The following is a 63,884-nucleotide window of genomic DNA, read 5'->3' on the forward strand; positions in this document are numbered from 1 at the left end:
CTCAGGCTCCTCCATAGCTGCATGTGGAGATCTGCTCCTTGTGGTGTCCATGGGCTGCAGGGGGACAGCTTGCTCCACCATGGGCCTCTTATGGGCTGCAAGGAGCTTCTGCTCTGCACGTGGAGCACCTCCTGCCCTCCTGCACTGATGCTGGTGGCTTCAGGGCTTTGTCTCTCCCATTTTCTCTGTCCTCTCTACCAGCTGCTGTTATGCAGCAGTTTTCCCTTTCTGAAATTTTTCCCAGAGCACACCTAGCATCACTCATGGCTCAACTCTGGCAGCAACAGGTCCCTTTTGGAGAAGCTGGAGCTGGCTATGATCTGACATGGAGCAGCTCCTAGGCAATCCCTGAAATCCCTTTGCTACCAAAACCTTGCCACGTAAATCAAATACAGGTTCCAGTCAAAACTGTAAGGTTTTCTTTTCCGGGATATACTCAAAATCAAACCATTCTAACTGTCTAATGCTAGCATGGAGAACTTTATGTTTTAGGGAAAATTCATCTTCGTTTTAAACAGGCATGTCCAACTAATGGTCTGTAGGCCACATGGGACCCTGGACAGCTAATACTGCAGCTTCACATGGTTGTAAATCATTGTGATTTTTAGTGATATTTTTCATAAGTTGATTGTGCGTAGCTTGAACATGGACTGTGTAGGTGGGAATGCAATGCTGTGGAAGAGAGGGCGTAGTGCAGTGCTAATTCCTCCTGTCATGCCCACCACACACACTCAGTTGAACTGAAATGCTACGTATTACATGCCTTATGCAACTTGGCTAGTAAAACACGGTGATTACCAATAATGTTTCAATCTACCTACATATGTGTATGCCTGTGGAGACACGCATTTTTTGTTATTAAGCAGATATGTAAGTTTTCTTATTTAATTAGTAAACTCATCATCAAATTGTCACTAAAGCTGTGAATTTCATAAAGTCCAAGGGATTGAATCATCATCAGTTGTGGGAGTGTTTTAAAAGTACGGATGCTGATTATGGGTACATTGTTTACTTTTCTCAAGTAAGGTGGCAAAGTTGGGGTAAAATGGATCTTACAATTTGCAAAATGAAATCAAGTCCTTTATGGAATCAAAAGGAAAATTTGTAGAAGAATTAGAAGATGAGAAGTGGCTCACAGATTTAGCACTTCCGATGGATTTGGCCACTTATTTAAATGAATTAAACATGCATTGTCACACTGAAAATCAACTTATCTGTGCTATATTTCAAACCATAACAGCATTCAAAATGAAACTGAAATGATGGCAAGCTCAAGTTATGGCAGATAGTTTTGTGCATTTTGATATGTTAGCTAAACATTATCCTGTGAACAGTGAAAAATATGCAGCACTACTTTCCATTTTGACAAAGGAATTTGAGAAGAGATTTCAAGATTTACTTAAAAATTATAAAATTTTTGCTATAGTTGTGACTCCATTTTCAGTCAACATAAATATATTATATTCAGAATTTCAAAAGAAATGTAAAGAATTGCAATCAGACATTCAACTCAAAATTTTGAGTCTCTTTACTAGACTTATATAAGACCTATCTTACCGGAGAAAAATATGCCTCACTTACAATCACACCTTATTTGCATCATATCTTTTTGTTGGTATGTACATTTATGAACAACTATTTTCAAGGATGGAGTACAGGAAGAGTAAAATTTCATTAAAAATTTCTGACAAGCATCTTGAGAACTCACTAAGAATTACAACCACTTCAATCAAACCAGACACTGATTCATTATTTTCACAAAAACAAGGTCAAGTATTGCTCTGTTTTTATGGTTTTGTTCCCTTCTTTTTCTAATGTTTGAATTATATATATACCTATATATATATATAAGAAGTTTTGTTACTTATATACATTGACTATATTATATACTATGTAGGTGGCCCAAGACAATTCCTCTTTGCTCAATGCAGCCAAGGCAAGTCAAAAGGTTGGACACCCATGGTTTAGAGGGTCAAAACATGATCTGTTTTCCACTTTCACTTTTTTTCTCCATTTAAATGATTTTTTAGTACTGAAGAAAAGTAAGGAAGTTATTCTTTTAACAGGCAAAGGAATGTCTTCATCGCCAGGCAATGAAGTGCAGGAACTGGTCTAATACAAACAAAGTCTAGGTAATAAAAGCTAAACTGCAATGTTCCTGCATGCAGACTTAGGTAACTTAAAAAATCCTAAATTACATTTTTTATATTTTTTCTTTGCTATTTTTGATATTGCTCTTTATTTCTGTTCTTAGTCCTTTATTCTAACAGGTCTTCAGTTTGTTGCTCTGCTTCAAATAGGACACTCTTATAATTTTAAGGAATGGAGAAGGTCAAACAACGATATGTGGTTGAGAAAAAAAAACCCTGCACTTTCATGTTATCAAAATATTCAGGGCTTCAGGGTTCCAATCTGGATGATTTCTGCATGGCCAGCTCCCTAAATTGAGTTTTCTTTAAATCTTGTAAAAGAATATTAAAATACCAGTTGAGAATCCACTTAACGTGTCCATAAATTGACATGATCCAGGATTGCTGATAATTGCATTCATTAAAAAAAAAAGTTGTGACGTTTCACTTCCATTTTCTCAAGTTATTTAAGGCAAAAAAAAACCCAACCTGAGATGCATCTATTTCTATAAAAGTTCTCCTTCAGTGTAAGAGCAAGGAGCAGCTTGGGAACTGAAGCTTCTACAAGATAGGTTTATAGATTAAAAGTCCAGAAATTTATATTATCTTTAAAAAGTTATCTCGAAAGGGTTTTTGAATGAAGAAGATCTTCAAGTATCTAGCTCAGTGATGGCAAATCAGAAAGCATACTTCAATGCATAGTTCTGTGACCTGCTTCCCAAATCTATGTTTCTCTGACCTAGATGATACAGATTATAAACAACATTCGACAAGGCAGAAGGCGAAAGAAGATATGCTGTGATAAAACATTTTTGATGCCTTATTAGCAGCTCTTAGTGTGTGAAGAAACATAATGTACTATTTGCACCCCTTCCCAAGGCACGGCTTAATGTGAAAGGAGCTGACATTTACTGTGAAAAGTAAAGTCTTTATTTAGATAGAGTAAGTGTTAAAATCTCTGAAGCATGGTGCTTATAAGCCTGATTTCTCTTCACTGAAGCACTTCAGTGCTTTTCTGTTAAAAATGCATGTGGCCCTTTGAGGATAAAGAAAGACTCTCTGACTCATCTTCCTCATCCAAACTTTAACCAAGAAAATGTGGTTGGCAACTGGTATGAATGAGAACTGATAGCTCAATGTCACCATTACGGATATTCATCGAGATTAACAATATAGAAAGCTACAGATTACTGAAACAGTATAGTTTTATGCAACTATCTGAAAGGCTTGAGAAACAGGAAAAGGTCAGATAAATGGATAATATTTCTTTTTCTAGTATGTAAGCACACTCTTTTATATGAAGACATTGTACATAATATCCTTTGTTAAGATGTAACTTATCAAAAGATAATCTTCGCAGGGATCTCCCTTGAAATTTTTCTGTGAAAAAAATAAATAAATCTATGCTTGTTTGATTAAAAAATTGCTGTTGTTTTCATAACTGTTATGCATCAGCAGTGCTGACCAAAACAAAAACCAGAACACAACTGTAAGCTGCACTACTCATGCCTCATGGTCATCTTCCAGCATTTACAAAATTAGTTCTCTGTCTTGTACAGTCACACGTTGACCTCAAATGAACACAAAATTGAGAGTACAAGAAAAGTAAAAGATGTGGCACTTCTTTGATCCAACTTGACAGAGAAGCCTCGCTCTTTTAAGACAGCAATAGACATATTTTAAAAAGCAGATATTGGAGATGGCAATAGGACAGCCTTCTTGGAAGCTGAAAATGATGTATGGAAAAATAGTATAGCTGACCCAACCAAAAAATGAATTGTTACTATTAAAGCTAGACAATGAAGAAAGGGATTGACTACGGTGTCCCCCATAAAGCATCAGATCAATACAATGCAAATTTATTTTAAAAGACATTGCAATTCCTTAAAGTTACTTCTTTTCTCACACCAAGGATGATGAGATTATGTCTGTTCTCTCCCAAGAACAAGAAACAGTAGGTTCTTCCCTGTCCTAATGCCCTCCTAGGCTGGCAGAAATCAAACAGCTGAGAGCTTGTATTTCGATTTTGCTATTGAGTTAGCACCTAGCCAGCAGCAGAAAATTGAAGTGCACAAGCCAAAATCTACTCTTGATTTTTGAGAAGAGTAAACTGACACATGGGTACCATACTGCATTTTTCTTTCTTAAACTGGCCTCTAGTGCCTTAGACCAGTGTAAATTACACTAGATCAGGACTACTCAGGAAAAGACAGGTTCTTCTCTAATTCCCTGAGAGCATTCTAAGTGGAGTTATTACAGAACTGAAAGTACAGGAAATTTTATATGAAGTAACACAAAAAACAACAGCAATAGAAGTTACTGTCAAGGCCACCTAGTTCAATCCTTCCCAATTGCAGACTGGTAATTGTAATAGATTTTTTGCATGGAGTACATCTCACCGGGCTGGAAGTCAGATATCTAGGTCTAAACTAGTTATGTAGACTTATTCCATGAAAAGACAAGCACTTTGGGGGAGAAACCTAATCAAGAATTACCTATCTGTAACCAGTCCAGCTTTGAATGTTACAGAAATGCCAGAATAATGTTGGTTTGTGCCTGAAATAATTCATAGAATTATTTCTCTACACAATATTTATCACCAGGTGAAAAAAAAAAAAAGAAAAAAGAAAAAAAAAAAAAGACCCAGCAAGAGAACTAGTTCCCTGAAACAAAGGTGAAAAGGAATAAAGCAAATGTGAAATAATAATCACCTTACTGGTCCTAGTGTCTGGTATCATAGATACAGCATCATATAGAATATTCATTAAGTAAATGTTTGAGAGAACAATCAATTATTGAGGAAACATACCTTGAAATTGAAAGGGAAAACTAACATTTCATATACAATGGGCATAAAGTAAAATGAGAGAGCAGGTGTCTGAGGAGGTAGCAGTCAACTTGGCAGAAAATAAACTGACAGAGTATGGATAACAGTTGAGCTGGGAACCTGGGCTGCTTCATGTTAGGGACCAAAGGGTAGAATATCTGCTTTAATTATGCTCAACTTCTGAGACTTGACTTTCACATGAGCACAGGATAATTAGAATGCAGACGTGCTGCAGGCTTGAAGCATAGTTTTCACATCCACACAGCTTAGGGTGGAATGTCAGGGCTTGCACTGAACGTCATAATCCCAGGGGCCCTGAGCTCAGCCTCTGGAGTTTGAGGATTAACAAAATGGACCCTTTTATTTGTGTATGCATATCAAGGCATGATTAGGGGAGACATGGTGAAATAAAGAGTAGACAGCATTATTTTATTTCACTCGTTTTTCCTTTGTGAAAAATAGTAATAAACAGCTTTCATTCTGGATGATGAAATTACTGTTTCCCACTGGAAGATAATCACTGGTTTCACAAATAAGAATATAAAATTTGTAAGTGTGAGCTCTTTGTCCGCTTTTTTTATTTTTGTTTTTTTTTTTTTTTGTAAGCACTGAAATGAATGCAGATGCAGATTCTAATTCAATACTGCAATACTTGAATGTTAAGAGCATTAACTAGCTAGAATAAGGCAATAAGGCTCAACACATCACAAGTCACACAAAATAGAGTCGCTGAGAGTCACCGCTGAGTTGGAATAGAGCTTTATTAAAATATTTTATTTCATTTTATTTAACATCTCTCCCATTCAATCTTTTTAAAATAAAGCTATCTGACCTCTGAAACTATAAATAACAGACTTGAAAGAAAGTAATTTTACTAATGAATTATTTCTCTTTGGGAGAAGGGAGTGGAAAGGCCTTATGATTTTTTGCAGTGTACCACCATCTGGTGGAAAGAAACAGAAAGATGAAGCTTTCCAGCAGTTATGTGCCTCGATAATTGGGTAGGTTTACTATTAAAAATTAACTAGTGCTAATTATCTTCAGTAGGTCCTCTGGCTTTAATGTTACAAATCACTTAAAAACATGAAATTTCTGTGCTGTTCTTACAGAAATCTTACTCAGCTTATTTACTTCAAAGTGATATTTAATATTAAGAGATTAAATGTTAAGGGACTTAAGGATACTTGTAAAGCTAAACATAAATTTCAGTAATAAGAATAACTGGTCTGTAATTTAAGACAGGATTTTTCACATGATGTTATAAGACACTTCAAAATATTTTGCTAATAAATCTAGCAATATGTGTCATACAAACTACAAAACGTTACTATACATTCTTATTATTGGTGGAATTTGATTATTTTCAAAAAATCTGTATGAATATTACTTTTTTTTTTTTTTTGCTATTGTTTTCTTTCCCCTAATTTTTTGAGGGAATCATAAAGAAAGAAATCTGGTCACATTACCCATGCCCTCTTTTTTTCTCTTTCTTTTTCTTTTTCTCTTTCTTTTTTTTTTTAACCACCCGGATATCTGCTGGGATAGCGGAAAGGCGGGCGGCAGACAGTCCATCAGATTCCTGGAGTCTGTTGAGGATAACTTCCTTGTCCAGGTATTAGATGGACCGACCCGAGATGAAGCCTTACTGGACCTGGTGCTCACCAACGTGGAGGAGAGCATTAGAGGGGTTAAGATTGGAGGCAGCCTGGGCTGTAGTGATCATGCCCTGGTGGAGTTTGTGATCTGGAGGAATGCAGGCCTGGCAAAGAGTAAAGTCAGGACCCTGAACTTCAGGGGAGCAAACTTCCAGCTGCTCAAGGAACTGCTGGGTGGGATCCCCTGGGAAACTGTCCTTAAGGGCGTAGGAACAGAGCAGAGCTGGCAGCTCTTTAAGGACACCCTCCTCCCCAGCAAAAGAAATCGAGCAGAGGAGGCAGGCGACCGGCATGGCTGAGCAAGGACCTGCAGCTTAAACTGAGGGAAAAGAGAGAAATGTATGCGAAGTGGAAGCAGGGTTGTGTAGCCTGGGAGGAATATAGGGCTGTTGTCCGCATGTGTAGAGATACAATCAGGAAAGCCAAGGCGCAGATTGAGATGAACTTGGCTAGGGATGTGAAAAATAATAAGAAGGGGTTCTACAGGTACATAGGCAGGAGGATACAGGTCAAGGAGAGTGTTCCCCCTCTGAAAAATGAGAGTGGAGAAGTGGCTTCCTCAGACGTGGAAAAAGCTGAGGTGCTCAATAAGTGCTTTGCCTCGGTCTTCACTGGTGGTCAGGCTCCCCATGTCTGCCAGGACCTTGAACCTCGAGGTGTGGGTGAGAGGAGCAGATTCCATACCACTGTAACAGTGGAACAAGTCCGAGACCTCCTCATGAAACTGAATGCATGGAAGTCAATGGGGCCGGATGATATCCATAACCATCCTAGGGTTCTGAGAGAGATGGCTGATGTGGTTGCCAAGCCGCTCTCCATCATATTTGAAAAATCATGGCTGTCCGGTGAAGTCCCTGGTGACTGGAGAAAGGGAAACATTACTCCCATTTTTAAGAAAGGGAGAAAGGATGACCCGGAGAACTACAGGCCGGTGAGCCTCACCTCTGTGCCTGGGAAGATCATGGAGCAAATCCTCCTAGAAGACATGTTAAGGCACATACGTGACAAGGAGGTGATCCGAGACAGCCAGCATGGCTTCACCGAGGGTAGATCTTGCCTGACCAATCTGGTGGCCTTCTACGATGAAGTGACGGCATTGGTGGATGGGAGGAGGGCGATGGATGTCATCTACTTGGACTTCTCCAAAGCCTTTGACAGGGTCCCTCATCACATCCTTCTCTCCAAATTGGAGAGGTATGGATTTGAAGGATGGACTGTTTGGTTAAGAACTGGTTGGCTGGTCGCAGCCAAAGGGTTGTGATAAATGGTTCTATGTCAGGGTGGAGGCCAGTCACAAGTGGTGTCCCCCAAGGCTCAGTCCTGGGACCGGTGCTCTTCAGTGTCTTTATCAGTGACATAGACGAGTGTACCCTCAGCAAGTTTGCAGATGACACCAAGCTGAGCGGTGCAGTCGATACACTGGAAGGAAGGGAAGCCATCCAGAGGGACCTGGACAGGCTGGACAGGTGGGCCCACAAGAACCTAATGAGGTTCAACAAGGCCAAGTGCAGGGTGCTGCACTTGGGCCAGGGCAATCCCAGGTATTTATACAACCTGGGGGAAGAAGTACTTGAAAGCAGCCCTGCAGAGAGGGACTTGGGGGTCCTGGTGGACGAGAAGCTGGACATGAGCCAGCAGTGTGCGCTGGCAGCCCGGAGGGCCTACTATGTTCTGGGCTGCATTAAAAGAGGAGTGGTCAGCAGGGAGAGGGAGGTGGTGGTCCCCCTCTACTCGGCTCTTGTGAGGCCCCATCTGGAGTACTGTGTCCAGGCCTGGGGCCCCCAGCACAAGAAGGACGTGGAGCTCTTGGAACGAGTGCAGAGGAGGGCGACCAAGATGATCAGAGGGCTGGAGCACCTCTCCTATGAGGAAAGGTTGAGGGAACTGGACTTGTTTACTTTGGAGAAGAGAAGGCTCCGGGGAGACCTCACTGTGGCCTTCCAATACTTGAAGGGAGCGTATAAACAGGAGGGGGATCGATTGTTTGTGAGGGTGGATAGCAATAGGACAAGGGGGAATGGTTTTAAGCTGAGACAGGGGAAATTTAGGTTAGATATTAGGAGGAAGTTTTTCATACAGAGGGTGGTGACGCACTGGAACAGGTTGCCCAGGGAGGTTGTGGATGCCCCGTCCCTGGAGGCATTCAAGGCCAGACTGGACGTGGCTCTGGGCAGCCTGGTCTAGTGGTTGGCGACCCTGCACTTGGCAGGGGGGTTGAGACTTGATGATCTTTGAGGTCCTTTTCAACCCAAGCCATTCTATGATTCTATGATTCCATGATTCTCTTTTTTCTTTTTTTCTTTTTCCTTTTCTTCTTCTTTTTCTTCTTCTTCTTCTCTTTCTTTTCCTTTTCCTTTTCCTTTTTTCTTTCCTTTTTCTCTTTCTTTTTTTTTCTATTTTTCTTTTTCCTATTTCGTTTTCATTTTTATTTTTACTTTTTTTCTTTCTTTCTCTTTTTTCTTTCCCTCTCCTTTTTTTTTTTCTCTCTCTTTTTCAATTTCTTTTTCTTTCTCTTTTTTTCTTCTTTCTTTTTTCCTTTTTCTTTACCTAGCTGCTAGGCTCCCATGCCATGGAAACCCACGTGTCCACTAACCTCTTCTTTAGGGAATTGAGATCTGATACCAAAAGATGTTGGAAAACTGGCTACTGAGTGATCTGAGTAGGCTTATAGCCATGTAACTTACTCAATCTTGGACAACAGAGCAAGCCAGCAAAAGCCTTCAATAGTAATTAGGACTCCTGCTGAGATAGTTCACACGTTCACAGCCAAACAGCCAGCCTGTCTGCTGGTTTCTACTGGAGCTTTGGCAAGACCTGCAAGTTTACAGAAGTGTTCCAAGGCCAGACAATTGTCAGTTTTTGATGGGAAGATGTTTTCTTATAATATTTTTATGCTTTATTATAATATTTTGAACACATCTAGTATCATGATGTGGATAAAACTGTGTCATCGACTTTACGAATACTGCCACTTTCTCTCTTAATAAAAAGTCTCTACAAAGCTGGAACAGAACTCTGCTGTCATGAACCATCTTTGGTGGTGAGTTATTGTCCTCCTACCACTGTGCCAAGGAGGAAAAGATCTTAACAGTGAGGTTAAGGTAAATGTTGAACATGCCATATGTTAATAATGGCTGCCTCACATAATTGGTGGGACAGGATTTCTTAAAATGAATCTAAGTTCAGGATGACAGAAGCCATAGCTGTACCCAGCATATGTGCACATCTGTTTTCACACTTGGGTTCTGCGCACTACAGGATTCAGCCCATTAAAATACTTCCAAGAATAGGATTTAGCTCTTAAATTTTTTTCAATATCCAAATTCATATTTTCGTCTCTCCTCCTACCTACTGAAATCATAGAAATCAGGGAAATCATTGAATGGCTTGCGTTGGAAGGGATCTCAAGGATCATCAAGTTCCAACTCCCATGCCATAGGCAGGGTTGCGAACTGCTAGATCAAGTACTAGATCAGATTGCCCCAGGCCCCCTCCAGCCTGGCCTTAAACAGTTCTGAAAGAGCTCAAACCTAATTTTTAAATGATTAATCCTATGCTTCTGTAAAATCATTAGAAGTGTTCATTTTCTTTTTTTTTTTTTACACCCTCTTTTTAAAATTTAAATTCAATTAAATTTTAAAGCAAAAGCCTAGAATAATTTAATTGCATTAATTAAAGTAGTGTCATTTTCATAGCGTACCTAAGCACATGGAACAGAGTTTACAGTTTCACTTGTAATAGAAAATTACGTTTAAGCTATATGGCTGAAGAGAAAATGGGAAACCAACATCAAGTACTGCATCAAGTTCAACTGAAATAACTCAGAAGACTATGATTTTAATTCCTCACATATTTATGAAAGTAAAATTCCATCTATCATATTAATACTGAAAAGCGTTGTTATATGAAATATTGCCAGTTTATTAAGTAACTGCTCATGCCATATTGATCACATGGCAATGAGTTTCACAAAATAATCATGTCGTATTAATAGGTCGCTTTGTAGCGAGTCTCCGTTTCCTTTGTAAAGCTAACATGATATTTCTTGACTACCTAAAGTTTTGTTGCACTACTGGGCAGAAAAAATATTTGTTGAGGAAATTGCTTTCTTCCTTGAAGAAATTACTGTATGGACTACAGTACTTTTAAAATTATTGTGTTTTTTTTTTCCCTGTTCCATGTTACTATTACATTTGGCCATGTTACATTTAGCATTGGAAACAGTTTCATACACAGCCTTCAATATAGTAGAAGGTTCTATCGCACTTTGTTCTTTGCCTAAAGGAAGTACTAGATTCCCTTCTCACTTTCACAGTTTCACTTCTCGCTTCCAAGGAGGTGATTTTATTTGTCCTATTTTTTACCAGTGGTTCAGTTTCTCCTGGTGATAAAATCAGTAAACACTCCCTATCAGTCTATCCTTTTTACTGAAAAAAAAAAAAAAAGCCTACAAAATTCTCTAATTATGACCTTTCTAGTTGGCTGTATGATTTGAGCCAAAGTTATAAAATTTTGCATTACTAATTAGCATCATATCTTTTACTTATTTTTTGTCTGGTTGGAATAGCCTGTCTTCCTAATCTTCTGAAGCCAGTGCTTGAGTTTTGTCCCATCTGTCCACAAGAGTGGTAGCCTGAAAAAACAGGTCCTTCATTAAATATTTTAGTGGTATTGCACAAATGTTGATGCTATTTTCCTGTATTATACATTATACATCCCATGTTTCTTTTTAGACTTGTAGAAGGAAACTGTCTGAGGTTTTTAATCTATCTGCTTAAACTGGTATTCAATCAATCTTTATTAGCAGATAGAGTTCAAATAATCACAATTAATAGGTGAAGGATGACAGACTGGATCATTGAGTCTGCCTTCTGCTATCAGGGAGATGACAATTTCATCAAGGCTAAAGCTAATTTTCCATTTAGCAACCAAAGACTTGAAAAGACAAATAATGTACTTTCACCTTTGATAATCTTATCCAAAGACAAATCATACTAACCAGTGAAAACTGAAATAAACAGTACAAGTTAGAATATGTCAAATGTTATTTTGTAGCCATTTTTAATGCTTTTGTCTGCTAGATGAAGTATCACCTATATTAACTTCTTTCCTCGTTCACTGTATGAAATGTTTCTTTCTCAAATCAGAATCAAATCCAGATTTTTTTGCAAAGGCAAATTCTATTTGGTAAGAATTGACTGATGCACTCTGGGGGGAATGGAAGGAAGAGGCAGGAAGGATCAGCTGTGGTGGCAGGGCTTTTGGGTATGTTCAGGAGAATGTTGTTAGGCTTGTGGCAAGGAAGATATGGGGCTTGTTTTTACTCTGTGATCAGGACCAAAGGTAAATAGGAATTTGCAGAAATTTGGCCTTAGAAGGAAGGCTACAAAGAATTAGCAGTGTTTCACATAGCCGACTATTCAAGGGTGAGTGGTACTGAACATACTGGATGAGGAATAAGGAAAAAGACTGCTGAGGTTCCCTGATCCAACCCAGATTAATCTGCTCCTAGCATTTACAGGACATTTTGTTCTGTGGACCTTCAGTATTCTGACAAGAATCTCCGCCTCTTCCTCCTCTCTTCTGTGCTTTGTACAGTGGTGGAGAACTAGGGATGAAAAGGAAGAATTAGGACATTCTCTGCTGCTGCTGCAAAGGTAGAAAATGTGCAGGATGGAGTTAGATGCCTGCGATGATAATCATAAGATTATGTTGTTCCTTCTTTATGTATTCAAAGGAGGAAGAAGTAAGTGCTCTTCCATGTTTCTCTGTAGGAAAGCATGCTATTCTGGAGACCATTCCTGTCTAATGCTTGAGAAATCAAAACTTCCTGTTCATACCTGCCTCAGTAAAACTCTGATAAACTGAAAGAAGTTGGTCTTCTGCGCAATATTTTTCTCAGTCCTTCACCTCTTAGCAATACATGCATTTTCAACAATAAAGAGTACTATTCAAACTCACATCCTTGGAATGGTATGAAATGATGGAAAAGGTATGAAATTAGGTTGTTTCAATCTATAAAGCAGGAATGACACTGAACAGAATTAAAAATGTATGGCCAGTAGGTGGTACCCTTATTCCAAATTAAAAAGGAGTCTAAAGGTGGAACACAGCATTAGATGAAAACTATGACAACTTTCACTCGCTGATAAGCACTGCATATTCCACTGTGCACACTGTAAGAGCTCTACACAAGGCTGATGGGGGCTTGAACACTGCAGCTGTATGTGCAGAGGGTCCAGTTCAGTTGTTGAGAAGCCCTTAAGCTGGAATTAGATATTTTGTAGTTTTCAGTGTTAGAAAGCTTTGACCATTTTGGAATCAAGCTTTTATCCATTCAGCAATTTCATAGTCACACTAAGCATGCACATCTTGATCATGGATTGTACTACTGATGAATATGATTAACTTAATATAGATAAAGATGTTTAAGAATTTCATAATTTGTGAGAACTAAATATATATATCTAAAATGATACAATTTATTATTTTAGACAATTCTAAGAACACAGAAGGAATTTATGAAGAAAAGTGAGTTTAATAACATAGAACATTAATTAGTCAATATACTGTTCCTTGCACAGAAACACATAGAAATATTGCAAAATGTCAGTGTCTGAGAAATAAAAGCCATGCCCAAGACATTACAGTAGAGCGGATAGCCTTTGAAACTGATCCTCAGGTTTTTGTTTAATAAATTGAGATTAGAAAAATTAAACCTCTGGCAGTAATTATTGCTTTTATTTTTGAAGAAGTATGGAAACAAGCATGTTTAGTTTAAAACATCAGTCTGAATACTTTTTGGGGTGTAGGTGAGGGGAACAGAACTGAGAGTCAAAACAGATGAACACTGGAAGTCTTCTTTGATCCAAGCCCAATTTTAATCCCTTAAAAGGGAAGTACCCCAAGAGGTTGCTATCTCGTTTCACTTTTTTAACTCAACCTAGAATGTGATTAATAGTTCTCTGGAGAATGGTTATCTCTCTACTGATTATAAGTGGTCTTACCCTAACTGCTGTAAATCAGATGCTCCAGTTTTAGGTTGCTTTAATATTGAGGATTATTGCTTTTTTTTAAAATCCTGACAGATAACAACAATACTTGGCCTCCAGATGACACTTCTGATAGCTGTTTGTTTCTCATGGATCTCATGCCATTTAATCAACCCTGAATCTCAGATATCTGTGATACCCAATAATATCTAATATAGCAATGAACATCAGTACTAATGAAACTGAATCCTGTCCAAAAACAATTACCGATTTTCCCAATGCATTGACTCCAAGCAAATAAAATTATTTTGAAAGTGCTGATAAGTTAGATTATTTTTTCTTTTTTTTTCTTCCTTCTCTTTGATTTTCTATAATTGTAATTAAAACCAAAACTAAAACAGAATTGCAAGTGCGAGAAATTGTGAGTAAACATCTGGTATTTTTACATTTATATAGAATAGAAATACATATAAAAGATCTTGCTTTAAAAAAAATGAGCCTGTGTAATCAAATAAATTGAGTAGCCTGATAATAAACAGACTAATTTCATTTGAAAATACCTTCTGAACTGAACTCAGCTTCATTACAAGATGAACATAACTTAGAACCTGGCCTTCACACTGAAAACTTGCATATAACAATAGTTGGGATTTGATGTCTCTAAACTTAACTTTGTATGTCCCATTAGATCATTTCTCTTATATCACCACTAGAAACTATATTATTAAGAAAGAATGTAAATTGCACAAATATATATGTCCAAATTACAGGCCTCTTTAAGTGAAAGAAAAGAATTCACGTGGGTGTAAATTCTACTGGGTCTGTCTTCAGTTGCGCTATTCTCTCCTGCCTTCTGGATCCACCTAATATTGATCTGTGCTCTAGCTCTTCTGATTTCTCTCAGTCTCTACTTGCCTCCCAGTGAGACTGGCTGCGCTAGAAGCTTTTTTCTCCATCCTTGTCATTTTTTAAAATTACTCTACTAAAGGTCATAACTTTTGTGACCAGTCTGCTATGAAATGGAAAGGACTGATGTAGTTTTATCCTTTTTAGCCTAACCATTTCACTCCCATCCTATAATAGAGATTTTTGATATTTTTTTTAAACTGAAATCTCCTGTCCTTGCACACAGAAAATTGGAGTTATTTTACAAAGCTATGCAATTCCAAATGTCTTTTTCAATGTTAAAAAAATAAAAGAATTGTGAAAATTTCATTAGAATGCTGTACAAGACTGAGTTCAATTCATCTTCTGTTTTCTTTCCCTGGCTTTACAACTATGTATAAAAACATACTCCTCTTTGTTTTCCCCACAACATTCGTTCCACAATCCCATGACTTTTCATCCTCTCACTATGAAATTTGTTTACTGGCAGTGAAGTTTGTCTCTGATTGTCTTCTGTTCACATTCTTAGTTGTCTTAGTGTAGGAACCTTCACATAGTGGTGAGAAGTGTGGAATAAATTGAAAGTAGACATCCAGACACAGAAACTGGGACAGCCACCAAGGTTCCATAGCAATCTCTGTGTCTGCTCTCTGCAGCCTCATGCACTCGATCAACAGTTATCCATTGACATTGTTATACGTAGCTATTTGCATTTATGCTTTTATGTGTATTATGAAGTACATTCATAATATATGTGTGTTTACAAATTTTTGGAAAATACTGAACATACTAGTAAATTTTAATTTGATTTTTTTTCTTTTTTTTTTTTTTCAATACAACTCAAACATGTTTCTTTGGTTTTCTGTTTGTAATTTTCTTAACCCATTCATAAAGCATCTGCTTTATACTCAGTTGTCTTTAGAAGACTGCTACCAGCAGTATTAACCTCTTTGGCTATGGAGATGGAAAATTCAGAGCTGGTATTCAAGTAAGTTTTCAAATTTATGTATGTCAAAGTAACTTTCCCAAGTCAGTATGACTTTAAATTGTGGAAAATGCTTGTCTATGACAACGGTTAGCAAAAATGTAACAGGAGACATGATTGAAGTTAAAGAGAATTTCTTTGTAAGCATTGCTTTTTAAGGTACATAATGTAATTGACTTTTTTTTTCTTATTGTAATTACAGTTTATGTAAAATTATTATGGTTTATGTAAAATTAGACTAGTGAAGAAGCAAACCAAGTACAAAAATATTTGCAGCTGAACAATGTGAAGACATTGAGACCTGGACCCTGTTTGGGCCTCTGTTGCAGTTTTATTTTGTGGTTTTGATAAATCTTAGAGTTTCTGTGCTTTACTTCGTCTGTTTGGATTAACAATTTTTTCTTTCTTCCGAAAATATTTTTTATCTTTTTAGATCTGCAACAAGACTATTATATATGTTGGTACAGATACTAAAGGAAAGACATTATAAATTTCACAAGGACTATAAACAACTGCCAAGTCAATAAATACACAATGTCTTCTTTCTGTCTAACTGAATTCTTTGAGCTCCATTCCCTCAGCTATGCCAGGACAAGCATACGTACAGCCAAACAGTAACTGATCAGATCCATATTTTGATTCATTGACTGTCTGTACTGGTTGCTTGTACAAGCAACATGCAGGGAGGTGGTGCAAAGATGGGAACAAAAGGGGGGGAGAAAAACAAAACTCTATTTCCACTTATGGAAAATCATGCCAACTGATTTAACAAATTTTTTAATAACTGAACTCTCAGTGCTATCACAATTCATCCCCCCTTCTTTCTGTATCCTTTCATTTGTAATAGTAGAAGAAAGCACAAGATCATTTTGCTACAGGACGTATTTCTTACAACTAATTCCCATTCTGATAAAAACAGCACACAAAAACAATCTCCAAAGTGAAGTAGTTACCATGTCCTCAGCTGACTTTCAGTACAGCCAGAAAAAAACTACCCAAACAAAAACCAGTCAACTAAACAGAGTAAAAACACAGCAACAACAAGAAAGAAAAAGCAAACAAAAAAGTACCTCAGGTCATAACAGACAGTGATTGCTTAGGCACAACAGAAAAATAAAATAAGGAGTTAAGGACAGAAAAAAGGTGCATTAGCATTTAGGAATATGTTCCAAACAGGAGCCTGAGTGCCAAAACTCTGTTCTGAGGTGCCATATGGGAGAGAGGATCAGTTTTCCAACAAAAGGGATTAAAAAAATGAGCAGTTCTCCTGAAAGCTATACACATTTTTCCTAATTGTTTCTTTGTGTCTCACAAACAATATGTATGAGGAGAGCAATAGTAGTTCCTAATTGTGAAACTCAAACCTGAAAACCCAGTCTTTTGGAAAAAGTGCACTGAAAACACTTAAGCCACTGAGTGCAGCCCAAATTGATGTACGCCCCATTTATGAAATTCTGATTATAATTTTGAATAAGGACTGTTCTAGTAGAAATGTGCTTTTCCATAACTTATATGATGAGGAACGAGATTCCAAATTCTTGAGAATAGTTTTTGAATACTTGGGAAATCTGCACAAAAATGCTTTTGTGAGAGTGAATGGAATTAAAATCTTTGTCTCACTCTGAGTTACTAAAGAATTTGTTCCCCTTAAAAAAGTTTTGGGGTTATTTAATTAATCTGACTCTGTTGAATTATAATGAAAACTTGAAGAAAATAAGATAAAGAATGGAAAAAAATGTATAGCTTTTGTTTTTTTAATCGGTAGTGGAAGTAGTTTTTTGCACCACTGTAACTGAGATAAGTGTCTGGCCCGAAAACTACACTGGCACAGAGAAAGATTTTATTTCTTTTAATAAGAACTAGGAATTGTTCCAAAACAATCTGACTACTAGGAGCAGAGCGTCTGACCAAAATATGCTCACCAGATGGTAGATGTTTCCTTGTGGATAAATGCTGAAAACAGTGCAAACTGTGAAGTAAGGGTGGGAAAGGTTCACTCCTTTTGGTTTCAGTTTTCAGTTGTCTCCGCAGCTAATAAATGTGAGAGGGAAAAATAAAGCTAGATTAAATGGAAGAAAAATATGTCATTATTTATTGCTGAGCTATTGTTAATGACTAACTGGGGAAAATTCAGAAGCCCTTTTTATTTTCCTTTACTTTAATATCTTTATTACTTTGCTATTCCGAAACTCACTGCAGTTAAATATGACAGGTCTGCAAACAATAACAAGAAGGATTGTTTGCTGTAGGGAAAAATATTTTTAAAAAGAAAGCCTGTCCTATGGGCCTGTTGGAAACATGGCACAGTGAGCTGCTCTGCCAGTCTCTGCCTCTTGATGTGGCAGGACCTGCGGTGCCTTGAAGCCCAGCCTGGCAGCTTACTTGAAAAACCAATGAAGTAGATCAGTACAGAGGCCCTGCATTGAGCAGTGGCTTTGCTGCTCCTCTCCACAGCTCCAGCCCCACTGATGTGACTTCAGGCAAAGTGAGGATAGGAGGCTGCAAAAAAAGCTGGAGAGTTGTCAGGATTTAAGCATAGCTGGATGGAATCTGGAGGTGTGCAGTGCTGCAAGGCACATCCAGTGAGTCTTCTTAGTGGAGTAGCACAGCCTATGTAGCTCCAGTACCCAATCTCAGCAGGAGAAGACAATGCTTTAATGTCAACATCTGGATAAATATTTGCTGGGTTAGAAATTTATTCCAGGTAGGCAGCTAGAGAGTACCTCTGCAGAGTATGGTGCATTTTGACCTGGAAGCAAGCTGGCTAATGTTCCAGGTGATTTACAGCAGAAGTAGCACAGCAAAATACTACAAAGATGATGGCAAAGTTTTCACCCACAGAGGTACATGAAGTGGAGTAAGTGTCACAGTGAGAAGGCAGGGCAGCAGGAGAAATCATTTTTTAGCTTTCTTTGAACTGAGCTTGAAATAAAGACATGTTCTAATTCTCTTTCTCATGCTCTCCTCCTATTGCTTTCAATGCATTTGCTTATTTATTTATTTATTTTGCTGCTGTTATTTGCTTTGCTTTTTTTCCCACCCTATGAATATGTGTCTGCAGTAAGTGTAAGGAGTGGCAAAGTTGGGATATGAAGAAGGTGATGGAAATAGGTAATGGAGAAATACAACCAGTCCCCTACCTTTGCCCTCAGGAAATCTTTTTCTATGAAAATAAATAAATAAAAATAACTTCTAGCCACTAATTTTCAAAGCAATGAAACATTAACAATATCTTCCTAATATGGTAATCTCAAAGACTGTAGAAGATAACTGTTTAATATTTAATAAGTGTGAAAAGATATGTTTATTGAACTGAATTCATTCATGGGGATCCAGTAGAGGTAAGGGAAATATAATTATACAGAGAAACTGGGTTTCTTGAAGTAGAACTGGAGAAATGTAATGCTTTGGTGCTAGCAGAAGAGATGAAAGTTTGTGAAGGGGAATTTTTCAGTAAATTTATTTTTCTTCCATATTTTTTTAGTCATAAAATCCTGAAACAAAGATACTCTAATATATTTTTAAAAACAGGTAGTTTTTTAAATGTACTTTTATGGCATGAACACCTTTTATTGTATATTAGCACAGTGTTTACATTTAACTAAAGTATTAGAGTATCTATGTGGTTCCTAAATTATTTTACTGAAGTTTTTATTCTAAAGCTATTATAAAGAGCAGCTGTTTTTTTCCACAGTTTAAGAGAAAAAAATAACATTAAGCTCTCAAATATAACAAAGCAAGAAACATATTAATTATAATCAACAATCAGGAAAAGTAACATCTGATTACAAAATATGTGCAGCAACTTGCCAGGAAATATTGTTCAAGAGATTGTATTCTATGGAATTGGCTTAGTATCAGAAGAGAGAGTGATTCACTGAACAAAAGTTATTGTTCAAATTATTTTTGAGATGCTACTTTGATTAAAAAAAAAGCTTTTTTTCCTTATCTGGAGAGTTTAAAGTCTTTGGTGCAGAAAGTATTTATAGATGGTTATATACAGATAGCAGCCTTGAGGAGAAGGATTTGGGGATGTCAGTTGATGAAAGAATCATCATCAGGCCAACAATATCCTGGGTTGCATTAAGAGAAATGTGACCAGGAGGTCAAGGGAGGTGATTCTGCACCTCTACTCTGCTCTTGTGAGAGCCCACCTGGAGTACTGCATTCAGTTCTGGGGCCCCCAACACAAGAAGGACATCGATCTGTTGGAGTGGGTCCAGAGGAGGACCACAAAGATAATAAGAGGGCTGGAGCACCTCCCCTACAGGAACAAGCTGAGAGAGTTGGGGCTCTTCAGCCTGCAGAAGAGAAGGCACTGGGGGGACCTTATAGCGGCCTTCCAGTACCTGAAGGGGGCCTATAGGAAAGCTGGGGACACATACATGTACACATTAACCTAACAAGCCTCCTTGTGTGTGTTTATGTGTGAAGAGCAGTTAAACAGTCTCGAGTAAATATTTTATCTCCTTTGAGGGAATCTATTGCATATCTCATTCGGAATCCTTCTAATTCCATAGACCTTTAAAAAATTGCTGGCTGTTTTGTGCCATTTATCCGTTAAAGATAAGAATTTCTGGTTAAAGTAAAACACTCATTTCCCAAAGAAAATAAGAATGTGCAGATGGGAGAGAGCTGAGGTATCAGGAAGAAGGGAGACCATGTGTTGATTTTAATATGCAGTTTTTAGTGGGAGAAGGGAGGGAACATATGGAAGAAATTGTGTCTTTGAAAGGTAGCAGATGACCACTAGAGAGAGGACCTCTTTGGGGCTTCTTTTTTCCTTTCTTGAAAGATGCTATTCAGATACATGGAGGAGAGAAACCTGGCTCAATTTGCAAATGCAAAACCAGACTGCTGCCAGGAAACATTTTCAGGAGTGATTAACAAAGGCAGTTTGCATTACTAGATTTTCATGAAGGTAAAAAGGTATGCATCTGATTTTGACACAATCAAAGAGAGTATCCTTTGCTTTCGGGCAAAAAAGAACTAGCACTTTTTCTTGAAAACGGTGTCTCATTATAGAATGCTTATTGCCTTCTCAGGAGATGTGACATTTAAATCTATTGAGCACTGACTAAGTGAAAGAAGTAATTTTGAGAAATAAACAACAGTAACTGGCCCAGTTTCCTGAATGAAGGTGGAAGGGGTTTGACAGTATTTAGCCACCATGATGTTAATTTATGCAGTACTGAAATTAAAGAGAGGGGGAGGGACTGCTTGTATGTGTTGCTAAAAGTGTAGCATGAAACTGGAATTGATTCTGAGGCTGCAGATAAGCTGAAATCTCACAAGTGGTGGCAGCAGTAGGCAAGAGACTCAGTAACAGCACATATTGGTGTAAAGGCATAATTCATGACTAAAGCCCTCTGCTGTTAGAGGTACAATGTGTACTGAGGAAAGGCAGAATATTTTAAATATCAGCTTTAGATTTCAGTTTGAGCAGGGGCTCTAAATCCAGATTATCAGAACAAGCTGAACATACATTTGGGAAAGTATATAATAATCCATTGTCAAATTTCTTTTTAAATGTGCTTTTTCTTCTTAGGTTATATGCAGTTTTGTCCCAAATTAAACATATGTAAATGTGGTACATACTGTTAAAAGAAAAGTGAATCGTAACATGATTAAAGAGAAGGGCATTAAGCCAAAGTGTCTTTTCCTATCTTACATTTATTTCTAAAAATATTCTGGATACTATAGTAAGAACAGTAAGTGTTCCTTGTCACATTTTCACCCCCCAGTCTGTTAGACATAAGTATTCCAGTGCTATCAGACATCAGGCTGGACAGACAGCCTGTGTTATCCTTTGTGCGTACTGCATCAATGTGCATGCCCAAGGCAATGCTTTTTAAAGCTGAATCTATTATTTTTATTGAGATGACAAAAAAAGAGCCGTTCTGGGGAACATCATGGGCTCCCTTTTACTGTAAAAGGGATAGTGCAATGACGATACTCTGACAAAGAACAGCCTTTAAATAATAAGTTAGTTTAAGTGCAGTCATACTGCAGAAATATACCTGGCTGACCCTGTTGCTCAGCAACACATACCTTCTCCCCATTGCTAAAGACGCAGTATTTATTTAACCTTTTCTTGCCATCACATTACTCTCATCTCTTCTGTCCAGATTGCTTAGGATAGGTGAAGCCTGATCACAAAGGAAACCTTGAACTTGTTTTTAAAAAGTTAAATGCATAACGTTTTCTTTTTTTCTTGGTAATGTCTTTTTTATTGCCCTCACTTCATGCAGTTATCTAGGAAGAAAACCCACTCTAATTATGCCAAGGGAAAGAGACCATGAAACTGAACACTGTGCTTTCGCTGGATAAAAACAAAACAAAACAAAAAAAACTGTGTTCAGAAACTGGACCATTTCATGCAATACAAACACAGTATCTTTGAGACTGAGAATTTACAGCCTGAGATCTCCATGGTTGCCAATCAGGTTCCTCTGAACTGGAAAGAGCAAACCCGGCGTTAATGAGTAAATAGCAAGAAGGAGGGAAGGCAGCTATTTAACCAGCTGAACAGAGGAAATAAGTGTCAGCTTTTGATGTTCAGCTTTATTCATTAAATGTGAACCTCTCACATAAGCCTAGCAAAGAGCCAGCAAAGGGTTTAATTAATAATGTAACCCTACATAAAGTGCTTTCAAGTTCAAGAGGGAATTTTAAGAGCCTTTTTACCAGCTGAAAGGGCAAAGTGGAATTTTGTTTGAGAATTTGTAGTAGGCAATATGAGAGTTGAAAAACACCTAGAAATATAGCTAAAAAAAGAGGCTATGTAGCAGTTCAATTTTATACCAACTTAACACCAAATCAGTGTTTATGGAAATGTTATTGTTATTAATCTTTCTCTGTAGTTAATTTAATCCTTAAACTAACATATAATAAATAATAAGATTGAAGGGGGAGGTTTATCTTTCTTATTTTAAAGCTGAACAAATTATTTTCATAGAAATTGCAAAATAACCTTTGTGAGGAAGACACTGAACATCGTTACCTTGAAGAGTAACTATAGCAGTGGTGCTTCTGATTAGAAAGAAAATTTAAATATTTGGTTTTATCCTTTCTATGTATCAGGTGTCTTTATCTAGTTTTATGTGCATTATGTTTAATAATACAAAAGGAATGGGTCTCCTGTATCTTTAGTTATCTAGTAATTGAATATTTGGGCCAAATGACATGCATAGCCTCTCAACAGAATAAATAGATGGACCACAGACATCTATTGTACACTGCCATGACTCCAGACATGTTCTTCCTTCTCTTTGTTTACAATAGGAGCAGCAATCTAGCCTTAGTCTCTACAAGCCTGACTGTGCTACCTGCAGTTAGAGGTCCTGAATCCCTCAGCAGCACAGGATGCATTTGCTGAATCAAAATTAGTAAAAGTGGCAATAACTTAGAAAAAGCAATGCAGAGATAACAAAATACATCTATTTGGAGATTATTGGGATTTCATCTGTCTGGGATGGCTAAAAAATAGGGGAAAAAAGATAATATTTCTGTTATCTTCTATACAAAAAAATAAAAAAAATCAACACTTTCAGACTTTTATGGGTCAATCCTGTTTTGGTTAAAGAGGGAAGAAATTTTATAGCTTTTATTTCCAAAGACTGAGAGAAGCACAAGTATTAAGCCCCTTGTTTTACTTTATCTGTAAAGCTGTTGGAGTGGTAGAGACTCTTCAGTACATTTGTCTTAGTATATAGAATATGACAACAAAAGTTCTTAATTTGTTTTCATTATAATTCGTCCATATTTACCGCCTGTTTTTTGTAAAATATTATGCAGTACCATCTGAGGATATGACATTGCTTGAGATCATAATTCATGTTCTGTATTACTACTGATAATTTAGCAGTTACTGAACGTGTAGCCACAAAGGACTGTAAATTTAACATGAGATGAAGCTAGTGAAAAATATCATTTCCAGTGGAATCTCTGAAGTGCTTCACAATGAAAACCAGTTGCATCTGCAGTTCTGCAGTTTAAATGATGCCTATGTTTTCTTTTCTTTTTCTTTCAATAGCTTTTCAGGATGAAATGTTTTAAGTTATTATAATTTCCTCTTTATTTCACTTTTAATAAATCAATAACAATCAGGTTCCTAATTTCCTTTTAAAAAAGCAAAAAGAAAATTGGTGCCTAACAGAAGAGAATACTAGGCAGAGTGTAAAACAGAGCATCATGTTAAAACACTTATCTACAACAGTACATTCATTATCCTTACAGTAATAAATACAGCAAATATGCTAAAACTGTGTTACCTGACAGCTTCTGTATTTTGAGTTTGTTTGTTCTTCATGAAACTAGGAACTCAGTTCTTTTACTTCACAAGGAGCAGTATTTTACTTCCCTAGGATTCCCTGGATCAAAGTGATCACACTATTTGTAGAAAGACTGAAGACAAATTGGCTTTTAATTAAGAAAAGAAAAAAAATCCCAGGAGAATTATACAATGAGTAGTCCCAAACAGTGCTAATAGAAACAATACATGCATGTTCAGTTAAGAACAGACCAAACAGTGTGCAGAACACAATGTAAGATTTTCAGTATTAACATTTCAGTGTGAAAATACTGACATTTTGTCCACAAATGAAGACAAGAAACACATTAACCAACAGTGTACATCAATGAACAGAGACACTGCCAATCTTTTGTTTCATCAGTGTTTTTATAAAAAAAGAAAATCCAAACTTTGGGAAGCGTCAGGGAGCATAATACTTCCAGTTAAATATTTCTCTTTCTGAAGGCAATCACTTTTCTTAACACATGAAGAAAAAGATATCTCAATTATATCTTTCTGAAATCTGTCTGAAAACCAGCTAACACTAATTTCTTAGCTTATTTGGCAGAGAAAATGTTGGCAACCATTTCATGTTAATGAGTTGGGTAAAACATGCATTCCTCGGAGGAGGAGGTGGAACCCACACACTCAGCTGGGTGCTCAAACATTCTACAGGACGATGTTCTTGCTTCACCTGAGTTAAATGAATCTTTAAATATATGTATTTTTTAAATCAAATCAAATACAAGAGGAAGGCTAATGCATGCCTCTCAATCCCAGAGCATACCACTATCAATACCTGAGGCAAGCTTCCTTCAAGGGCATTCGTGGATTTGACCCTCTCAGATAGGGAAGAGCCTGAAGCCAGGTGAGATTTCATTACCACATCTGTATGGTACAGGAGATAAAACTCACTGCTAGTGTTTTAAAAAGGCAAGTAGTTGTGTTCTGCTCTTAAAGGTATGGTGAGAAGTACTGCAACTCTTTCTACACTCAGGAAGCTGTAGATCAGAAGGGTACAGTCTCTTAAATCCTGAGAATCAGCAAATTTAGCGTAAGATGTTGGGCTCAGCATTTTCAAGCAGCTCCCTGTTCAGCTGACACATCCAACTCCTCCCAGCTGCCACAGCATGTCCAGGCATCAAATGCCAGTGTCTAGACCTCAGTTTGAAATTGCATTTCTGAGGGACTGTTATGCAGAATATAACTTAAAAATTGTTTACTATGAGTACAACAAAAATGTATTATTACATAAGTTTTTCCACAGATGAACTGGTTATTTTGATTTATGGTTCAAAAATACTCTTTAAAGCTTTTGTTGAGAACATTTAATTTGTATCATTCCTTCACATTGCATATGGTTTTGATTACAAAGACATTTTAAACCCTTAGACTGAGTATATTCTCCATTCTGATTTGGAAGATTTGGTTGGAAATATTGCATTTTTGAATAAAAGTAAAGGTAATGCTCCTAGTTAGCCTAGTTATATTTGATTTGGCTCTAATAGTTGATGATCAAGGAAAGGAAATATAGAAAGACATTTCATTTAAAATCATAGTGTTGACTCATAACTAACTATCAACTAGTTAGTTGACAATCATGGGAGATCACTGTTAATAAACAGGTCCTTTGTAATTATTTATAATCATTTGTGATTAGTACATATTTTTTCATTAAATAAATGATATTTTCATTTCCAGATTGGACATGCATATTGCTTTTAAGGTATCTTTCCAAAGATGTATAAGAAGAATAGAGACTGAGGTGTGTATTAAAGAACAAAGATTCTTCTAAAAGGCAAGGATGCTTTTCTGAGTTACGTGAAAGCATGTACTACAAGGTTTATTTTAAAATGTACCTTGCCTCTGTGTAGAAGATTTTCCAAACCTGGATGTGAATTTAGCAGGATTTATGTATCAGGAAAAGCAACTGCATTGCTGTTTTGTGTAGATTTTCAAATAATTTACTTTTCTGAAATAGCTATGTCAGGTTGTACTGAGTACAGTTGTTAGTTCACTCTTGATCAGTGCAGGTGTTCTTGAAATTTAATCCTTGCCTCCCAGGCTTAACTAAAACCCATACATGCAAGTAGATGATAACCACAGTATTCATGGATTTGATAATACATTGTTCATCTGTGTCACATTTCATATTCCTATGGACATTTTTGTGTCTACTGAGAATATCTGCAGAATTTCTTAGAGGAAAAAAAAAAACATAGATTCTACTCATGTAAATGTATGTGTGTAATTAAATCACATAACCATACAGCCTCCCTTTGTGATACACTGGAAACCCAGAGCTGACACTGAAGTCCTTAGGACTGAAGAAACATTCTGCTTATTGGCTCAAGCCAGGGAAAATAAACTTATAGGGAAAAACTTGAGGCCATGAAAAATGGCAATCGGACCAACATGATAATATTTAGAAAGCTATAGAGAAAAAAAGATCCGAAAAATATTGATTGCTCCTTAAATTAAGATTCTTCATTTTGCATCTGGGGTGCCTGGATTTGATACTGACATCTCTACTCAAGCAGAATGCCTGCTTACTATGAGGAATTTTGCTTGAATGAGATTAAATTGTTCCCCTTAATAATATAGAACACCAGTAGTATTTCTTTCACCCAGGAAAAAGAACAAAGGATATTTGTTGAGACAGAATAATAGATGCAATTATCTATTTTTCACATAGTAGTCATGTCAGATTCATAATTTTACATACATTTCCTTTTGAAAAGAATTTGCAATGACTAGCCACAATATTTTCTTACAGTGCTCAGAATAAAATTGCCAGTTTCAGGACAGACATCCTTGTCACAATTGCCTTTAAAAGAAACACATCACCAACTATTTTACAAACGCATACTACCATAACATCTTAAATTTATATGTGCATAAGGTGGAATCCAATTTCTGTTCACAACATACTGGTCTTAGCTTTAAACATTTTGGTAATTATAGTATGTTTTGTTTTGTTCTGTATAGTCCAGAAGATCTCTCTATAAAGAGAAATTATAATAAAAAAGAGAGGATTCAAGATCTCAAGAAAAGTTTCAGAACATTCCATTTCCTATAAAATTCAAAATTTTCAATAAGTAAATGCTTGTATATTGCCTGGCCAAACTAGTAAAAAATAAATTGCTTTGCTAATTTTATTATTTCCCCAGATTTTCTGTGTCTCTAGGAAAGAGTTGGCAATAAGTCAGTTTATCAGGGAAGTGGTACCAGTTGGGACCCAGCTGACTGCATTTAATCCGTTCCTTCTCAGGTAGCTTCATTTTATTGATTTGATGGTTGAGAAGTCCAGATGCTAATGCTCCTAATGATTAGCCACTCTTTTTGACTTTTGGTAACAAGTATTCTCATGCAGCTAATATCAAACAGGACTTTGTGGTCTACATCTGTCATTTCAAAATTCCCATTTTTGAATTCCCCTAGTCTCAAGTACGTAGTACATTTTCTCCCAGTTTTACTCCCTACAATCTTCTCTCCTACTTCCAAGGCCCCGTGACGCAAAATGTCATTTTGCCTGTCTTCAGTTCCAGTGACAACTTTAATCTTACTGATTTTAATCGGCTTTTCAAATACAATCCCATAAAAGTCTCCAGTAGAAGGAGGCTTGCCCCAAAAGTACTCATCAATACTGCTGTAAGCCTTGCTTGCTTCATAGTTTTCAAATACATTCATATTGGTGTGCAAGTTTGCAGGTGGGTTGTCAGGGATATCAAATGATTCCTCTTCAAAATCATCATCCTTTAGTTTGTTTTCAGCTCCTTTGTAAGATGAATAGTATCCCATATGCTGGAACAGTGATGGCTTAAAGCGTATCACTTCCTTTTGAGCTAACAGCCCACGAAAATGGATCAGCAGCCAGTCGCAAGGCATTTCTTGGTAAAACATCAACAAAAAATGGGCCAGTCGTGGGAGGTCATGGGAATGGTAAAGCTTTCCAATATAGCCCAGTTTGGAGAATTCCAAAGTTACCCAGTAGGATCCTTCTCTTGAGGTAATTACTTTCTTAACAGTGGTCAAAAAGTTCTTTGAACAGCGAACGTCATCTTCTAGCATCACATAATAGTCAGAAAGATTAGCACAGAAGTTAAGCAGGAAAGCATAATCAACATTTTGTTTGGATCGAAACTTCACACGGTCTTCTGGATCATTGTAATTTCTCTTGAGACCATCCAGTATTGGATAATACTCCTCAGGGACGTGAATAACTATTAGTCTACCTGCAATTACGTGATGTGCAAATTTCTGTGAAATATCCTGGACCATCCCTTCACACCAAGCTGAATCAAAATCTGCCAGCTGTACCACCACTGTGATTTCTTTAAGTTCCTCATAACTTGACTGCTCAAATATGGACTTGATGGTCTCAAGCAAGTAGTTTCCTTTTTTCCGTTTCACAGAAGATAGCCCAATTGTAAGATATCCTGTATAAAAGAGAAATCAGACAAAAACAGAGTATCTGACATTGGGAACTAGCCACAAAGCTATCATCTAGGGCTGTGTTAATGTTAAATAAATCTTTTGAATGGTGAAGTCTGAGAATTTGTTATGTGAACCTTCTAAGACGCAAGCAACAGAGAATGTTTATTCTTTCTTCATGAAAAAAGAATCATACTGCAAGCAAATAGACATGTGGAGACAACTGCAATGAACATTCAGTTGTTAACTGCAAGAAATCGTGTGAAATGGACAAAATCCAAAGCAATGTGAATGTATGTGCCTGGGAGAGGAAAAAACCCACTGATCCAAAATCCAATGTTAAGACTATGAAATCTGCTACAGGAAAGGTGATTATGATTTATGATTCACACAATGTTTTTTAAAAAAGTTACTGTGAAGTACAGCACAAAACCATGAGCTAAATTTTTATAATTTTAAGCACTATACAGGACCAGTTCCAATTAAGTATATCTTTACCGTTTTATGAATGTTGCATGGATAATTTCTGCATTTTCATTTTCATTTTTATGAAATGAAAATGAATTTGTCCTATTTTTTCTTGCTAATATTTTTTCTAATTCTCTTTCAGGACTCATTGAGTAAGTATAGGTAAGTCCCTTTTGCAAGATGTAATTTGAATATCATTTTGAAGTAGAAAAGTGTTTACCATCTGTATTTCTATAAGAAATTTTTAATGCTGTTACATCTTGCTGGGGAGAGCTGCATCTTCATTATAAGCAACTAATTTTAATCTCTGCTGCTTTGCTGTTACTACTATTACATCTTTTTTGTGGCAGTCCAAATCAGTACTTTCATATACCTTCTAACATATCTCTAATTTGATGTAAGAAATGCTAAGACTTGATAATTAAGTTGAGCCTGTCCCAACTTTCTTAAAATATAGTGGTTTGTAAAAGACTGCTCTGATACAGTGATGCATAGTTTCCCTTGAGTCTTAACTCCACTCAAAATGTAATTGTACAGTGAAGTACAACTCCTAGAAGCCAGGCGTGCTGCCGACAGAGCCAGAAATTTCTCAAATCTAATTTGAACAAACTTTACCTTATAGCTTTCTATGAAGATCAGCACATCACAGACAATTTTACTTTACTGTCTGTGCTTGGACTTCTGAGCCTTGTTTATGTTGGTGAAATGATTGATTTGGAAGAACACCTGTATAAAAGCGAAGTATGTCTATATTTCACTTCAAGATGAAAGTCTTGAACCCTGCTTGAATTCAGAATGACTGTATAGTTTGTTTGCAGAAGACTGGGAGAAGAATCTTCCTCCACCATCTGCATTAACAGTGCAACTCCTATCTCCAGTTATCACAGTTAAAGGAACAATGAAAACCAGCTGCTAGACTGGCACAACAAGGGACCTGAAGGCTGTATCCATCTGATCCCAAGCATACTGATTGTAGGGGCAGAGGCTGTGTCTAGTCTTAGGGTGTGGCTGCGGAGTACCACCATCATGTGCTTAGCACCTTGTTCCTGAATCATCTCTCTGAGCCTTGGAAAAGAGCCACAGAAATATCCACAGACCACTTGGGGCTTCCTGCAGGACAGTTTATGAGCCAGGCATGTGACTAGGAGCTAAAGAAGCTGAGGGACACTCACTGCTGAGGCTGAATTAGCAGCTACCCAGGAACTGCCTGTGCAGAGATATCTGTCCCACTGCACTCTCTGAGATCCTCACCATTTAACTAATTTGTCTTGCCTAGAAATACCACAGGAACTACATGGATTTCACCCATTTTGAATTACCTCATTTCATAACATTCAAATTGCAGTTACTTACTTTTCCTTGGCAAAGGCGTACCAGCTAGGTAGCGATAGGAAATGTTTATAGATCCTGAGAAATTAGACAAATCTTTGTATGTGTGAGCATAGCGCTCTGGGTTGAGCTGGTGCGTGGCTGTTTCTCTGATTAATTGCTTGTCCCCTTCCTATTAGTGAGAAAACAAGAAGAATAGGAGAGGGAGAGAGACAGAAAGAAACACATTTATGAATGCTAGCCAGAAAGGCAACACAGACAGGCAGGTTTCCAAGAATAACATTTTTCAGTGTCAGCTTTCTTGAAAGCATGTAGATGTCACCTCATTTTTAAAAACCCATTACCAAATATCATACATATTTGGTTGCAGGAAATAACCCTTCAGATTATGGTAAAAGGAAAAGAAGAAAAAAAATAGTTTGGACAAAAATTCTTTAAATCTTGTTTTTTTAAAGCTTTGAGAACAGTAAATTATCACAAAAAAAATGCTGGTGTATTCAGAACAGGGAAAAGAGAACATCGGTTAGCAACAGATGAGATAATTCTCTTTGAAAGAAGAAGTGGTGGAAGAGATCTTTTTGCAAATATTTTCAGTGATTAAAAGCAAAACAAACAAATGACCCAAACCAACCCTCAAACAAATAAAAAAGCCCCAAACAGAGCAGTTGCAAAGTAAACACAAAACTGTATTGTTGCATCAGGTCGTATGTCGCTTTCTGAGTAGCTCCAACTCCAATCTGTGTTAAGCAGAAATGTATATGATCATCCAGACAGCCAAAACTTTTGCTGGATTTAATTAATATGGTTTGGTGGTATAGAAATAAAAAGTAAATGTATCGCCATGTTCTCTCTCCCTGTCCCCTATTCTTGTCTTCTTTTCTTAATGAAGTCACACAAGGGAAAGAGAGACTTCATCATAAGCGAACCATCCATAAAACCTTTCCCTCAGTCCTTAAAAAAAGAAAAAGTATATAACAAGATGCATCACCATGAGAATGAAACTAAAGGTATGCTTATTTAATTTACATTTTTTGATCCTAGTCTGATGGGAGGCCAATTAAGAAATTAGTTTATTTCTTCTGTTACAGTATGTTGCTATGCTAAAAAACGTCCTGATCTATCATTAAATGAGACCATTTTGCAGCAACAGTTCTGCTACTAACAGGAATAACAGTAAGCAACGTTTATATTTGATGGTATAAACATTCTAGATATGTCAAGATGCATTTTATGGTGAAAATAAATATTCCTGTAAATCGATCCCAGGTTCATTTTTAGCTCATTATTTTTCTTTCATAGAAGAGTAAATAATTGGTATTTGTGTTCAGTAAATATCTTTTGGATGATGTCCAGGAACATCTACCTGCACTGTTTTACTCTCTAGTGCTTCTATGCTACTTTGCATTTGCTCCTAAGTTAGTAGAGGAACTATTTATGTTGATTCTAGATTAAAATGTAAATCAGTGGACTGGCACTAAAACTTCAGGAGATCTTCATAAGAATTGATCAAAACGAAACCAAACCAAAATGGAAAACAACAACAAAGAACAACAACAAAAACCACAATTGTTCTAGTACTGGTATTACTTTTTTAAACAGCATTTTTCATTGAGGCCAAAATATCATGTGTCACTGATTCCACAACAGAACACCAAAATTCTTCATTTCATAAGGTTTGGGAATGGAAACCCAATTTACTGCATAAAGTTTAAAAATGTTTAGAAATAGAAAATGTCAAGACAAAATGTTAAAATGAACTGACCACAAAAAAAAAAAACCAAACAAACAAAAAAAACAAACAAACAAAAAAAGCACAACTTTTTTTTTTTCTTCCCTTGAAGGAATGCTTCTTTCGGGTAGATGTTGTTGTTCATTCAAAAAATAATGGAAAGCAAAACTGAAATATTGATTTTTCCATAAAAGTAAGAACCATTTTTTTTCTCCGACTACTATGCAGAGATCAGTGAAGATGAAGAGCTAATTGTTCTCTCTTTAGCTGTCTTCTTTTTTTCTGTGATGGCTCTGGCTTTCCTTTTCTTAATTAACCATTAGTTCATGTTCTACTGTTTGCTGGATCTTGAGAGATTCCTGTAAGTGTCAGGGTAGTCCAAAGTGCTCCATTTTTATATACGTACAATGCTGCACTAAAGATTCTATGTCAACTACAATATAACTATTGTTTTCACAGTGCCCAAATAATTCCTGGTATTCACAGAAGAGTTAGGAAGTCTTGATTCACTTACAACTCAGTATGTATAAAAAGCCATAATATCTCAACAGAGATACGGTAATGTAAGTTATATTAATTCAGAGCGTCTTATAAATGTTTGGCTGACGTGGCACGTACACTACAGCAGAACTGTATGCATGCATCAGCACTGCGTGTCATCTATCAAAACAATTTAAGCAGTTTCTCCAGGTGAGTCATTGCTTTCCACTTCCACAGCAAATGCCCTGCAGAGACCAATAATAGGTTTCTTCAGACATGCAAGATTCTCCAAGTGAAAAAGGAAAATTCTCCCTTCCTAAGATTTGCCGCAATGTATCTCAGTTTTGCTTTGTAACTTCCTGAAGGTCTGCTCATTTCATCTTGCATCTGGTGAAAGAGATGCCAGCCGTACAAGACTGGGAAGAGAAACCGGGCAATTACATGCATCCTCTGTCACTTATCTACAGGAGATTTTCTAGCAGGAAACCATCTGTAGTTAGAAAGTCAGTGGGCCTTCAGGGCTCTGAGAATTTTCAGATTCTCATTTCCTGAGGGACACTGGTTAGCTTGCTGTCCTTGAAATCTATCCACAACTGTGCCTCTCCTCACCACTAACACTAAAGCTGCTTATTTTTTACCTCAGCAGAGAAAACACACTAGTAAATTAACAGAGCTGTCAGACATGGTCAGAAAAGTTGAAAATAAAATTAAATAATTAAACTAAAAAGTCAACAGCCTGACATATTTGAAAAATGCTTGATGGACCATAAAGGTATCAAGAGATCTGGGAGAACTGTCAGGAGATTTGGCAAGAGACTTGGCTGGGAGATACATGAATGCAAACATGCCAGAACTGTGATGAGAGAAGCAATGAAAAAGAGTGAATTTCTGAAAAACGGGGAAAAAAGAGCAAATTAAGAATAAGACATGGAACCATCTGGGGAGTTGGCAAATAGGATGGGAAAAGATTTCAAAAACAAATCAAGAGGAACGCCATTAGCGGTGATAATAAAAGCACTTTCAGAGACATCTGGGGGACTTTGAAGCAATTATTGAAAGAAGAAGCATCAGAGAAAATACTGCTAGGAAAAAAAAATGTGATAAGCCAGGTCAAATTCAATCACAACCAAGAAATTATGAATAAATAAAATAGTGTAAAATCTTAGTGCTAGTACCTTTAGGGAAAACAATATATCAGTAATGGTGTAACATACTAGAAGTAATAGTCATCTTTTTGACAGTTCAAAAAGCACTGGGATGGCCTTAGTTGTATTCACAAAGTTTACAATATAGCAATGAGTAATATAATGAGTAAACTGTTTTCAATTAAAATCACTATCAAGACATACATTGTTCTGATAAATTCATATAAGGATTTTACTATTTATATATTGCACATTTTTCATATTATGGCATCGCTATTCAGATCCAGTGAAGACTTCACCTTCTACAGTATTGGAAAGCCTGTACTGCCCCATTAGGTGAGTCAAAGAAGGATCAGAAAGCCATTCATTAGTTCAACTTAAGATCAAGAAAGAGGACTGTCTAATTGTACCACAATGTTAAATGTTTAGTTTAGTCATTTTATTATTTGTAAGCTCCATCTTTTAGGCTACCATGCCCTTCCACTGGGCCCAGTGCAATCTCTGATGAACTGGAAATTCAAAATATAATCAATACTTCAGAGCGTGCTTCTCATTCTCCAGTGAGACATTCATAGGGTACATTTAAATTGCAGGTTATGTTACATTCTCAATAACCTACTTGTTGAAATTCCTAACAGACTTTTTGATAAATCTTTTTTCCTATCATAAACTTATACTAGGTGTCATTTACATCTAATTGTTCACATTGTAACATCAAACCTAGAAGAGTAAAATCTAGGAAAAAGAACATGACAAAAACAAAATAAAAGGAATGAAAAGAAATTATTCATGTAAAGGCCTCAAAATAATATGGAATCAGTGTAGATTCTCTTCTATAATCATATTCTCTATTGTAGTGTAGTGTAGTATTTACAGGTACAATTTGTTGTATGGACTGACAAAGGAGCTCCTAGCTTACATGACTATTCCAGGTGTAGGCAATTTCTACATTAAAACTGAAGGAAATCAAGAAATATAGGAAATACAGGATACATTTTGGCTCAGAAGGAGATATCTGATAGAAAATATCTTCTACATTCATTTACAACAAAAAGGATTGTGCAGATCTTACTGACACTGCCTTTGTATGCTGTGTATCGATGAGATGACTTAATCAGGATGTATTTTGGAGATACTTTGCTGTTAATTGAATACTAAAGGGAGGAGATTGCAGGAATTATGAATCTTTATGATTCACTAGGGATGTGTTTTATTGTTTGTTCCAGAATATCTTTCATCTAAAAAACTTACCAAAACATAACCATCTTCAATGTACAAGTTCATGAACAGCAAGCAAATGACAAGGACTCCTAAGAATGACACTGCTGATCGTTTCCGCAAGCATCTCATTTTATCAAAATATCTCAAGTTCTGTCTCATGTGAAGAAAAGCATACGGTAGTGTCACCTATGAAAGAAAATCATAGTGTTACAGGAACTCTTCATCTACCTGATAAGCATAACAGCAAAACAATGTGTATCAAAGCTCTTCAAACATACATAGAATATACTCTTAAGGTGGAATTTATTTCATGTAATCTTGGTCATCTTCAAGCTTAATCTATAATCCTACCTATAATTTAACCTTCCTTTTCTTGTCAGTAAAAAGAGCACATTTTATTCTTCCCATTTCAGTCTGGCACTATAACAACATCATGATTGGAGAGCATCAGCTATTCAGTTTCCCATGCATAAATTTCTTAGATTCCATCTTGATGACAAGCAAAGATGATTTGTACCTGTACATCCTTTCAAATACAGCTCAGGCGAAAATGCCAGAAATAAGTTATTGCTTGTCTCAATATCCTTGTCAATAGGAAAGTTCTGGATACTTCCAGGCATGTATGAGGTACTTTTTCTGCAGCAAGGAGGTAATATCAGGAATGTGCAGCATCCCTCTGCCTCAGACACTTGTACTAGTATGAAAAAACTTTCCCAGGAGCTGTTATTTTCTCCACTGATTGTAGAAGAAAGATCAATGTCTATCTTAGGATGGACACATATGTGTTGGAAAGCCCTTATTGCCCCAATTAAACAAATCCAAGAAAAGTGGCCCAAAGAATCAGGAAGCTCATTAGTTCAGTTCAAGATCAAGAGAGAAGACTGTCTTATCACAATTTTACAGACTTATTTTAGTGATTTTACTATTTAAACAATATAAATGCCATTCCTGGCCATCAAATCACAAACATTAACCTGTTTTACTGTGTTTAACTACTTCTCTTTGAACTGCATTTGTTTGAAAAAGGTCTGACCACAAACTAAAAAAAAAAAAAAACAGATTCCAGACTGCACTGCTCATACACTGAGGGATTCTTAACTGAAAAGTAGATTATAAACTCATCATTTATGTTTTCACTTTTTTAAGTGCAAAAGTGTTATGGCTGTTGTCCACAGCAATGTCTATTTGTCTATAATATTTAATATATGGAAAACATATGGATACAGTGTAAAGTTCTATTAACCTACATGAAGAAGTAAATAGTGCTGCACGTGCATGTTTAAACTCTATATTTAAATACATTCATTTCTTTTAAGTACTGAACATCTAAACTGGCAGAAAATGTATCCAACTAAGAATTCCGTACAAGATTTATCATGTCATGTTGATAGTTTTCTGGAGCACCACCAAAAAATCTTTAAAATGTAAAATTCAATCTATATTTACTTTGCCAAATTAATTAAATATATCTGACAGTTTAAAATATGAGTCCATTAGACTCTAGAGAACAGAGAGGTAAGTACATCAGGTATAAGTAGTGCAAAAATTTAACTGCTAGGTTTTCTACATATAGATGAACTGCAGTGAATGGACGCTGGCTGTACACAGCCTGCCTTTAATATCACTGGCTTTAAAACCACTATGTTGAGAACAACAATAAGAGCAACTTATGTCTTGCATAAAGGAAAAGAACTATTAATTAATAACAATATATTTTTCAGTAATTGGCCAGACTTGTCCCCATTTATTTGAGGGTGGGCAGAACTGAAGCAGACTGATCACCGTGAATCTGAATAAGTCCAATGTAGGCGTTTTTTTTAGGTTACAATAGCCCTTTACTTTTCCTTACCGTCTAATGAAAATGAACAGCAGGAAGGAGCTATCAAGGCCATGAATCTTCAAACTCTTGCCCTCCATCCACTGATAGCACAGTGATTACTGGGAATCTGTGGATTCAACAGGCTGTCAGAGGACACTGTAACAGTTGTGGAAATGAAAGATTGCCCCTGTTCTAGATCAGCCCATGAAACATATGTACATACATACATATATATCTATATATATAAATATAAATACCTTTTGTCACAATGTAACTATGTCTTTTCAAAGCAATACACTCTTAAAAACTGATGAAACTGTCACTGGAAAGATGAGATACTGGCACTTCTTTGAGAATGGTGTGAGATAGCCTGACTGCTGAAAATTCAAGCAGCAAGACATGGAGTGCTTAGAATCACTATCAGCCTTAGTGGTATCAGAGATGCGCTGCAGCTGCAAATATCAAAGTTTTCCTTGGAACACTTGAGAATAAATAAGTGCCTTTTCAGCCACAGGATGACTGTGGACATTACTGACTGTGCTGTGGTAGTTCCCTTGTCTTTGCTCTGAGCAACTTGGCTAAAGTCAGAAAGTGTGAGGAAGGTGTTTGTAACTACATTTGCTGGTTATATTTTGTTCCTTTCTGCACAAGCAGTTTTCGTTAGATAATTACTTTGTTGAATTAGGAACAGACGTTGCTGGAATTACACAAGTGAGACTGGAGGAAGGCTATTATTATTAACGATAATGGAGGACTATTAATGCTGATGTGCAGAAAGAGAGTTGTTCAGTATGGCCAACATTCAGTAGAAATTGCTTAAATTTCTTGTGTTGGTTTCACATGAAGTCATTACAACGTTCTTGATTACAGATATAATCCTTGAAACTGACGAAAGTAAAACATAGTTCCAATGCTGATTTTTTAATATTTATAAAACTTTCAGGATCCTACCAACCCAAGGAACCACAGAGAAGGACATTCAGTTGTGATGAGACCGCCAATGACAGTGCTTCATGGAGGAGGTACAGCTGCAATCATAACACCAGATGGCAGTGCAGATGCACACTTGCCAGCCTTCAACCTGCTCCAAAACCTGATTCTTCCAACCAGTTTGTCTGAAATATATTGTTTGGCACACTTATAATGTAAGCCTTTAGCTAAAAATATTCAAGCCTTATACATGCAGTATTCCTTGTATTTTCCTAGAACTGCTTTTTCTTGCATCACTATTTCCAGTCTGTAACATGGCATTGTGGAACACTGCACACATGAAATATGCAAGGATAAAAAGATAGTAGGCACTGCCAGTTATCTTTTGAAAAAATAATCTAAGGACTTCCCACGGAGAGTTTTCTGGTGTTCTTTAAGACCATCTGGGCAGAATATTCACCATCACTCAAAACTAAGGCTCTGATATTAAAAAAAAAAAAAAAAGCTTCAATTTATAGGTTAAGAAGCTATAATTTTGCTCTAGGATTTTATGCTTTCATTATTCATGCACAATTAAGTAGATATTAGAATGCTATAAATGCAATTTGTTTCGTAAAGCTAGCATTAAGCAGTTAAAATGTAGTTATTAATACACATGCATGAATTCTAACCTTTTCCTTTCTAAATGAGATGTATTATTTTCTTCATTCTCTTTAGACTCCAAATCTCTAATATATGTTTGAATTCACACATACTTGTGCTGTTATGCATAGTAATTTAAAAATATAATTCTTTTGACTTTCTAAGATGATACAGACATGAAAAGACAATGAACTAAAATACGCAATCACATACCTTGCAGAGAAAAGCTGTTTTTTCTAAGACCTGCAAAGGTGTGAAACCTTTGTAGAGATCAGAACTGATTTTCACGTAATAATGTGATGCTTTCTCTTGCAGAATTTGCAACACTCAACAGAATTTTTAAAAAATGTTGTTTTAGAAAGCAAATTCTGAGTGCACTTCCAGTAATAGTCTGTTCCTAATAGCCAAGTCTTTGAAACAAACAAACAAAAAGTTAAATTTAAAGCTGTTAAAAGTTTTAAACAACTTTCAATTGTGAAGTCTAGGTGGATTTTTCTAAAAAGAAGAATAAGTGACTAAAAGCAAAGTTTCTTCCTTACTTTCCCCCCTTTCAGAGGTAAGAGGATATTTTTTGCCAGGTCTGCAATAACTTCTAGGTACCATATATATGCAAGATCACTGTGATAAACCATTTCATATTCAATCTTTTCTAATTCTTCATGACTTTCTGACAATACTAGAGATTTGTGCTTTGTCCCACTTTAAGTGATTACTGTTCATTTTCCTGATCTATTTCCTTTTCTTAACAGATATATGTTGAAAGGCCCTGTGGTTTTCCTTTACACTTAGATATGCCAACCTGAGTTAATGACATAAACTTACCTAACCAATACAGTGGGTCTACTTGTATCTACAAATTTAAAGAGCTGCAGCAAGGAGATCATCTTTACATTCTATTCTGGTGTGCTTGAGTGCTGTGCCCCAGCATCTAAAGAAAAGTTGCTTGTTTACAGAGGAACTGATGGATGTCACAAATGACAACATATTTTTTTTAATACTTCCAAATCAGGCATGCAGCTTTGCCTGTCACTAGTCTTCCAGGACATACAATAGACAAGATCCATTACCACATTAATTATATCAACAAAATTCTGAGATAGCATACACAAAAAATCATGACTGGATTACTAAAACCTTTGTGAACTTTATTGCAATCCTTGATTTAAATAAGATGCTCTGAATTAGGCTCTTCACTCCTCAGCTCACATAATTCCACCACTGTATAACTAAATTGCTTTACTTGCACTTCTTAATGCTTGTCCAATTTGTTTTTCAAATTTTCTGTTTGGAAGATTGCACAAGATGCCTCAAGGGTTCCATTCAATCCTCTTTACAAAGTAGCAAATTAAGCACAGGAAAATATAAAAGCAATTTTTTGTACATGATTACTATTAAATTCTGCATGTGTCACGGTCTTCTTACATAAAATGAAAACACAGCAAAGCAAACAAAGGACACTGAACCCTAAATTACCATATCCATTTGAACATAAACCAACATATACATATTGTTGGTAGTGGACTAGAAAATTGCAATGGATAAGTTTTTGCTATTCCATAGGGCTCAGATAGACTCCCAGCAAAATTCACTGTCTGTCTTACTGAAAGCCTGAAAATATGGATAAAATATTTAAGGCTGACAGACAGGATGTTTGCTGTCACTGGCAGCAGAGAAGTAAAAACTTCTGTGAGGGAAAGGAAGCTCTAACTCAGAATGAGGCTAACAAATCCAGATTCAAGAACTTGGGTTTTAAGCTGTCAATGAGTATAGTTTTTAGATGGTTTACTCTTTTATTTTGTAGCTCCACATGCTCAAATATCTTCTGAAACTTATATTCCATATACAGAAAGACAAAAAAGATGTAGAAGAATGAATAGACTACTCAAAAAATGTGTATATAAAATGTAGTTTTAATTCAATATAATATTCAAGGATGAAGTGTCTTCACCTTCAGAATGCCATAAAACAGAACAACAAAACTTACTTTAGCTGTAGTGCTCTGAGCAAACTGTAAAGAATATCCCTTGGTGTGGAGGAGTAAAGTCTAATCAAGGTGAAGAGATGACTAAGAAGTGAGAAGATGTATTGACTTAGATGGTAAACTACTATCTAATTCATCAGTGGATGGGTGGAAGTGTATACTACTGGTTATATTTTTATCAAGTGTGTTGTAATGTAAAAGATGGATTTTAGAAAAATAATATAGATGATAATTTGGTGGGATGTGGAAAGAGTCTACAAGGCTACAAAAAATGTCAAGCAAATCTGAGAGAGCCTTCAAGTTCTGGTCCTGAGAGACAGAGCAAAGGGAAAAATGAACAGTGTAGGCATGAAGAATGCTTGCTGAAACATTCAGAGAAAGTAACTTCAGAAGCAGTTGGAGATTCAATAGTGAGGGTTTAGGCTGCATCAGAAATAAAGGCCAAAACGCCTCAGTATTGAAAATAGCACTAGACACTGCTCAGAGGAAAGAATTTATAAAAAGATGGTGATAGAGTTAAAAAGATATTCAGTAAATCTATAAGTTGACTCATCAATGGATAAAAGGAAGACATGGATACAAGCACTGCTATATTCAACAGCAAGTTGAAACTTTTATGGATGATTATCATATATGACATTTTTGTAGTGTGTGAACGCAGGGAATACCATAGCCTGTGAGGCAAACTAAATTCCTTGAATCTATTAGACACAAATCTGAATATACATGTGAGATATACTGGTCTGAATACATCCCTACATGTCTGAATACCTTCATTGGAAGCATAGACTCTATTAGCTAATCATTCTGTAAGCTAATTTTGGCTCAGGTGCCTACAGTTTCTTACCTGGGGTTCATTTTAAGAACTTGTCCTTGGCCATAATCAAGCATTCTCAATGTAATCTTCATAAAGGAATTGCACAGAGAAGTAAACAAACTTTCTAACCTTCCAAATTTTGGCGGTTAAAAGCAATATAAGCGGTTGACAAAAGTCAATTAAGAATCGTCAGAAAAGTTGCATTCTGATCTTGGCTGAATCTGATCATCTAACAGAAATGTAAGTAACTTCTCTATTCATTTGTAAACCTGATGTGAAGAGAAGAAAGAGTCTCCTTGAAGGCACATAAGTACATGACTAATTTAGTCCAGTCACTGGTGATGCAAGCCACTGAGCTGTGATAATCCTCCATGCTCTTCTTGCTTCACAGTTTATGTGGCTAGTTGCAACATGGTAACATTACCACAGCTGCAGAACCCTGAGAGGTTTTATGTGATGTGGAACAAGCAATATCTATTGTGAGAAGTCTGCACTTCTGAGGAGCCATCCCTTGTGTAGAATTTTATGAACCTATGTCAGATACTGGAAGCTATTTTAGCATAGCAGCTTTACATATTATTTCACAGAACTTCCAAAATGATGTTCATTCAGAATATCCTACCATGATCAAAAAGCAATGATTCTTTATTGGGTGAGTTCGTTCCAACTGTATGTATTTATATGAAAAATATGTACATATAAATGCATACATAAATATATACATATATTAAAAAATGGCAAAATGGCATTGCTCGGTCCTTTACTCTCTAGTTAAACAAGATTTACGTATTGCAGAATAGGGAAAAATCCAGTTTGAAATGTGGCTAGGTGTTATAGAGCAACTCCCAAACTTGTGTGATTCTGACTTATAATTTATTATTTACACAAAACCGTGTATCTGTGAAGTTCATGGTACCCCTGGGAAATAATGTGAAATAGATTAGGAGATTAAATGTGAGAAAATTGGTTTTCACTGGCTGTGTTACTAATCTTTTCCTCAGATAAGTGTTTCATTAAGACTTTCCTCTTAGCACCCAGATAGTTTATTGATCAGGAAGATGCTAACTCATTCTATGAAGAAGGTTTAGAAGACTACACGTAGATGGGTAAGGAGCCAATAATTTGCTTATTCTTTTTTTAAAAAAAAGTTCCTCCCCCCAAAATCTTAATTTTGATGAATAAACATCTACAAAATGAAAATAATTTTTTATAAAAAGCTGCATTTATTTTTTAACCTGAAAGAATTAAAATAACTTTTTCTCTTCTACAGACTTTGCTATACATGAGCTAGTCTAGACATGATCTATTACATATATTAATTGATGTTGATTGTATAACTAATGGAGACAGTTTTAGAGGTACCATAAAGTATGCAACATATTATTTAGCACTGAAGTGCAATTAGGTCATCCAATCTAAGCAGGAGCTGTAGAGGGAAGGGTTAATAGGTGATGTTGCAAGTATCATTGGTACTTTTGCATTCTGAGTCAGTTCTGCCTGCTGAGTCAGCTAGACACCATGCAAATAGATCCTTCACAGAAAGAAAGCCTTTGGCTCTCCTGAAGATAGACCACGTACACTAGCAGCTTTCCATGGCCACGATGATGATTTTGAGTTTAATCATCAGGTTTCCTGTAGGCTTTAGAAAAGTATTTCTAGGCAGAAGTGAGAAGGATCCTGGGATGAATAGCTACACATAGGATAGAGAGGCATTTCTGATCAATGAAGGTAAGTAGAATGGTTTCTCTTTGAGCACATGCATTTATTAAGTTGCTTTCTCTCTGTCTCTGTGACCTGTCAAGTAAAACTAGCTCAATTTGTAGGGAGCATCTCTCCAAAGCCTGCATACTTCTGCGTACATTGCTCTGTAGTAATCTCTAATATCCAGATTGCAGCTGGTGCTTCATTTTATTACACTGATGTTTCATTATTCAGAGGGATAGTAGTGAAACAGAAAGGATTGGTTACTCTGTCTTGTAGTAGATTCTTTCCCAGTTTCTTCAGGAGATGCTTATCCCAGTTTGCTCTCAGCCTCAGTTTGTCTATCAATATTATATTAAGTGATATGTGCTAAATTGAACAAGAGATAAAATTTATAACCTAAAACCACCTCTTTTTCAAAGGATTCATTGATATATAAATATACAAATAAGTATAAATATAAGCCCTGAAACAACCTCAACAAAATAGCTTGTCAGATATGGAGAACAGACTTTTTAAACGTAGTGTATGACAAACATGAAAGAATCATAGAATCATGGGTTGGAAAAGACCTTCAAGATCATCAAATCCAACCATCAACCTGACCTGTAGAGTCCCAACACTAAACCATGTCCATTAGTACCACGATGATGATCAATAAAGACTCAAATTTTCTTTTCCACTATTCTGTATGTCACTTGAAAAGATGTCATTAAAAGACTAGTTACTATCAAATTTTCTGATCCCCCAAAATTAAAAAAAAATGATTTTGAATTTTTTTCTCCAATAAATAGTTAAATAAAGCTTGGCAATAGGGAATGAATTAACCTTAAAAGAAGCCTTTGATGATTTTATCATGAGTGTTTTAGTATAAAATTACAATCTACTCTTCCTCTGAAGAAACTGTAAAATATTGCTTCAGATTCATGACGGGGCTTTCATTTTTTGTGTGTCTTAAATCACAACAATATTACAAATATATGCTTAATGATTAAATCAATTTTTTCAGTATGAGTGACTGTACCACAGAAAGCAAATCAGAACACTCTGGTTAATTTTATACACAGATAGAAGTTTTTTGAAGTCTGGTCAAGAATAAATTCAGTAAGTATCTATGTGCACATTAAAGTGCACATTTAATAGACTGCTTTTCTCATTTTTGTAATACCAGTAACAACAATACATTTAAGAGAGGAAAGGGAATTTTAGAGTTTAGGGAGAAAGAAGTACAGTAAAGGAATTGTTCACTAGTACATCAATAAATAAATGAATAATGTTTATTTGCAAGGGAAGTTTAAACAAGACTGATCCTACATGCTGTAATACAAACATTATATTGAAGTATTTTTACTGAGAAAAGATAAAAATATGCACAATACCTTAGATAAAATTTAAAAAGCAAATAGTAGATATAAAATCTCCATGACAGACTAAAATAAATTTGATTTTATATTCTACAGTATATACCCATTCTTAGTTTTGCCATCTTACAGGCGCAATAGCTCTCTTAAATAGCTCCTGAAATCCAGAAACACTTTTTACGGTGAGGCTTATATGATTGTATACATACCACTTTGCTGAGACTGGTTCCTTTGAAGAGCCTGCCTTATGCTGTTATTCTGAATCACCTTTTGTAAAGGCCTTTCTCTGTCACTGTAATGTAGACAGCTCAAGGAGACTAACAGTCTATGCAACATTGACGTGAAACACTATTGCAAGTGCTCCTCAAATTTCCAGTACCCTATGGTTTTCTAATCAGTTATGATGCAAGCAACTTTAGCGTCCCTTAATGATGTAAGAGAGGCAATCTTTTCAGACAAGGCTTCCAGGAAACAATAATCAGAGGAGAACGTATCTCTGTTGACTGATCCTAACTCCTCAGGTGACATTTTCAGCCCATTCTCCTGTTACTTAGTTTTGACATATAGGCCCATTGGATGTATATTACATTGTTTGTGAACTCATTGTAATTCTTTTCAGTGTCTTCTTAGAATGACATTCTCTTGACCAGACACACATACCTATGATGCGAATGTCTGTAATAGTCACACTTTTGCTCCTTTTAGAGTCAGTGCAGAAAAATAAATGTTTGTACGTTGTGATTCATCTCACTCCAAAGTCATTTTATAAAATATATTAGATTAATTGTTCCCTAAAAATGCCATTTCTCTTCACTGGCTACAAATAGTTTGAGATCTCTGGATACAGACATAAAAAGGAAGGAATTCCACCCATGCTTTCCCTTAGTAATTCCATTGTCTTTTTTTTTGTCCCATCTTTGGGGTCAGCACGTAAATAATTTTCCCCTATCTCTAGACCCAAAGCAAGGATCTACAGCATGAACCAATACCTTTCCTGAGCACATAAATATCCTAATTATGACAATAACAGAAGATCAACTTATAGATCTTCCCCAGCTACGGTGTTGTATCTGGCATGTCTTGGCTGCAGTAGACTACTGCAAGTTATTCTCCTTTTAAAAAATGACTTTGGTTGTCTATCCCAAGACAGCTCCCTTTATGCATCTCACGAGCCAGTTCTGACTCCAGGTATCACTCTCTCATGCTTCCCCCAGGCTTTAGCTAGAATACAGTTTTACTGCTGCTAGACTTTCCAATCGATAGATTCATCACAGTACAGCACACAGAGGACAGACTATTACCTGCATGCCCCACAGTAGGCTTCTAATGGCTTTACTACATGATATTTGAAAGCAGGAGGAGATACTCATTAAATGGTTTAATAGCCACAGAGGACTTACGCCCTCAAGTTGTATTAATGGGGGAAGTAATGTATTGTCTGTCTCTATCTTTGGCTCACTGACATTACCCGACAAGATCAGAAAACTCAGTTCATTCAATGCATCCAAAGGAAGCATCTGATTTTAGGTGGAATACATTCTGTATACCACAGGACAATAAGGCAGAAAGCTGCTACATTTCAGTGCGGTGAATGAACCAAGATTCTGATCCCGCCTGGTAATATCGGTGAGTCAATTATACAGGACACCTATTTTGCATAGCATTCATCCTGATTCTCTTAATTCTTCAAAGTAATGATACTTTTTGTGTAGCCCTTGTTATATACTCAAGAGATACTGGAGAGCTGACTTTTTTGACATACTTAAATCTCAGTTTCTTTTTCCAGAAGAATCCTCTAGTAATCATGGTGGGGTAAGACATAGTGCTGGGGCACCTGATATGTTGCTGTATTGTCATCTGAGTGGTGATATATCTTGGCTCAAAGCCTTGGGGTTTTGGGGAGGATGGAGTGGGTGGCTGGAGTGGTGGTTCTGTTATTACCGCTGAGGAGGAAATACTGGCACTTCCTATCCATTTTTAGAATTACATATACTCACATGGAAGTAGTACATTTTTGAGTTCATTCTTGCTAGTGCTTGGAATAAGCTTTGGATAGTTCATGCTATTAATATTGAATGCCAGCTAGCTCAAAAGAATCAGTTCTTAAACAGGACATTATTGTGATTCCTGGTTATCTCAGAAGCCATCAAAAATAGATTACTTTTTCAAGACTACTTTTAACTTTATTAAAGTTACATACATAGCAATCTTGTGTTATCTACTATCTCTTTTGTTAGTATCTTTTCAAAATAGTACATACTTTAAAAAAGTGTACAAAGTTCAAAACCAAGATATAGAATACATATGAAATAGCTGATACTGATTTCTTGAGTGAATGTCTAGAAGAATAAGGTGACATAACTAAGCATTGTCTTACAGAAACACCAGCTGAGATCATCAATACATTTATGCCTTTGCAGGAAAAATAAATAAATTAGTTTTCACTTTTTTTTCCTGATGGATTGAAGCCTGCACAATTGAAAAATAAAAATAATAATATTAAAAGCTGCAAAGAAAACTAAGGTCCTTACAAAATAATTTTCTACAAGATCTGAGCTCCTTACTGCTAACCATGTACATCAGAGAAAGAACTTGGAATCTGTAGGATTCTTGAGATGCATGAAATCCCAGGAATGAACAAATGTTTTACATTAACCACCATGTCAAAAAAAGATGGGATAGCATTATGACTTGACTGGACTCCTGAGGTTGAGTTGAGTATTAACCTCATTAAATATAAGTAAAGGGAATTAAATCAGGCTATTACTTCTTTTTTATTTTTATTTTTCCCCAGATAATCTACACAGCAGTGGGCAAAAATATAATAGGGATCAAATATCATTTGGGTTTGAACATGCTATATGGACTCCATGCAATTCTAAAGAGGTCCAAAGAAATTCCAACACAGAATTAAAAAAAAAAAAAAAAAAAAAAAAGATAAGCTCCTTCAATCTTACTAAAGAATATACAGCAATAACATAGAGCAATGTGAAAATATTTATGTTCATTCTTATTTATTTTTCAGAAATTGATGAGTTGGTCAAATTTGAACTGGTCAATAGCAAAAACTTTATAGCAGGAATCACTTACGGAATCAAAGGAATGCGTGTGCCAGAACTTGAAGATGAAAAGAGACTCACAGACAGAACATTTTTTGTGGTTTTAATCACTCATACAATTGACTTAGAAGTGTCTTCAAGGTACAAATCAACTTATCTGTGCATTTGTTTCACAAAAACAAGGTCAAATATCCCACTAGTTTCACATTTTTCTTGCTTTCATTTTTTTTATGTTTTAAAAATATAAAAAATAAAGTGTTGTTATTTATATGCATCAAATATATTATTTATTTTAAATGCTGCCCAAGACAATTCCTCTTCACTAAGCGTGCCCAGGTAACCAAAGAGATTGGACACCCATGGTTTGTAGTATGACACACAGGATAATTTACATGCTTCTAATGTTAGAAGAACAGAAAACAACACATCATATGGTGGCCTGCAGAATTGAGCCTTAAAAGACTTGTAAAAATGAAGAAGAAAAAAAGGAACGCTTCTTCACGTATGTGATAATTTCATTTTAAGTTACTATTGTGCTTAATCAAAAGTAGTTTCTGTTCTACTTCCTGAAAAATTTCATTTTCTAAAATAAATGATGGAAAATCAAGAATTATTAGAGTCCTATAATTTTTGTCTATTAGTATTAGAAGAAAAAGGTTACATACATTTTTCCATCTTTTTAAATATTTTGAACAGATTAAAGTATTTTAAAAATAGCAAGAACAATCGTAAGTCTCTGATAGTTGCATCTTATACGAGCAGATACCAGATCATAACAGTGTTATCTTTTTGTTGTTTTGTAGTATTTGACAGCATTTCCAGCAAGTTTATGAAATAGGCAGACAAATTATTTTCCATTAGCAGAGGAAAAGATTATTAGAAATATAGGTTATACATGTTCTACATGTTTGTTTGTTTGTTCCATGAATATTTGTAATATTTATGTAGTATTTTGTACTATTACATGTACATTTTGTATATTTGTAATATACATGTAGTAATTCAGTACTAAACAGTGCTTTTTTATCACTTGCTGTTCCTGTTGAACTATATAAAACCATGGTCAGTATTTCTATACTGACCTACAGAGCACAATTAATTATAAAAAAAAAGTACAAAAATATAAATAAAATAGTGAGATCCCTACATTTCATTTTGATCCAATGCCTATTTCCATACTCTTACCTTTTTTCATGTTGGGAGGGAGTCCAAGTGGGGAACATGTATCAACAAGCACAACAGAGAAATATATTGCTAAAATATGATTGAATTCAGCATGGTAAGTTATTTTTTAAATGCTGTTGTGCATTTTTATTACCTAGTTAAGCAGTGAAATGAATGTTGGTTAAGGATATAAATATAGCTCAGCATGTTTTTGATGGTATTTCAGGAAGAAATATACTGCTTCTCAGTAGTTGTTATTTTTCTCACAGGAAAAAAAACACATGAACTCAGATTGTTTTTTTTGTGATTATTTAAAGGAATTTTCAGCAGTAGTACTTTGCAGTTCAAAGGAAAAAGTGAGGCAAAGATAATGTACATGATCTGAACGGAATGTATACTTGCATGCATATAAAATAACATGTAATTAAGTAAGACTATCTCAAATAAAATACGTTTATCTAAGACAACCAAGTTGCATATGACTGTGGAGGGATCAAAGACAAATTAGATCCATATAGAACATTAGAAAGATCATATAGAACTTAAAAAGGCTAGATATTTGAAATATGTTTTAATCTCTTCTATGATTTTTTTTTCTTATGGAAAACCATAACCGTTAAATATAGCACGCATTTGAAATTCATTTAAAAAGCAGCTTCTATCCAATAACAAATTTCCTGAAAGTAGTGGGTAACTAACTTAGACTGCAAAACAAGATTTTAAGAACTGTAGAACAATGAAAAAGACTATTATCAATATTGTTAAAAATGTGAAAGTCTAAATACAAGGAAATCATAAAAATACCTTTTGCTGAATTTACTCACTGTCAAACAGCCACACTACTGTGCATGAAAATGCTTCTAACAGACAGAAACAAACTGTATTTAACTTATTTCAAGTAGACTGAGAGCCAATACCTGTAGTACAACTAATAGCAAAGCTGGCATAAAATGTTCTACCACTTCTACCATGGATGGATAATTACCACACGCAGAGTGTATTAACTAGCTACAGTAATATATCAAAAACTCAGTATCAATTTTAAAACCATTAATTTTGGTGACTAATAAAGTGATAAGTTCTCAAGATCAAGTTTTGAAGGCAGTTTGAAAGAAATAATGTAACAACACTTACACCATTTTTTTAAACACCTTTTACTGTGACCTCCAGCAAGTGTTGACACCAGGAGCAGTTCAGCCTTCTAAGCTATCACTCACCAGCTTCTCACCCTGTTTCACTGAACCTCCAAGACCTGCTCACACCAGAGTATCTATTTGGTTTCTAGCCTTCTACAGTGATTAGAATACAAATCAAAACTGGTTACATTTTTAGGCATAGAATCTCAAAGCAAGAGAGAATAGAAATAAAAGGATTTAGAAACAGTCCCAGACCCTTTGTACCTCTGAAAGACGGTACCTTCCTCTCAGATTTTCTCTCAAGCTAACTACTACATGAAGTAGCTCTTGCTTGGAAGAGATTTTACCCAATCACTTTGAATCTCTGGTAAAAACAAAAACAAAAACAAAAACAAACCTGTTATCTCCACTTCTTCATCTTCTCCATTATCATTATCAAGATCACCTGTTCCCCATCAGTACTGGCAGGTCTCTACTATCTGTTTGTCTTTCCTTACACCACCCGTCCAAGATTTCTTCTCGACTCTTCTGCCAGTGTAAGTTAAACTGTTCTCAGTAAAAGGCTGATGTTATCCTCCTTCTTAAAGGTCATTTGACCCTATGAGAAAACCTATGTCATGCTTCTTCAGATCTAGCTTTTGAACTGTTCCCGCTAATATGGAAACTTTGAAAAAACAAGTAAAACTGTTTTTGTATGTCTACAAACCTGTCACTAAATTCCAATTAGGGAGTTAATGAAACAGTATATATTAACTTTTAGAGAATAAAAAATAATGTTGAGAAGCAGTTTAGTAATGAATGACTGTTACAGGCAGACTATGATAATTTTACTATAATTAAGTTATGAAGTTAAATTTTCAGGAGGTGCTGGAGGTGCAAATTAGAGAACAGAATAGCCTTCCACAAACAAAAACAAACATAAAAGAAATATCTTCATTGCTAAATTACATGTAAATGTATTTTTAAGCTTTTTGAATTAAGACTAAATCATAAAATATTAAATGGTATAGGGTAGTATGTTTTATATTTTTAAACTAATTTTAAATAATAAATCTTTATCATAGAGATTACATTCCTCTGACTTCTAATGCCTTCTCAGGCAGATGTTCCCTCCTATAGATGCCCAAGACCTTTTAGAAGCTTTGCTTAGTGTACCGAAGTACATTTCCTTCTGATGTTAATTCCCCTACTAGGGTTTTCTTGTTTGTTTGTTTTTTTAAATGTTCTTTACTTCTACATTTTTCTGGTCATTCTTCTTTCTGCACTTATTCTAATTTAGATCTATAGTTTTTTCGCCTGAAAATTACATATATCATTTTTTTAATTACTACATAAAGTAAGCAATACATTATTTTTTCACCTGACATCTTATTCTAATCTGCATGCTTAGAAAGCATCATAAAACATCAACATTTTTGTATTTTCTTATATTGGCATGTAAGATTCCTACCTGTACTATACTTTGTTTCTGAATGTGTCCACGTTTTTATAGAATAGAATGACAAAAATTACTATGTGAGAAATGCAGACTAAGGAGTGAGAACATTGTGGCAAACTAAGAGGAAAAACTACAAGTGATAGGTAAGCTTGGTTTTCACTCTAATCCACTTCTATTATATATATAATGAGCAATTTTGTCACTTTTTACAAAAAGTGTTCTGCATTTCTGAAATGAATAACATTTGAGGTTGAATGAAAAGCAGATCTCCTTTATGAGTGTACATGATTTTAGCTAAGAAAAATGGGGGTTGGGAGATATTTGCCTATCATACTAAGAGCAATGTTTCAATTTAGAAATATTAGAAAAAAAATAAGCTTTACATTGCTCTGTCTGTCATCTTACAGTGTAGCTCAACATTTTGATAGCTGTGAATTCCAAGCTGAGATCAACAGCACAAGACAGAATATTAAAAAAAAAAAAGAAAGAAAAGCATAAAATAGGTTGAAGATATAGAGTAGCAGAAATTACTTTAATTGAAAAGTTAATTGCTAAAAGACTTGCTCTGCACAGCATACTGGTAGTTAGAAAGTCTGAATGAAATCAGATTTCATTTCATACTGCAAAAACCCAGCACGCCACAGTAAAGTGTTTACTCTTCTCATGTTTGGGAAACATATGACTTGATATTTCTTTTCACTCTTGAATAAAACAAAATGTTCTTCTTTCCTCTTCCCTTTCCCCTAACCAAAAATGAGTTAAAAACAAAAAAAGAGATCAATAGTGATGTGGCCAGTTAGACTCCATGGGTAGATGTTGTAGTCCTCTACTGCCACCTTACCTCTGATCTGTGAAACACATTGGATGCAGGACGAAAGTCAGCTGTGGAATAGCATTTGTGGCGACTTCAAGAGAAATCTTATGGTGTTTTTTTTACAAATCTTCATTCTCCTTAAAACTTTTCCATCATGTCCTATCAGAAACTCCTTACTCCCTCTGGCTCCTGGAAATAATCTCAATGAACCACTATCAGCAAATAGGGGAGATACTAGAAAAACAATGTGCTTTCTAGGGGAAGCCCAGAATCTGCAGTTAATCTGGGACTTTTTGAGTATGCTTCTGGGACTTCAGGACTATCAGATTTTAGATTTTCAAGGAGCTAATGAAATGGGAAGAAAGAGGGTGTCTAAGACTGGATGATCATACAATTCGAGTTTATTTTATAGGTGAAAATATATATTTAACATTGAGTTTTGAGGGAAGATAATTTTACAGAATAATCAAAAAGACAACTTAATTACCAATGTATGCATAAAGCAAGAGTTAACTCCAGTGTCACTATCTCCAACGCTTTGTTTGAAGCCATGAAGGCAGCACCCCACACTCATTACAGTAATTAAACACATGCTGAGATAAATATTTTAAGAAGGTCACTGTGAATAAGTAAATTGTGTTTCTTCATTGATTCCACTGTTAGAAGATGATAGATTAGGTGAGATGATGCCTGTCTTCAGAATCTCAGTTTAATTTCTGAAGTGTCTAGGAAAGCAGAACTATTTTATTCAAATAATTTTGTAAATACATTGATAAAATCCCTTCACAGTAGTAAACAAAACCTCACAGAAATAACAAATGCATGTCAAAGAGGAAGGTTCAAGTAGAAGGAAAGAAAGGAAAAATTTCATGATGATATACAAACAGTTTACCAGGGATATAAAATTTGACATTGCCATAATTTTTAGGTTCTCCTGAAGAATTTTGCTGCATATAGTAATGAATGTCATTCACTAATCTGCCATGGAATTTGTATGACTTAGATAGTGTAACCTAACTATTAAAAACAAAAAAGCAGAACTTATGTAAGACCTATTTTTACATTCTTACTATGGGCTATTAATTTTCCTTATGCATCAGACATGGAGAAGGAAGACAGCATTTGCATATCTGTACATTAACGTTTATCTTGCCAACAAGTGGTTTGCAATGACTTCAGTGTTAGAAAATATTTGTCTATCAGACTAAAAGGAATGGAATAGCTGTATTGTGTCATCTATACACTGGTATGGCTTTGTTTTAATATATACTGGATCACTTTGTTTCATTCTTCTTAAATAAATGTGCAGATAATTCGTTGTACAATTGAACATAACTTTCTTTCAGAAGAAATGAAAACTTAATTTTATCTAACTAGTCACAGACTACTGATATAGACATTTCATTGTCCTTCATGGACTTCTAGCCTGAGCTCTTCTTAAGTTATTCATTTTATTCTTCATTGCAGTGTCATCATATCTGTTCCTGCACATATTGCTACCTGCATAATTCAGTAAAATCTACTCTGCATAGGTTGACATTATTTGAAAATCATGGCTACCTCTTTTGTCTGAAAGTTGTTTTTATTTAACTAACACATGTCAACAACAGCTAACTAAAGAAGACATAAATCAAGAAAAGAGACAGACAAATAAAGAAGATAAAAGAACATATCCCTCAACCTAGGAAAGGGTTCACTGAGTCTTCTTGCCTTTGAGAGAGAAGTTTTGATCAAGAAACCCCTGGAAATGTGGAATAAAAAAATATATATATGGGAAAGGAAGAGGGCATGATTACTTCCCATTCCCTACCCTCCATTCTCAAACAATGGTCAAAAACTATAAGTCTCTTAGCTTATACCACGCTGCTTTAATACATGCAGCAGCTAGCCTGTTAATTTCCCTGTCGTGGCACAAGATTACAAAGTATGCTACAATTTTATTTCTCCAATCTTTTTTCCATTCATCCAGTTCCATGTAAGAAATAGCATTCTGCTGAGTATTGTGATACGGGGGGGAAGGAAGTAGCAGACTGGCAAGCAGATCTGCTTTTCAATAACAAAACTGTGCAGCAAAATTCATAAAGCCACTAAATAAACCTAAACCATTAAATAAAAATGGCCCTTTATCTGACTTAAAAAGCCATATATATATTAACCTGAACTGGCATAATACTTTTTACAGTATATCATTTCTGATGGAGATCACACAAAAGAAGTAGGTTAGACTGAGAAAGCTCTGACAACAAGATAAACCTATAGTCACAGACACACCTAATTCCCCAAGCTTTCATCATTAATATTTTATGGCTCTCACAGATCTACTCAATCTTGAAGAAAAACATATCTTTCATTTAAGCAGGCAGGACGTAGTAATAAAACACATTTGTATCAAAAAAGATATGGAATGCAAAATACAATAGAGATGTCATACAGGGAAGTACGTGGTTTGTTCACTGTTACTTGAAACACTTATCCCTTCATGCTGTATTTATTTGAAAAGCAGTAGAAGCATTAGCATACACAAGTATGTCTGCGTTCTCATTAAGATGAAAATATGATGAATACTATTTGTGGGTGTTTTTTAATCTCTACCTGAACACTTAATTTTTCACAGTCATTCTGTAAAATAATGTCTATGTCTATTTCCTTTGCTGCAGATCCCTGTAGGATATGGCTATTATTTCAAGTTTAACCTATCAACAGTTTCTCAGTATTAGAGATAACATAAAAAGGAAGAGTCTTTTCCTGCATTCACTGATGAATCTTAATAATGCATAAGGAAACATTTACTTGGCTAAAGACACTTGAGGAGACTGCACAGTTTAAATAGTTGTGCTGGTGGGTGTGCTTGCATTTGTAGTAAGTGAAAATTTAAGAACAGAAGCACTATGCAGTGCTCTATAGTAGCAATCAATTATGCTGAATTAGAGTAGAAATAACAAACTTTTGCCTACGGTAAAGAACAAATGATGAACTTATGAGGAAAAAAAAAATAAACTATGTCATTTATAACTACATAAACACACACTAATTGTATAAGCCTGACCATGAACAACCCTTAGTTGTTTTAGTGTAGTGATATATAAGATTCAGAAACCTCCAGAGAAATTCTTAGATCATATTGTTTGTTTGTCCTTCCTAGGCTGTGCCTTCTGGCTCAGATCATGGAGACATAACAAAAATGTGTAATTTTCAGCCCAGAGCAAGCAATGGTGGAACGCCTTATCAAGCAGAGATAAGAAATCATGGAATCATTTTAGTTGGAAGGGACTCTTGAAGGTCATCTAGTCCAAATTCCCTGCAATGAACAGTGATAGCTACAGCTAGATCAGGTTCCTCAGAGCCTGACCTTGAATGTCTCCAGGGATGGGGCCTCCACTACATCTCTGGGCAACATGTCCCAGTGCTTCACTATCTTTATCATAAAAAATATTTTTTTTATATCCAATCTAAAACTCTCTTTTAAGTTCGAAACCTTTTCTCCTTGTCTTATCACAACATACCCTTCTAAAGGGCTCTCCCCTTCCTCCTCATAGCCCCCCTTTAGGTACTGGAAGGCTGCTCTCAGGTCTCTTCTCCAGGCTGAACAGTCCCACCTCTCTCAGCTTGTCCTCATAGTGAAGGTTTTCCATCCCTTAGATCATTTTTGTAGCTCTCCTCTGGATGTACTCTGACAGGCTTACATCTCTCCTGTACTGAGTGAGGTCTGCATATCTGAAAACAGTACACCAGGTGAGGTCTCACTGGCGCAGAGCAGAGGGGCAGGATCACCTCCCTTGCCCTAATGGCAGCACTTCTTTTGATTCAGCTCAGGATAAGGTTGGCCTTCTGGGCTGTGAGGGCACATTGCTGGCTCATGTCCAGCTTGCCATCCACCAGCAGCTCTAAGTTCTTTTTGACAGGGCTGTGCTTTTTCCTTTTCTCCCCCAGCTTGTACTGACAGCAGAGGTTACTGTGACCCAGGTGCAAGACCTTGCACTTGTATTTGTTGGACCTTATGAGGTTCACCTGGTCCCACTGCTTGACACGGTCTAGGTCACTCTGGATGGCATCCCATACCTTGGGTATATCGACTGCACCAGACACCTTGGTATCATTTGCAAATTTGCTGAGGGTGCACTCGATCCTACTCTTGATGTCGTTGATGAAGATATGAAGGAGCATAATGAACAAGCAATGAAGATAGAGAGACTGAGGTTTCTGATATATTTCTCTGTGCTCCATCACCTACATATGAAGGCTATTTAGCTATTTAGCTTTTTTGTCATCCCTTTTCAGTACAGTAAGTACAATATATTGGTGTAACATGGAAAAGTTCCTAGATATAAAAAAAATCTAAAGACTAACTCTCTAGGATACTTATCTTGATATACAATTCTTTCAACTGTAGCCAACTTTCAATTAAAACCTTTTCTGTCTTACTGAGCAACAGCATTGCCACAGCATCACAGAAGTCCCTCTTCTATAGAAGTCATGTAGGTCATTTCTGACTCAGAATGGGACTATGACCAACTCCAGAAAAGCCAGCTGTAGCTTTGGTTAGCCAGGTCTTGAAAAGCTCCAAGCATATTCCATAACTTTTCTGGGTAGCATATTCCAGAGCTACATTGCCCTTCTAGTGGATTTTTTTCCTAGTCTAATCTGAAACTTCCAAGCTGTGATCTCTGGGATTGGGGAAGAGCTAAAATTACCACTATGTAACTCACCTAGCATTTAGTATTCAGTACTATTACTATTCACATAAAACCACAACCACATATAACATCCTCAAAGAAAATCAAAATTCACATATCACATCTGGGAACAAATAAGAGGTGAGCTGGCAAAGATAGAAGAAAGACAAATAACAATCCACATTTCAATATTTCTGTCTGATGACTACAATAAAGTCTTAGGAAAAGCAAGCTTCTAAATTCAATGCCTCATTTAAGTGCATAAAGCCAACAGAAAATTGGGCTGCAAACCTCCAACAAATCAGTAATATTTCCAACAAAAATAAGTCAGATGATCCTAGTTCTGAACACATTATTAAAAACTGTATACAGAGAGGAATTCTACAGCACTTGACAAATTGTGAATATGATTTTAACATTATATTTCTGATCATCATAGAAGTTGTTGTGGAAATTACTGCAACAAGGGGAAGAAGTACAAAGTGGAAATAAACACTGAGAGAAAGGGAAGGGAAGCAGAAAAATGTATTGGGAGTTGGTTCAGGAGCCAAGCGGGCTAGCTGAAGCTGAGGAAATGGTTCAGTATCTTTGGCAACCTGTTAAACTCAATCTCATAATCAGAGTTTCTTATTCATTAATACTACTATAATTATGGTGGCAATATGAAAAAAGAAATTTCTGTAATGCTGAAATGTGAAGTTATAGAGCTATAACTTTTCTGTTTTGGCATGAACTCAGTAAAAGAATGCAGTACTAACAGAAATGATTCAGTATGTTGATTGCTATAAAACCCTTAGTGATTTTGTTATATACAAATTTTAAGTAGACAGATTGCTTCTATGATTCAACCACATACTAAAGTATACTTTGGTCTTCAGAAAAAAAATGAAGCCTGGGTAGGTAGGATAGAAAACCTTGCAAATAAGAAAGAAAATGAATGACTTGATATATTATTTTATTATTGTAGAAATAATGTATGGTCATAGCATATTTTCTTACTATAGGGACATTAACATGATTATAAAAAGAAAGCAGTTAGATTATAGATAATGATGACAATATTAATAAGACAAAAGAGAGCATGTCAAAATGTTAGAGAAAAAAATCAATGCATAATTTGGAAATATAGAATCCTTGTCTAAATTAGATGCATCCTCGGGCTTTTGGCAATGAAAACTGAGAACTGTCTCAGAGCTTAGCCTTTTGGGGAGGTAAAGATTCTTACAGTGTCATTTAAGAAAAGCCTCATCCTAAGCAGTTTATCACGAGGCTATGCCTGTGACATAGTAGAAATAAAAAGAACAATAAGAAGAAAAAGCTGCAACAGTCTAACAGTAGTAAACACAAAATAATTACAACATGTAACCTAAACATGAACCTAAAATTTATGTATTGCTTTGCTTCCATAGAAGCACAGTAATGTTCACCTAACATGAGAACATTCTTAGTTCCTGGTATAGATCTCAGAATGAAGTGATTTATTAAAGAAAACTTTCTGCTTGTGACAGAGGAAAAGAATAACTGAAGTCAAGCTGACCAAAGAGAGAACGGTTGTATTGTTCTTGTTTTTTTTTTACTAGTTATATATTCACAAAAAACTAACACCAAAAAAAAACCCTAACTAAAACAAAACAAGAGTGCTGTTTCTTCATTTTCATTAACTATATATCAAAATTTGTTTCTGATTATTTCTTTGATGTATATCAGGTAGTGAAAAAAGCCAATTCTTAGAGCCATATCTGCATATACTTCTTAAATAATACTTACAATGGCTTAGGCTTTTGTATGTTGCCTATCCGTAAAAAATATATCATCCCTAGATTTCTTTGTACTAAGGGCAGTATCTTATAATAGATAGCTCCTGGTGTTCTTGCCGAATGATACTGAAAGTGACTTCACAACAATGTTCTTGATAAACTTTTTCCATCAAGGATATTTTTATAGTAGTCATTTTGGACAAGTTTTTTTTCTGTGCCCTATTATTCCAATGTTTATCCACTAATTCTCTGACACCTTGAAAATGCCTTTCACATGACACGTCTCCTTTAGTCATCTGCCAGAAATGAATGCTGACAACTGCTCTAGAGCCCATTCACCAAACCTCTCATTTCTATAGCAAAGCTATACTAGATGCAAGGGATGCTGTGCCAAGTCAGCCTATTTTTACACTACCCAGTCACTGGTCTTGTTGAACAGTGTGAACCTCTAGGGTTTCTCAGGATTTACAGAGGGAATGCAGAGGAAGAAAAGGATATTTACACAGACACTCATGTCTTTCAACAAAGAGAATTTATAAGCTGTACATAGAAGAAAACTCTCTATAATAATGATAATTGGTATAAAATCTTATATATCCTTTCTTAATGTTAATTTTCATTTGCCTATGAATCTGGCTACAACACCCTACAAAATAGAATACATAAGAACTTAAGATGTCTGTATATTTCTTTAAAGTTGGCAGATGTTATCAACTTTGATTGTTTTACTTAACAATAGAGATGTTTTCAAGTCTGCAATATGTGCTATAGTATTAAAATTCTTACCTGAATTATTTAAAGAACTAATTTAACATGAACTTTATTTTTTTTTGGCCCTCAAAACTAATCCATAACATTATTTTAAGTAATACAAAAATGTATTCTGTCTGTGAATAAAAGCTTGCTACTGTAGACATGTGAAAGACCTAACATTAAAATTCAATGAGACAATAAAAGATAAATTTAAAGTTTTTAATAGCCTTCACTGGATCATCCATTTTCAGTCAGAGGCCAATTTTTTTTAATACCTATCTGCATTGTCTCTGTCTTCTCTTTGTTCATTGGTGTTCAGAAGACGTACAGAAACATTGGCTTTTTTTATATTCCAGAAGGGCAGCTTTCTTCCTAAACAGTCTGTGTCTGCCAGACACCATTTGATTTTTTAATCATTTGAAAACATGAATTTGTGATAATTTCTACTAGATGCTGTATTATTCAAATAGTAAAGGTTTTCAAATATGTATTTGTAAAGCAAGTCTGTGTTTACAGCAAGTCTCTGCATTTTTTTCCTTTAGTTTCAGTAGAAAAGTAAACAAGATGATACTGCATTCAGAAGAACATAGCAAGGCTTATGGAATAAAATGCTCTTTTGGGAATAAAATATTCTTTGAGGAAAGCAAATGTCACTCCTATCTTCACAAAGGTCACGAAGGAAGACCTAAGAAAGTACAGATCAATCAACTCCACTTCAATTCCTGGGAAGATGATGGAGCAGCAAATTCTGGATACCCTTTCCATGCACATGTAAGGAAATAAAATCATCAGGAGTAGTCAGTGTGGATTCACCAAGGGAAAGGCATGCTTGATCGACTACTATGACGAAATAACTCTCTAGATAGCTGACAAGAGAGCAGTAAATATTATCTACCTTGGCATCAGTAGGGATTTCAATACAGTCTCCCATGAAATACACATAGACAAGCTGTTGATGTATGGACTGGGTGGACCAAAAATGGGCTGAATGGCCAGGTCCAAAGGTGATGATCAGTGGCACAACTAGAGACCACTAACCCATGGTGTATCTCAGGGGTCACTGCTGGGTTGAATCCTGTTCAACATTTTTCATGAATTATCTGAGTGATAGAACAGACACTGCCCTCAGCAAATTTGCTGATGACAGAAAACTTGGAGGAGTGGCTAATGCACCAGAGGGCTGTGCGACCATCCAGAGGGACCTGGACAAGCTGGGAAAATCATCTCTCAGGAACCGATTCAACGATTAGTGCTAGGTAAACAGCTATAGTGTTATGCAGTGCCATAAAGCTACTCAGTTAAGTGACTCACACTGTAACAAGTTGTACTGGGAAAATGTCTACATAGACAATGAATACATCTAGAAACAAGTTAGTCCAATAAAAAGAGTTGGTTTTTTTTCCTCCTTACCCCTCTGAATAACATTTAAGCTTTCCCCAAATGAAAGAATAAATAAATTCTATGAATTAGAAATGTACATGCACTACATAGTTGCAATTAACATTTATTAAATTCCAAATGTGATATAATATCTTGTGAAGAGGGCAAAAAAAACCCACACAGATTTCAGCAAAAGTAATGAAAGCTACACATATACAACAGACTAATGCGATTTCAAAGAAAGTTTTTGAGCTCTAAAATATCTATTTATACAAAAAAGAAAGTGCATGGTAATGAAGACAGAAAACAGAATGAAATTCAGAGTTAAGAGTGCTTAATGGCAGGACCTTGTATTTTTTTTCTTTTTTTCCCCTCTCCAGTTTCCACTAACACCTTGACCACTATGACCACTAAAGATCCTCCACTATAGTTTGGAGTAGAATGAAACAAAAATTTGAGTAGATAAATATCGATCTTTTAACATACAGCCATGACCAGTATCAATTTTTATTATCATTAAATACAGAGATGCTATAAAGTTATCAAAGCTCTCTTCAGTTAGAAAAGAAAAGCAACATTACTTTCAGTCAGCAACCAGTCTGAGTGCAAAGGGAAAAAAAAGCCAAAAATTTAGCCTTCAAAATCACTGAGCTTTTGTGGTTTTATTTTACCTTGTAGATATTTATTTATGTTCTTCCGAATTCTTCATGACAATCCTGAGACAAGATTTTGAAAAAAAAACAAAAAAACAACAAACCAAAACAAACTAACATGAAAACAGATGCATCAAAGAGAGCAATAATCTTAGTCAACAGAAATGTTCTTTTCAAACTGAATGAGGGCTTCTAACCTGAGTTTTCAGAAAACTGAGAATTCATTCAGTCAATTTATAAGTAATGTGCAAAAATGTTTAATTTGACTGCAAGTTTACCACTAAAGGAAATAAATGAGAATTTGTATCAGCCAAAGAAGAAATAAGTACTATGCATACTATGATGACTGCTTTAAATATTTAATGTCAGAATAGACTTTTTTTATGTTCTAGATTTTCAGAGTTGCATACTCTCCCTGTTCTGTAGTATTACAAATACCTATTCATATCAATGATCACAGGGCTGGAGCACCTCCCCTGTGAGGACAGACTGAGAGAGCTGGGGCTTTTCAGCCTGGAGAAGAGAAGGCACTGGGGGGACCTTATAGAGGCCTTCCAGAACCTGAAGGGGGCCTACAGGAAAAGCTGGAGAGGGACTTTTTACAAGGCCATGTAGCAACAGGACAATGAGAAAGGGTTTTAAACTGGAAGAGGGTAGATTTAGACTAGATATTAGGAAGAAATTCTTTAGTGTGAGGGTGGTGAGAAACTGGAACAGGTTGCCCAGCAAGGGTGTGAATGCCCCGTCCCTGGAAGCATGGGCCAGGCTGGATGGGGCTTTAAGCAACCTGGTCTAGAGGGAGGTGTCCCTGTCTATAGCAGGGGGGTTGGAACTAGATGATCTTAAAGGTCTTTTCCAACCCAAACCATTCTATGGTTCTATTCAGAGTTCACAATAATTGATGTGAACTACTTTCAGTAGTAAAGATATTCTGACATCTGAAGATAGATTAATTTAATGTTAATGAGCAGATTAAATTATTTTTTTTCATTAAGCTGTGAATGTAAGAGTTAATTTATAATCTCAGTTTCATTATTAGAGAAAAGCTCTCGGTCTGATCAATGAAAGAGATAATATCTAACATATTTACACTGGCAAAATGTCACTGAAGAGCTCTTTGCTGAATAGTAGCACAAAGTTCAGCTTCCTTTGTTTGCATACATCTCTTTTAAGTTCTATTTATATATCTAGAAGTGAAAATCATGTAATCGTAGCATCATAGTTTGAGTTGGAAGGGACCTTTAAAGTTCCCTGCAAAGAATAGGGAGATTTACAGCTGGATTAGGTTGCTTGGAGCCCAATCCGCCCTGACCTTGAATGTCTCTGGGGATGGGGCATCCACCACTTCTCTGGGCAAACTGTTCCAGTGCTTCACTGAATATACTTTGTCAGAAACAAAAGGTGAAAAATATATTTCTTTTTCATCCGTTAGTTAATAATTTGAACAGGCAAATAAAAATGAGAAATGCTGTTGATAGTTTGTTAGAATTCCAAACATATGGATATGCTTAAATTATGAATATATATGAATGCATTAATGTTTCATGTAATGGTATTTTTTAGCTTAATTATGATATACCGTGCAAATAGACCAAAACGTTTTCAATAATAGTGCATAAACACATTAGAAATGAACTCTTGGAAAATGAAAGTGTTCTTTAGTAGATTGTTAGAAATCTATAACCAGGTGAAAACATACTAAGAATAAAATACAATTCATATAGAAGACTAATGATTTTAATATTTCATCAAGATCTAGACTATGTGTTGAAAGCTTACATGTCATAATTTTGGTTAAAAGAGAGTCAAAAAAAACAATATTGGTTTTCAGAGACTTGTAGTAGAGTTTCATATAATCCTTAACCCTTTTAGCCTAAAATTTCTTCATTTGCTAACATTAGGCCCTTTGACATGAATAATTAAAGCACCAGTTTTACTTCATAACGCCAGAAATAAAATAAAGCAGCTTAATAAGAAATACATACTTTGTGTTCTTTCATACTACTTTCTGTTCAGTTATAAAAGCAAGCAAAACAGAGTCATTTTGTGTTCATTTAATAAATAATTTGAGCAAGGAATGCATTCAGCAAAACTTGAGCTCATTACTGGTTACTGATGAGCTACCTTTAAAGGCTTGATAATGATTTAAGTAAAAACATCTGTAGGGAGATTCACTTTATTTTTCTGGATTTCTATATTTCTAGGCAATTCTAAATCCTAGAATTCTCTAGGTATTAATTCACACCACTCAGCAAGACCTAAACAGATGCCTAGCAATCTAGCTCAAATGCTAGACTCTCACTCTTTTACAGTACACCCTCATTGAGACATTTTTACCAAATCTTTTCCTCCCCATGTCCTGGAATGTGCTCTTTCATTCAACTGTATTCAACTTCAGCTGGTGCTGAAGTAATTTCTCACACTTTGTGAATATCTCTGGTCACAACATTCAGTGATTTGCACAACTTATGCTGAAAACAGACAAGTGAGCCACAGTGCAAGAATTTTTGTCTCTTATATCCAGACATGGAGGACTGATAGAGTGTGGCATGCAAGGATTTCTATCCTACATGAGTGGATTTCACAACCACAAAAAGTAGATCTCAGGGTAACAGAAAGGTGGTGTCTCTTTTTGCCAACATCCAGTTAGATCCTACACGTAGAGCTTAGTTCTGGGATGTAAGATATGAAGACTTTCACTAAAAAACTATTTCAGAACACTTTCAAATATAATTTCAGACAAGCTCAGAAAATCCGTTGATGCTGATCTATACTGTATTTACATAATTGGCCTTGTACCAGTTTATGTAAGGTCAAATATTAAAGTGTTAATTTATACATATTTTTGAAGCAGCCTACACAATAATGTATTGTTTTTAAAGATATTTCACTTAATGGAGCAATGTGGAGTCTCATAATTCCCAAATGACTCCATAAACAGCATAAGCAACTACTAGCTTTTCACTAATTCCTAGGAAAGTATTTGTATTTATGTATATAAACATAAAATACTAAACGCTTACTTGTTAGATATGAAAATCACTATGATTGTGGGGTAATTTTATTTGAAATATATAAGACAGAAAATTAATGAAAATAAAGTTTTGCTTTGTAATAATTTTACATCAAATACTATTTCATTGTTAGTGAAAAATCACTGAAATATGTCTTGTGTTTTTACACACGCCACATAGCTCTCCTCTCCTCTCCTCTCCTCTCCTCTCCTCTCCTCTC

At 35.8% G+C, this 63,884-nt stretch overlaps 1 protein-coding gene across 1 annotated transcript; it reads right to left on the reverse strand.

The window, feature by feature from the left end:
- MGAT4C (MGAT4 family member C) lies at positions 26,244-55,658 on the reverse strand. The gene is made up of 4 exons (XM_021394181.1): positions 55,443-55,658; positions 34,603-34,758; positions 30,022-30,169; positions 26,244-28,205 (listed from the first exon to the last, which is right to left on the reverse strand). Exons 1-4 carry the CDS (start codon positions 55,656-55,658, stop codon positions 27,049-27,051), a joined length of 1,677 nt encoding a protein of 558 aa, XP_021249856.1. The 3' UTR covers positions 26,244-27,048.

Source organism: Numida meleagris, chromosome 1 (assembly GCF_002078875.1).
Source record: "Numida meleagris isolate 19003 breed g44 Domestic line chromosome 1, NumMel1.0, whole genome shotgun sequence".
Classification (NCBI taxonomy): domain Eukaryota; kingdom Metazoa; phylum Chordata; class Aves; order Galliformes; family Numididae; genus Numida; species Numida meleagris.

Coding starts and splice junctions, on each gene's coding strand:
- MGAT4C (XM_021394181.1), bottom strand. CDS start 55,658: ATGGAGCACAGAGAAATATATCAGAAACCTCAGTCTCTCTATCTTCAT. Junction 34,759..55,442: donor GTGTCAAGCAGTGGGACCAG/GTGAACCTCATA, acceptor TTTCTTTCATAG/GTGACACTACCGTATGCTTT. Junction 30,170..34,602: donor TTGAAGATGGTTATGTTTTG/GTAAGTTTTTTA, acceptor TCTCACTAATAG/GAAGGGGACAAGCAATTAAT.